General features: G+C 38.6%; 3 protein-coding genes across 3 annotated transcripts; 1 reads left to right on the top strand and 2 right to left on the bottom strand.

Moving 5' to 3' along the window:
- Positions 1-20435: 20435 nt before the first annotated feature.
- LOC145557596 (uncharacterized) lies at positions 20436-20915 on the bottom strand. Its single transcript, XM_081618769.1, has one exon. It carries the CDS (start codon positions 20913-20915, stop codon positions 20436-20438), a length of 480 nt encoding a protein of 159 aa, XP_081474895.1.
- A 45-nt stretch (positions 20916-20960) lies between these two features.
- Positions 20961-22374, bottom strand: LOC145557597 (uncharacterized). The gene is made up of 2 exons (XM_081618770.1): positions 22120-22374; positions 20961-21683 (listed from the first exon to the last, which is right to left on the bottom strand). The coding sequence occupies exons 1-2, from the start codon at positions 22372-22374 to the stop codon at positions 20961-20963; spliced, it is 978 nt and encodes a 325-aa protein (XP_081474896.1).
- A 1673-nt stretch (positions 22375-24047) lies between these two features.
- On the top strand, positions 24048-24419 carry LOC145557598 (uncharacterized). Its single transcript, XM_081618771.1, has one exon. The coding sequence runs from the start codon at positions 24048-24050 to the stop codon at positions 24417-24419; it is 372 nt and encodes a 123-aa protein (XP_081474897.1).
- Positions 24420-72089: the final 47670 nt, after the last annotated feature.

Below are 72089 nucleotides of genomic sequence, written 5' to 3' on the forward strand. Positions count from 1 at the left end.
ATTAACACTAAGTCAAGATGAACGCAAAGAGCTAATTAACTTGCTTAGTGAATTTGTTGATGTAATTCTCCACCATGAAACCTCATTGTAATAGGACTTGAGAAGGGAAACCAAGGGCTCATAGATATCGGTATTGGGATTGAAGCCAAGGGCTTTATTGAATTCGGCAAGGTTCATGGTATGCTTGGCATTGATTAGTTGGAAAGAGATGATATAGTCATTATCCCCCGCCCTATTACACTCAAAAGTGGAGAAAAACTCAATGCAAGGTTCCAAATAGGTTCTCGGAGAAGACTTTACAAAATTATCCAAGCCAAGGTTACGGAGTAAGATGTCAAGATCGGCATCAACTCCTAACGTGACCATATCATTGGGAAGATAGTTGCAGGTAGGTCTAAACTTTCGGGTTTTCATTTTGTTATAGATTGGAACTTGTTTAGACCGATTGTGAAATTTGAGAGGGGGTAAAGGAGGAGGTGGGGAATCATCTTGAGGAGTTTGGTTGTGAGGAGGTTTAGTGTTTGAAGGTTGGCCTTGAGAGGAATGGCCTTAGGAGGATTGGCCGGGGAATTGGTTAGAACGTTTCTTGCTACTCTTAACCTTCCTTAATAAATCCATAGTCACAAGTTCAATGAACACAAGAAACGACACAATCACCCAAAATAAATACCAACACTACCACCAATTCTTCAAACCACCTTACAATACCACCCAAAACCACCACAAACAACAAAGTACCTGTTACAAGCAAAAAAACAACCAAAATCCAAACAACAACCAACAACATTAACAATCCATCTCAAAAATAAGCATAAATCACTCAAAACAATTCCAAAACCACCATACAAACAACCATAAACATCATAGTCATGCTTAATCAAGGCAAACCAAAACCAATGTATAATAATCAATTGAAATTGACAAAAATAAAACGAAGGTTAGAAGTATACCAAGATCGAAGACTCAAACAAAGCTCAAAATTGCTACACGAACCCGAATATCCCGAAAAACCACGAGAAAAGAGACTAATCTTGATGAAAATGGAGTAAGATGGAAATTGTGATGGAAAATTGAGTGAAAACAAGGAGGAATTGTGTGAATTTGTGTAAGAATGATGATTTGGAGGTTAGGGTTTAAGAGGAGGAAGAGAGAGAAAGGGGAAAAACAAAAGGATATTGAAAAATAAGAGAGGAGAGAGAGAGGAGCAAACCGGCCTACTTTGTAACCCAGGTGGCCGCGCCCTCTCCCGCATTCGCCGCGCCCGCGGGGAGACCGCGGGGAAACCGCGGGCCTAAACTGGAAAATAATTAGATTTTACCTTTATTAGGGGCCGCGCCCTCTCCCGACTTCGTCGTGCCCTCTCCTAGTTTGCCGCGCCAGCAGGGAGCCCGCGGGGCAACCGCGGAGAGTTACTGATCATTTTTGACAAAATAAGGTGCGCCCTCTCTAAATCTACCCGCGCCCTCTCTAGGTTTGCCGCGCCCGAGGGGAGACTGCGGGGCAACCGTGGGAAGTTCCTGATTGGTTTTTTGCCTTTTTAAAGCAAGGGCACCCGAGGCCTCTCCAAGCCCGCGGGGTGCCCTATCCCCTGCACTCCAAATCCTGCTTTTGCCATCCTCATCAACACCTTAAGTCCATAGTTGATGATTGAAGGTAGCCTACAAAACAAACCAAAAACAAAAGGAAAGGTAAGAACAAAAATCAACAAAGAAAAATTAAAGAAAGGAAAGAAAAGAGAATAGGGGTGAGAATCCGGGTTACCTCCCGAAAGAGCTTTTGTTTAACGTCGTTAGCGCAACGTTTACCACCCATTCAAGATGGCTTGAAAAGAATCATTTTGTGAATAAGACCAACGAACACTCCATCAAAATATCTCTTTAGCTGATGACCATTAACCTTAAAAGAAGATGAAGAATCCAAAGAAGAAATCTCCACGGCACCATTATAAAAAACATCCTTCACCAAGAAAGGGCCACTCCATCTTGACATGAGCTTTCCGGGAAAAAACTTCAATCTTGAATTGTAGAGGAGGACTTTATCACCAACACAAAACTCTTTCTTCTCAATAATCTTGTCGTGAGCTTCCTTGGAATGAGCTTTATAGGTGCTAGCACAATTGTAAGCATCAAGTCTAAGCTCCTCTAGCTCATGAAGATCCAACCACCTTTTCTCCCCCGCACTTTCTAAATCAAAATTTATCTTCTTGATTGCCCACAAAGCACGGTGTTCATGCTCTACCGGGAGATGACATGATTTGCCATAGACAAGGCGATATGGAGTGGTGCCAATAGGTGTCTTGAAAGCCGTTCTATATGCCCAAAGAGCATCATCCAACTTGTCCGACCAATCCTTTCTATTCCTTGCAACCGTCTTCTCAAGAATAAGCTTTATTTGACGATTAGAGACCTCGACTTGGCCACTCATTTGAGGATGATATGGAAGGCCAAAGCGTTGATGAACCCCTTGGCTTCAATCCCAATACCGATATCTATGAGCCCTTGGTTTCCCTTCTCAAGTCCTATTACAATGAGGTTGCATGGTGGAGAACCATTGCTCAAAAGAAGGTGTTTGACTTTAAGAATTCGCTTGCTAGTGAGATCATTCACCCAGCTCTTAGAATTCTTCATCGGGTTCTTGGCTACGCCATGTTTAATAAGCAAGATCTTGGGAAGCTTTCGAGGGAGGAGATCTTAGTTCTTTGGATGGCTACAATGCCGGATTTGGGCCCGAGGTTGAATTTTGGGTACATTTTTATGGATTGTTGCAAGGAAATCATTAATGGGAATAAAACGGGTGAGATACATTGTGGAGGTATGATTACGAGATTGGTGTATCATTTCAAGCAAGAACGTTTCTTGAGGTCTTGCACTCCGGTTGGAGGGTGTGAAGACATGTATCTAGATTTCAAGAAACTTAACACTTTGCGCTTCATTACTAGAACTAAGAGAGACGGTGTTTATTCTTAGCTAGTGCGTAATGAGCACCATTGTTTACTCCCAAACCCGGCCGCCACCTCAATTACTCGAGATGCTAGGATTGTTTGAAATTCCTATGGACAATGGGAGAGTTGAGGATGATATGGAGGAGGATGATGATGATGTGAATGATGGTGACGGTGATGATGATGATGAGGGTGGAGAAAATGGAGAAGGAGAAGATGGAGAAGAAGAGGAAGAACATCTATAACAACAACAACAGTTTCAACAAGAACAACAACAACAACCGCAACAAAGAAGAAGATTAAGACAACAACATCAACAACATGACTACCAAGGAGATGCCTATCTCCGTGAGATGGAGGCTATGCGAGAGCATATGGAGTGAATGCAATTGAGCATGCAAGGTATGTATTCCCACCATCGAACTTTGTCTTTTCAAACTAGCGCCCTATATGACGCTAGTGTGCGTAGGGGGGAGGTCACTCCTACGGTGAACTACCCATATGTGCCACCCCAACAAGGGCTTGTGCCATCTTGGGGTGGTGACAACCTCCCCACGTACCCCCATTGGCCCGGGGTCACACACCCCGATGAGCCAAGGCGCGACTTCCCGGATGAGTCCGGTCATTATGACTACCGGGTTTTGGGGGGGAGTGATTATCGGGGTGACCCCGACTACTAATATGTTCACCCCACTCACCCCGAGCTCTTTATGTAGCCCGAGCCATTTGACCCATTGTCCACATCCCAACTTGACCGTTACAAGGGTCGTTATGGATTCCCTCCCGGTTTTACCGGAGGTTGGGATGTGGGTGATGGTGGTGCCGGCCTAGTGGCCAATAGTTCCCCCCTTGGTAGTTTGATTCCCTTTTTGTTTCCTCCCTTTTTAGCTTTGCATGTTTTTGAGGGGGGGGGGGGGGGGGAATCAAAAAGAATGTTTTAGGGTAGGTTGTGTAGGAGGTAGCTTTGACTCATGGGGATGTGTTTGAAAAGGCTTTGGTGGTTTTTTCTTGCTTCTCTCTTGGTAGTCTAGTTGGTATGATGTTTGTCTTGTTATCTTGATTTTGATGATGATGTTTTGAGGTTTCTTTTGGATTATGATGATGATGATGGTTTCTGTAGGTTTTTGTACATAGTTTTCAAGTAAGCTTTATTTTGTTTGCTTTTGTTTGGAAGTTACTAACAATTTCATTTTGTATATAGTCCTTTTCTTTTTCTCACCTTGCTCATAGCTTATGCTTTGGTCTTCGAAGCTTCTTGAAGGAGGTCGTTCTTGCCCCTTGGTTATTGTAGCATATCTTGGACGCTTGGTGAGACCTTTCTTGTTTTATCTTTTTACTTTTATTCCTTTACTTTTCTTGGTTGCTTAGATTAGGATTAGTTTTAAGGGAGTTGAACGGTTCGAGGATGTATGATTATAACACCTAGTGTGTTTGGGGTCTTTGGCGATGTGGCCATTTGACCGCTTGTATGTCGATTGGGAAATATGTGTTATGATTGCATCTTTGTCCTCTTCTTTGTTCTCCTACTTTAACCTTTATCTATGCTTTCCAACTTTTATTCTCTTTTCTTTTCTTTTTGTTCTTGGTTTTGTACATAGCTTTTTGAGGCTTTATTTTTCACTCTTTCTATTTTGAATTGGACTTGTAAACAATGGACTCTTGCTTTTGAATAATAATCTTCCTAGGTAGTAATGGTATGCACGGTTTGAGAATACGTTTGGTTGATTCTAGGATAATGCATGCTGAGGTAGTTTTCTAGAACTAGGGGAGTCATGAAGCCGGATTCTACTTGTTTGTGGCATGTTTGGTAGTTGCTCCCTATCTTCGATTTGACAACCTTAGTGAGTTTTTGCTACAACCATGTGAGATTCATACTTTTTCAAGGTTTCAACATATTCTTGCATGAGCGGCATGGATTCTTGACTTTCGCAAACCTAATCTAGAATCTTAACGTATGACTCCTAAGACCGAGACCGAACCACCTAGGGAGGACAAAGGCATCTTTTCGGGGATGTATTTTTCCTTTTTCTAGAATATTCTCCTTTTTTTTTACTTTTGGTTTTTGGGATACATTTGCCTACTTTCTAGCCCTTTGAGCCTTTTTCCTTTCTTTTCAAGCCACATCTTTAGATCTTGAGCCTTTTGTTTCATTTTCATTTTCATTTTTGATTTTTGTGAAGCAATGGTCATTGTTGTTGGAGATTGTGGTCTATAAGTTTAGATCTTGGTTCAAGTTTGTGAGCAAGTTTGTGTTGAATATACATTGTGAATAATGGCAAATGTCTAGTAAAAAGCTGTCCCAATTTAAAAAGGCAAGGACAAAATAAATGCAAGTTTGAAAATAAAAGTCGTCCAAAGTCAAAAGAGGCGAGGACAAAGCACTAATAAAGAAAAAAAAAAACAAAAAAAAAAAGTGAAAATGCAAAAATATTTTTGTGTGAGTACTCTTCCTTTTTGAGCATTGAGGACAATGCTCCATTTAAGCTTGGGGGGAAGCGTTCTCACGCTTTTTGTGTATATGTTTGTGATCTTAGCTTTGAATAAGCTTGGGGGTGTTGGTATTTTTGTTTGGTGATTGCTTGGTTATGGTGTAAAGAAATGTGCAATCTTTGCTTCACAATTTAGGTTAACCACCAAATTTTAAATTTAGCCTACCTTAACCCTTTTTGCCTTACGTTACAACCTTTGGGAAGACCTTTTGACCTAGGGGTTGAGTCACTCATTGGTGGAGGGAATCATGGGTTATAGTCTAAGGAAAGGGGATGCGTAGTCAAGATGTCAAGTAGCCCAAAATTTTATCTTTTTCCGATTCCTTCGCGGAACCTATGAGATGCTCACTAAGGGGAGATATGAGATTAGTAGGGGGAACGCGGTAATATCGTTTGGGATGAAAGTGGAGTGTGACAACTAGTTCCTATGCTTAGCATATTTATGTTTCAATCAACCTTAGGTATCTTATAACGTGCATACCATGATTAACTTTATAAAGGTTGTTATTCATTTGAATTATAGGCACTTTGTAAAGTCCATTTCACAAAGATTTTTGATTTAGTTTTTCAAACTTTGCTCTTTATTCTTGTATTTTGCCTCGTTTTTGTTTCTTTTGTTTTGCTTAATAAGAGTTATAGGTTAACTCTAGGAAACCTTTAAGCGACCTCACTCGTCCTCATAGGTGACTTTGATGTTTAAAGGACTTGTTGTAGCTAAAAATAACCGTGATTTCTACGAAAGTGAGTTAGTGTATATTCTCACCCCCCTCTTTTTCTTTTTACTTTGAATAAGCCCTTATTTTTCCTTTTTAACTTAGTCTTTGTTTTGCTCGGGACGAGCAAAAGTCTAGCTTGGTGGAATTTGATGAGTGTTATTTATGGCACTCATAGGGTAGTCTTTTAGGATGATTTTATCCCTTTTTCATGCTTTCTTCTCTTATTTTTGGTCCTTTTTCCTTTAGTTCCTCTCTTTCCTTCTTTCTTTCTGTTTTTCGTGTTTTCTTCATGTTTTCCTTTTATTTGGTCCTTTTTCCCTTTTATTCCTTTCCTTTTTTTGCTCATGTAGGTACCTATGAGTTGTCTTTGAAAGGGGATCAAGATGAGCTATATTGACTAAGCAAGGAGGAAGCAATCTGCTTGGAGAGGGCTTAGAGAGGGCTCAGAGAGGGCTTGAAGAGGCCTTGGAGAGGGCATCAGCTTTTGTCAGGTTGTCGCGGGCGCGAGTCCAGAAGGCCGCGGGCGCGGGTTGTGTTCCACCAAATTAGCCAAAATAAACCAGGAACTATCCGCGGTAGATTGGAGAGAGCGCTCCAGATCAGAGAGACCGCGGGCCTCTAATTACTCTTTGGAAGCGGGGCATTTGCCGCACTCTTGCCGCGGGCGCGGGTGTTGCCCAGACAGCCCGCAGAGTTTGTTATGGGTTCTATACCCATTTCCCCGCGGGCACGGGATTTCTTAGAGAGTGCGCGGGGAACCTGTTTTCCACCTTTGCTTATAAATATACTTGTAGTTCCTTTTTGAAAACTAACTTTTTGATCATTTTCATTAGCTTAGTTTTAGAGAGAGAAGTTAGAGAGAAGTTTTTGGATTTGGATTGGCATTTCAACATTGGTTCAATTGTGTTTGGATTTCTTCATCTTTAATCATTAATATTAGTGAGAATCTCTTCTTTTAGTTCATCTCTTTACTTGTTTGTCTTAGATTCATGTTTTGATTGTTTGATTTCCTTGGATTTGAATTTGATATTGTAGTTTATATTGTTTTCTGTTTGATTTAGAATGATGATCAATGCAATTTCTAGTGATTTATTTTTGAGTTACACCATGATTAGTGAGTAGATTAGTTGCTAGGGAGAAGGGGAAGCATGCTTGCATTGATTGGTGATTTGTGCTAGTTGATGATCATTGATTGATTGAATTGTTGCAATTAAATTGGTTGACATAGTTTTGCATGTGATTAATTAGATTAGGAGTGATCAACCTATAAGATTAATCTAGATTGCATTGCAATTCTTAATGACATGAACCATCAATTTGAGAATTGCTTTAATTGATTGAGTTTGATTGTGATTTTCCTTGATTAGCCATTCATAGTGACCCCTAGCTTGGCTTATAGGAGATAGCTTTTGGATTCTTTTGATTGCTACTATTGTTTGTCCTTTGCAATGCTTGAATCAATTGAATGAACTATCAATTAACATGATTACTGAACTTGCATGTGGAACCTACATCCCTAGTGTTTAGTTTCTTGAATTACTTGATCAATCTAGCTTTGTTACCATAGTACAACCATTTTCTCACTACAATCTTCGAAGTAGCTTGACTTAGGCTATAGTTAATACCGACTTACTCCTTTAGGTTCGACCCTCGACTTGCCTTGTACTCGTATTAGGTTGGTTTAGGTTGTATAAATTGTATTTGATCTAGGGATAGACAATTGACAACACGTTTATTCCTTTATCAACGCGCAGCTCAGTCAGTCTTCCTGCTGCTACGGCTTGTCACGACTTGTAGAAGGTTAGTTCTTGCTTTTAGCTTTCTCTTCTCTGATTCTGGTTTTTCTTCCTTATTTTTCTTATTATTTTTTTAAAAAATTGATTCTTATTCTGGCTTACTCTTTTCAATCTTTATCTTTTCTGAAGCTTGTCAGGTCTGTTGGAGATTTGTCCAATGCCCTGCTTTTTGTGGAGAAGGAGTATCAGAACCAGGGCTTGATTCTTTCTCAGAAGGATTTCGAGGTTCAGCAGGCTAGTGCTGAGAAGGATGCTATGGTCAGCGAGGTGACTCCTCTGAGGGAGAGGGCGGACGCCCTGCAACTCCTGTTGGGAGAATTTCTGCTCACCCAGACCAAGCTGGTGAGCTGCGAGGAGCAGCTATTAGCCTCTCAGGCCAGGGTTCAGGCGTTGGAAGCAGAGATTGCTGATCTGCGGGCCGGGCATGTGACCGAGCTGGAAACTGCTAGAAAGGAGGCGCTTAAGACCTTTGCGCTCCCCCCTGCTTTTGCTAAGTTATTGGCTGATTGCCATGACGGTGGATGGGAGGCTACAGCCCGCTGTGTGAGCAGCTTGTATGGTGAAGGTTCGGAGCAGCAAGCTCGCTTCAGCACCTTCTGGGCTAAGATGGAGGCTACTGGGGAGGCTGGCTTGTTCGAGTTACCTGCTGACCATCCCCATGCTGCCCACTACAAGGTACTTGACCACGCCGTGCTGAACTTAAAGGTTTCCCTCTGTCTTGACACTGCTGCGGCTATTGGGGTGGAGTCCTTGGCTGGTGGGCAATAAAGGTTATGGCGGCTGTCACCTTCCTACTCAAGTGGATCTTCTGAGTTTCCCTCACCTAGATCTGTAGTGACTAGGTAGCTTTTGTTGCTGTCTTTGGGGTGTATAGCTGCCATAGATTTTATTTTCATGTGTCTTTTCAGAACACATTATCTTTTGCTGCTGGGCCTGTCCAGCGTGACCTGGATTTATGTTTCTCTAACTTAATTTACTGAGTGTTTCCTTGTCCTGGTGGACGAGGGCTCGGTTTTGCATACATTATAACTAACTTGTTGGATGTTTACTCTGCCTTGGTGGGCAGGGGTTTAGCTTTGTAGCTATTACGACTTTCCTTGCTTAATGTTTACTCTGCCCTGGTGGGCAGGGGTTCAGCCTTGTGTTGTATGTATTTGGTGATCTTTCTACTATTTTGCCTGTTGATTATTTTTGTAGTCTGCGTGCTTGTCTGGACCTGCTGCTGGGCCAAGGTGTAGTAGTACCTAGACCTTAGCACAGCATCGTCTTTGTTGCGTTTAGCGAAGCCTCGTAGGTTGGGCCTCCCTGCTTTCCTGATTTGGTTGCCAAGGGCTCTCTTACTTTCTTGTTCTTTGTTGTTTTTAGCCGAAACTTCGATGAGTTTTACTCCTTCTGCCCTATTTGCATTGGATGCTTATCCGTGCCATTTATGGCACCTTTAGGCTATGTTATCTTTATATTTATGTAGGGAATAAATTCAAGCGTTGATCCCACTAGCTTGAACCCCACTGTGATCATACACTAAAGTACGGTGGCGTCCAAAAGGGAAGAAGATAGAGCAAAAGAGTCGCCAACAAGTTTTTTTAGGAACTTGTAAACCGTTCACGAGGTGAAGGTTACACCCCTTAACGATCCAAGAGATCGTCAACTCCATAAGGTCTTTAACCAAATTAGGGTTCGGGGATGATGGTTCAAATCCAACCTAAAAGAGATTGAACCTGCCCTAATAATAGGCCTCTACTTTATTCTGATCGTATTCATGTGCGCTTTTTAATTAACATGCAATCAATAGGATTAACCCTAAACCTGTTTATCTATGTTGGTTGAATATTAATGCACAAATATACTATTATTGGCGATCACTTGAATTTATAATCACAATTAACCCTAAACAAGATTATTAATTATTTTATTAAGCGTGATTACAAGTACCAATTCCCTTTAAACATGCATAAAAAGATGATCAAGCAATAAAGATAAATATCAAGCAACACAATAAATAATCATAATAATAATAATAATAAAATAATCATCGTCAAAATAATAATAATAATAATAATAATATTCATAATCATCATAAATTATAACAATTATAATCATAATCATGTTCATGTTAATATTAAAGCAAGATAGCAAGATCCTAGGCATGATACTAACAAGATTAATAGCAAACCCTAGCATGTCACTAAAAAATAAACATCAAATCTTTAACCCTAACATGATACTAACAATCATAAATATTAGGAAGAACATAGGAAGCATCGTAACAATCATATTTAATATTAAAATTACCCTAGACATGATATTAGGAATATCATAACAATAATGTAAACATGATTTCTAAATCATAATATCAATTAATCAATTAAAGTACTTACTTTGATGCCTCGTATCTCTTTCTAATAACAAAATACACACGTTAGTAAATTCAAGGAAAAATAATAAAACAAAACAATTAAATTAAATAATTGAAATAGAGATTTGGGACCAAACCCTCAGAAATTAAACCTTTCACGTCTAGGGCGAAGGCAACTTCGAATATGGCTAGGTGTTTCTAGATCTTGCGAATGCGGAATTTTGTATATGAAAACAAGGTTTAGAGGAAAAGATGAACGATTTGAAAGATTAAAGAGTGCTAATTAAAACTAATTGTAGATGAGAACTTGTGAATGAGGAGAATTGGTGAAAATTGGTGAATGAAAACGGAGCTTTCAATACGATATTTATAGAGAAAATTAGCCAAAAAGATAAAATAAACAAAACAGAGTCTGACGCACAAAAAACAGAGTTGGTGCCAACCCTGGCTAACTGGCGCCAGGCGCCAGGCCTGGTTCCAGGCGCCGAAGCCTGGGGTCAGGCGCCAAGCCTATTTTCAACGCGTTTTCGAGAATCAGATAAGTTTGCCGTACTGGAGGATAAAATCATATAATTCCCTCAAAAATGCTATTTGATTTTAATTAAAACTCTGAAAAATCAAAAGTCAATTTATCAATGCTAATTGAATTAGGAATGAAAAGAACCTTCTAGAAAATTCTAGAAGACTAAAACCATTCCTAATTGCATTAGGAATGATAAATCTGTATTAGGCCCTCCCCAAGATCATTGGGCCGTATATAAAGCTCAAACCGGGCCAGTTTAGTAAATTGGCCACAACTTCCTCAATATTCATCGGAATTGGGCTTATAGTATATCGTAGGAAAGGTCGTTGCAAGTCTCATCCAACTACACTACTATTGGACCATATCATGGACCAACCAAACTGGATTGGTTGTTTTATTAAAAAGGTTTTCAAAAACAGAGAGAAGAGAAAAACAATTAAAACTATCCGCAACACTAGACTTTCCACACTTTCGCTTCATTCGATTATGATTCGACGTGAAATGTACTCATCGCTGGGTTTGGTTTTGAGGAGACACAAATGGGTGTCCACAATTTCTATGCTCGTTTTTAGTCGTTTATGTCTTGTTTTGAAAAAATAATGCTCGATCTGCGTGTTTTTGTGTTAGTTTAGAGAAATGCGTGCTTTTAATGGTTTTTTTTTATCATTTTACTCATTTCTTCGCTATTTCTCTCGCTTCTCCATTTCTTTGTCTAGTTTTGTAGGAATCTCGCGGGCTATATGCATGAGAATTGAAAATAAAATCCACTAGGATTGATATGCACTTTTCGGAATTGAATTTGAGTTAGAAACAAAGGAAAACGAAGGTTTGCAAAGTATCAAAAAGGACCTTTGTGCATTTTTTCATCCATATCTTGAGTTATACAGATCGGATTTAGGTGATTCAAGTAGGGTTGGAAACTAGACTTGAATATCTTTCCAATGATAGGTCGCACTCCTTCATACAATTCCTAGATTGTGAGTTACAGCCTTCCGAAGTTGACCCTGCAAATCTGCCGCGGGCGCGGACTATAGTACCCGTGGGCGCGGGGCTGCTGCAACCTATTTCTGCCCATTTTCGACCAGGAACTTGGAGAGGGCGTGCCGCGGGCACCCTGCGGACGCAGGCCTTGCCCTACGGGCGCGGCCGATTTATCCGCGGGCACGGCTTTCTGGGTTTTACCTGCGATTTCATTTATTTCCTCCTTTTGTATATAGCGTACAACCCTCTTTATTCTTCATTCATGAAATACTTTAGTTTAGGATAGTTTCTCTCTCCTCTAAGGAGGATTAGCGTAGATTAGGAGTTCCTCTCTCTAGATTAGGAGTAGTTTTAGAGAGAGAAAGTGAATGATTTCAATGTTGATTGAGAGATTGAAGATATAAGGGTGACAATTGTGTTGAAGATCTTCTCTATTATCAATGAGCATTCTGAACTGTATCTCACCTTATTTCTTTGTTTAATTTCATGTTTGTTTGGTTTAAAGTTGATGTTTGATGCTTGATTAGTGTAATTGTTCTTGATGTATTGTTGATTGTTGATAGATGATGATATTTGAGTAGTTGTTGGCTAGGAATTGGGTGAAACTTATATGATAGATTAATTTTGATTTATTTGGGAATGGTGTTGATTGATTGTTTTTTATTAAAGTGATTAGAGAAGGTTTGCATGTGTGTAATTCAGTTAGGCCTTGAGAATTATGATAGATTGCATTGTAATTGCTAATGACACGAACAATTGATTTAGGAATTGCAATTATCGAATCGTTTTGATTGTGATTCTCTTAGTTTGTTATTCATAGTGAACCCTATATTAACAATTAGGAGATAGCTCTTTGATTCCAATTGATTGCTCTTATCATTAGTCGTCACAACCTTTGATTGGCATGCTCTTCCTAAGTTGTTGCAATTGACATGATTACTTGTTGATCCCCGTTCCTAGTGTTTTATTTCTTTGGTTACTTGTTTTGTTAGTTGTTAGCATTCTCCCTTTACCTTTGATTTCGACCTAGCTTAGGCGCATAATTGAAAGTGCTTGAACATTAACGTTCCTTTGGGTTCGACCCTTGACATGCCTCTATACTCGTATTTAGGTTTATTAAGTGTTTATAAATTTAGTTTGACCGAGGGAAGATTAGATTACGACCTAGTTTTCCCCTCGTCAAAATAGCGTCGTTGTCGGGGAACGGTGTCTATGTTTGGGTCGTTTTGATTGCTTGAGTCTAGGTCTTTGTATATACTTTTCTTTTGTTTGATTTTTGTTTGTTTTGTGAAAAAAAAATGGCATGTCTATCATTTCCTCAATATGACAATGAGCCTTTTTTTGAATATTTTATTAGACTTGAGGAATTTTTAGACTATAATTGTTGTAGTCTTTGGGAGGCTTGTGGGATTTGTTATTTTGGTTTGAATGAGCAAACTAGAAATGAAGTTGAATGCATGTATAATGGTGAATTTAGAGCATTGTCAATTGATGATGGTTGGAATTTTTATGTTTGGTTAGCTAGGGATGTCTATAATAGGGGTAATCATGACTCTAATATTGATATGCAATGTGTTGATTCATCTAATATTAGCATGAATTCCCATGATTTGTTACATGATCCCTTAAGTGAACCTTGAACACATGATTTCAACTCTATTTCCCCTTTTGTTCATGATGATGAAGTGCATGCTCAAGTTGATGCTAATGGTGTATTTCAATACTCTTCATTATTTACCATGCCTTCTTGTGATGTGCTTCATTTCCTTGATGATAAATCTCATGTGTTTGATTGTGCCCCTACTCCCCAATGTGATGTATACGCTCATGATCTTAATGTTGATTCTTTCAATCTTGGTTGTAATTCTTCTTCTTCTCTTGTTGAGCCTCAACCATCTACATCTTTTGAATCTCTTGTTGATATATTTGAGTCTCAAATTAGGTGCATTGAGCTTGATAATGAGTTTGGGCCTAGTAAGGAGATGATTCTTAATTCTATAAGAGGTCAATTAGAGATAATGAAAAAGAATTAGGAGCGTATTGAGGAGGAAAAGATAAGAGGAGAAGAGTTAGAAAGCCAATTGTCATCCTTGATGCTTGTTTGTGAAAAATCCCAATTTAATGAGTGTGTTGAGGATGATGATGATGATTTTGAGAAACCAAGAGAGTGTGAGGATCACATTGGTGAGCATTTGGGTGATGCTGAAGGAGTTGAGAATGAACAGAGTGTTGATATTGAAAATCCTAATCCTCTTTCCCATCTTGATGAGTCTCAAGTGCATGATTGTGACCCTTTTATCCATGAGTATTTGGATTCATTTGAGGTTATGTCCAATGTGTTTATTTAGTGTCAAATAAAAACTCATAGCCTTTTGAGTGAGTTCATAGAGAATACTTCAAGGGTGAGGGATGATTTTGAAATGAATTTGCATCCATTCATGTATTGCTTTGAGACTTTAGGCTTTAATGAAGTTGTGGGAGATGTTGTTAATGGTTGTAGTGAAGGGGATTATGTAGTTCCTCTTGGAAGTCTGATGTTTGAGGGAGATGATGATCATGAGTGTTCTTCTTTTGAAGATTCTATGATTGATTTTCATGCTCTTATTGGTGATTTGAGGCATGGTGGTGAGAAAGAGTTCATTTGTGAGACAATAGCCCCTATTCCCTCCTCTCATGTGCCTTTTTCGAGCAATTTCAACCACATCCCTTATATTCCTATATCCCTCCCTTCCTTTGGTGATGAGATTATTGGGGACCCCCTTGTCTGTGATGGTTTTCATGTCCCTCATTAGTCTTCTATTGAGGAAAAGGGTGATGTTGCCACCCAAAAATATTTAGTGAGAAGGATTTGCCTTTTTCTTTTTCTTTCCATTCTTTTATTCCCCCTTCTTCTTCTTATTTTCTTCTTTTTCCTTTTGATCCCTCTTCTTCTTTCTTTTCGCATCTCCCTTCTCACTTGCGTGCAATAATCTTGTTGCACGTTCTTTTCCCGTCATTTTCCTACCGTTTATCTTCCCAAATGTGTAGTAGTGCATTTGACAAGCTCTTGCGTGCGTTGAATTATTATTTTCTAGAGTGGTCAAGCTTGGACCTGAAGCAAGCCTTTCTCGGGAAGTTACCCGCGTTTTATTACTTTCATTTTCTTTTCTTTTTAGATATTTTCTCTCATGGAAATGTTTGTGTGCCTTTTGCTAGGTACATGACTTGATATACTTTGGTGCTTTGATTTGGATCAAGAATCAAGGAAGTTTGACTCCTATGTTTGCTAGCATATGGAAGGCAAGGTTCAATTCTTGAGGAAATTAGTTTTGAAAGGTTTAATTGGGTCATTTGCGGGTATTTACACACACCTTATATCCGATAATATCCTTCCTTGCTCTTTCTCAAGTGGATGAGGACTTATTGGACATATGTTGGTTTGATTAGATTGATCTCCTTGTTTTCCCCTCCCATGGATTATTTGATTTATGTTTGAGTGTAATGTCTCATTCAAGCTTGGGGGAGGGTTTTCTATCATGTTTGGTGGGAATTTGATTCATACATGCTATGCACCTTTGTATATGCATTTCCATGTTTCTTTATCTTGAAAAACTCCAAAAAGATTTTTGTTTCTATCAAGGCAAATTGCATTGTATCTTTGTTTTGTTCTTGCTTTGGACATAATACTTTTGGACTTATATAATTGAATGTTTTTCTTCTTAAATGGTAACGGTTTGCACGTTTTGAGAGTACGCTTGGTTGATTTTAGTATAAAGCATGCTAAGGTAGTTGGTTAGAACCAGTGGGACCATGAAACCGGATTCTACTTGTTTGTGGCATGTTGGTAGTTGCTTCCTATAGTCGAATTAACACCAATAGTGAGTTTTTGCTACATCCATGTGAGGTTCATTATTTTTCAAGCCTTCAACATATATTTACATGAGCGGCATGGATCCTTGACTATCGCGGACCTAATCTAGAATCTTGACTCATAATTCTCAAACTCGAGACCGAGCCATCTAGGGAGGACAAAGGCATCTTTTCGGGGTGGTAATTTTTCTTTTCTAGACTAATTTTCTTTCTTTTTAGTTCATTGGGTTGACATTTGCTTTCTTGCTAACCATTTGGGCCTTTTCCCTTCTTTTCAAGCCACATCTTTAGAATTTTGAGCCTTTGTTTTCATTTTTGCTCCATTTTTGGTTTTTGTGACGCAAATGGTCATTTTATTGGAGTGTGTAGTATATGAGTTTTGATATTGGTTCTTTTTTTTTTTTTTTAAAGAATTTTTTTATATTAGTTCATATTTGTAAGCAAGATTGTGTTTTGTATATTTGTGTGAATAATGGCAAATGAATAAATAAAAAAGTCGTCCAAACTTTAAACACAAAAAAGAGGCAAGGACATATTACATGCAAATTTGTAAAAGTTGTCCTTAGTTAAATAGGCTTGGCCAATTGCTTTGAAAGAAATTTAAAAAAAAAAAAAAAAAACCCAAAACAAACAAAAAAACAAAACAAAAAAGAAAAAGAAAAAAAAACAACAACAACAAAAGAAATGAAAATAAGAAAAATCAAAAATATTTTTATGTGATTTCTTTTCCCCATTTCAACCATTGAGGATAATGCTTCCTTTAAGCTTGGGGGAGAAGCGTTTACACTTTTTGTATATATGATTGTGGTTATAGCTTTAAATAAGCTTGGGGGTGTTAGTTTGTATTTGTGTGGTGACTTGTTGATTATGGTGTTGAGGATTGATCACCCTTTGCTTCACTAATTAGGAATACCGCCAAATTCTAAATTTTAAGCCTATCCTCACCCTTTTTGCCCTTATGTTACAACTATTGGGAAAGCCTTTCGACCTAGAGGTTGAGTCATGTACCGAGGGAGGGCATTATGAGTTAAAGCTTAAGGAAAGGGGATGCATTGTCAAGACGTCGAGTATCCCAAAATTTTCTCTTTTTCCGGTTCCTTCGTGGAACTTTTGAGATGCTCACTAGGGAAAGATATGAGACTAGTAAGGAGAACGCGGTAAGACCGTTTGGGATGAAAGTGGATTTTGAAAACTAGTTCCTATGCTTAGCATATTTATGTTTTAATCAACCTCGGGTATCTTGAAACGTGCACTCCCTTACTTGTTTAGAAAGATTTGCATTCATTTGTGCTTGTACATTTGGAAAAGTCCTTTCATGAACATGTGTTTGTTTTTCTTTTCTTTTGATTTCCTTCTCATGCTTTGCCTTGTTTGTATTATTACGAGAGTTATAGGTTAATCTCTTAGGAAACCTTTACGAGAGCATCACTCGTCCTCTAGGGCAATCTAGGGGATTAAATGGCTTGTCTTTAGTTGCTAAAATTGACCGTGATTCCTACGAAAGTGAGTTAGTGTATATTCTCATCTTCTCTAGTTTTCTTGTTTCTTTCTTTGCTTGAATAATGTCTTCATTTTTCCCTTGGGTTGGATTTTATTTTGCTCGAGGACGAGCAAAAGTTTAGCTTGGGGGAATTTGATCCGTGTCATTTATGGCCCCTGTAGGCTATGTTTTCTTTATATTTTTATGCTCGTTTTTAGTCGTTTATGTCGCGTTTTGAGAGAATAATGCTCGATTTGCGTGTTTTTGTGTTAGTTTAGATAAATGCATGCTTTTAATGGTTTTCTCATCATTTTATTCATTTCTCGGTTATTTCTCTCGCTTCTCCGTTTCTTTGTCTTTTTTAATAGGTACGTCGCGGGCTATATGCATGGGAATTATAAATAACATCCACTAGGATCGATATGCACTTTTCGGAATTGAATTTGAGTTAAAAACAAAGGAAAACGAAGGTTTGCAAAGTATCAAAAAGGACCTTTGTGCATTATTTCTGCCATATCTCGTGTTCTACAGATTGGATTGAGTTGATTCAAGTTAGGTTGGAAACTATACTTGAATAGCTTTCCAATGATAGGTTGCACGCCTTCATAAAAATCTTAGATTGTGAGTTATAGCCTTCCGAAGTTAACCCTAGAAATCTGCCGCGGGCGCGGGGCTGCTGCAACCTATTTATGCCCATTTTCGACCAGGAAATTGGAGAGGGTTGGCCGTGGGCATCCCGTGGACGCGGGCCTTGCCCTGCGAGCGCGACCGATTTATCCGCGGGTGCGACTTTCTAGGTTTTACTTTCGATTTCATTTATTTCCTCCTTTTGTATATATAGTGTACGACCTTCTTTATTCTTCATTCATGAAATACTTTAGATTAGGATAGTTTCTCTCTCCTCTAAGGAGGATTATCTTAGATTAGGAGTTCCTCTCTCCAGATTAGGAGTAGTTTTAGAGAGAGAAAGGGAAGGATTTCAATGGTGACTGAGAGATTGAAGATACACGGGTGACAATTGTGTTGAAGATCTTCTCTATTATCAATGAGCATTCTTAACTCTATCTCACCTTATTGTTTTGTTTAATTTCATGTTTGTTCGGTTTAATGTTGACGTTTGATGCTTGATTAGTGTAATTTTTCTTGATGTATTGTTGATTCTTAATTCCATTAGTTGATTGTTGATAGATGATGATATTTGAGTAGTTGTTGGCTAGGAATTGGGTGAAACTTGTATGATTGATTAATTGTGATTAATTTGGGAATTGTGTTGATTAATTGTTGAGATTAAAGTGATTAGAGAAGGTTTTCATGTGTGTAATTCAAATAGGCCTTGAGAATTATGCTAGATTGCATTGTAATTGCTAATGACACAAACAATTGATTTAGGAATTGCAATTATCGAATCGTTTTGATTGTGATTCTCTTAGTTTGTTATTCATAGTGAACCCTAGCTTAACAATTAGGAGATAGCTCTTTGATTCCAATTGATTGCTCTTATCATTAGTCTTCACAACCTTTGATTGGCATGCTCTTCCCAAGTTGTTGCAATTGACATGATTACTTGTTGATCCCCGTTCCTAGTGTTTTATTTCTTTTGTTACTTGTTTTGTTAGTTGTTAGCATTCTCCCTTTACCTTTGATTTTGACCTAGCTTAGGCGCATAATTGAAAGTGCTTGAACATTACCGTTCCTTTGGGTTCGACCCTTGACTTGCCTCTATATTCGTATTTAGGTTTGTTAAATGTTTATAAATTTAGTTTGACCGAGGGAAGATTAGATAATGACCTAGTTTTCCCCTCGTCAGATGTTTGTGCATTGTATACTCTACTTAATTTTTGTAGAGACTTGCTTGCATGTTTATTAGTTTATTCGATTGTTGCCTGTCTGGGCATTATCTAGTCTGCTATGCTGAGACTTACTTGTGTCAATCAGCTTTTTGGCTGCTCAGTTTGTGTTATTCAGCTTGTTTTGATGTGACTTGTTTATGTCGTTCAGCTTGTTTATGCTGCAACTTGTTGTTTTGTGCCTCTTAATTCTCTTCGTAAGGGCTTATTATTTATCTATCTCCTCCTCCTCTCCCCCTCAAAGAGGTGAGCTGGGTGGGACTAAGAGAACCTTAGTGTTTCCCGCGCAGCTCATCTTCTTCGTTTTCACTGCCCTTTCCTGCTCAAGTTGAACGTGCCAGGCCTCCCCCTCATGCGTCCCCAAGGTGGTGCCCTATTTTACTTTGAGCCGGTAAGGCGATATTTTAGGAAGGGATGTTTTTGTTTTTTTATTTACTTCTGCATGTTAGTATATGATGCTAAAGCATGGTATATCTAAACAAGTTTATGCAATATACTCCTCACGTAGAGGTTTGTATTTCATTGGATTAAAATGGTTTAAATGCCTTAGTTGACATAACATGAACTAAACAGAGTTCTTTGCAAAATTAAAACAATTATCCCCATTTCTACTTAATTTCTCGCATTTTTAAACAAAAATTTTTTTTAACACATCAACATTAAAACTATTCCTTAAGACCTGACCTTCTTGATCTGCGAGGAGGAATGCACCAGGTCCTACCTGCTCATGAATGATGAAGGGGACTTCCCAATTGGCTGACAGCTTTCAATGCTGGTTTCCTCTTCCTACTGCCCCTGTCCTTCTGAGGACCAAATCTCAAGGTAGGAGTTCCCTATGCTTGACCCTTTTGTTGAAAGCTTTGGAGATCCTGCTCTTCCAGGTTGCCAGCTTGAGGGCTGCTTGTAGCCTTACTTCTAGCAGGAAGTCTAGCTCTTCCAACATGCGCTTTTCATTCCCTTGTGCTTTGTAGTGTTGTATCCTCAGGCTGGGGATTTGAACTTACACTAAGACAACTACATCAGCCCCGTAGGCTAGAGTGAAAGGGCTTTTACCAGTGGACTCTTTTTTAGTGGTTCTGTTTGCCCATATTACACCTCTGGGACTAGGTTAGCCCATAGGCCCTTGTGCTCCTCCAACTTTCTCTGCAAGGCTGTTAAGATCAGCTTGTTTGCTGCCTCAGCCTGACCGTTGCTCTACGAGTGGCAGACTGAGGCACTTGCATACTTGGTGCCCAAGTCCTCAAGATAATCCTTGATTGTGTCGCAGTCAAATTGGCATCCGTGGTCAAAGACTATGCATTGTGGCACCCCGAACCTTGTGATGATTTTCTTCCATATAAACGTCCTCATTTGGGTTGCCTTTATGTACATGGTGGGTTCGTCTTCTATCCAATTAGTAAAATAGTTCACCACCACTATGAAGTACTTTCTGCCCGCTGACCTAGTGGTGAACGATCCTAATATGTCCATTCCCACTGAGCGAACGGGATCAGGCTGAGGATTGGGGTCAGATCATTTGTCTGCTGGTTTATGACTGTAGAGTACTTTTGACACTTGTCGCACTTTTTCACATATACCAGCGCGTCTTGAGCTAAATTTGGCCAATATGCACCCCTTCTAAGAACTTCTATTCCCAATGCTTTTTCACCAATGTAGTTGGCACATTTTCCTGAGTGTGCTTCTTCCATGATATTCTCCTGTTCCCACTCTGGGATACACCTTAGCAGTGGCTTTGAGAAGCCCTTCTTGTTGAGTTCTCCGTTCATCACCACGTACCAGTTGGCATCTTTCTTCACTTTCTTAGCTTGTACGTCATCGTCAAGCAGCGAGCCATGAACTTTGTATGCTATTATATCTGTAAACCAAGCCCGCTGCTTTCCAATGCAGTTCACCTGCTCTTTATTAGCTATGCTGCTTTCCTCCAAGACTTCCACCATCACTGTCCTTATGAGGCTCTATAGGGTGGAGCTAGCTAACTTTTATTATGCGTCGGCCTGGGAATTTCCTACTCTAGGGACCAAGTTTATCTGGAAGTTGACAAGTTGAGCGGCCAGCTCCTTCACCTTGGTCACATACTTTAACATTGTGGACACCTTGATCTCATACGTCCCCCTCAGCTGACTGGTGACAAGCTGAGAGTCAGTTTGCGGATGGACTTTCCTGGCTCCGGCTGCGATACTCATACGCAGGCCTGCCAAAGATGCCTCGTACTCTGCCTCATTGTTTGATACCTTGAATTTAAATTTTATGGCATACTCGAATATATTTCCCTCTGGGGATGTCATTAAGATCCCTGCTTCGCTCCCTATTTGGGTTGACGATCCATCTACCTCCACCTTCCAGATACCAATTTCATCTTCCTTCTCCTCGTACGAGGCTTCCACAATGAGGTCTGCTAAGTGTTGCGCTTTGATAGCCGCTCTAGGTTTGACCTCAAATTCATACTCGGAGAGCTCAATAGCCAACTTCAGGAGTTTTCCTAACGCGTCCATTTTCTGTAACGCATTCTCTAACGGGTGATTTGTTAGGATTTTAATTATGTGCGCGTTAAAATATGGCTTTAGTTTCCTTGCTGTTGTAACCACTACAAAGGCCAACTTCTCCACCAATGGGTACCTTTGCTCTGCCTCGGTTAGCACGTGGCTTAAAAAATATATTGGCCTTTGCTGCTTTTGTCTTTCTACCAGGAGAACGGTTGCGATTGTCTGAATTGACGCAAAAATGTATAATTGTTGTATAGGATAGCTCTCGGTGAACTATCACCCAGCTCCTCGGGGTGCGCACTCATTGCCGAGAGAACAACTCTGAAGGGCTCACCAGCCCGAAGGAGTCAGCTCGTAGAGCAGACCATGCTGAACTCTCCACGAAGGAGATCGTACACCTATAAATAGAGGGAAAAGTACAACGGAAAAGGGGTTATACACACAAGTTATTGTACTTTCTACATCTCTCTAAGTACACTTTCTCTCTTTAAACACTCTCTTACTTAAACATCGGAGGGGGGTTCCTCGAGACACCCCTGAGGGCAGTTTACGTGTGTTACCTTGTGTAGGTTGTCGACGGGACCCAGCTCACCCAGCAGAACCCTTGGATCCACACCTGGAACAATTGGCGCTAGAAGTAGGGGAAGGATCATCTAACCTGAGGTTCACCAACTGAGTTAGGGACTAGTTTACAAACCACCATGGCCGGGGAGGAAGCTGTACAAACACCCGTACCCGAAACCAATGACACCAACCAAAAATCACAAAAAATACCACCAGCAACTGTCGATCCCAAAGGATCCGCCGAAAAACCCAAATCCGCCATCTCACAAAAATCCAACCCCATTGGATCAACATCAGCTGCAGCTAAAGCATCGTCAGAACCAGTCGGTCCAATAGGATCTAGTTCCATTTTCAAATATGGTATGCCGTTGACAGGCGCGAACAATAAACACATTGTTTCAGCACCCATAATCCAAAAACAACAGCCCGTGAACACGCCAGCCATCCTATAGAACCTCTCTAAGTGCAGTAAAGAGTAGTTGGCAGCAATGATAGTAGTCCTTGCCAACTTTGGTAAAGGAGCGAGCTCGTCATCAACGGTAGCAGCTACAGAACCGGCGGTAAAGAAGCCAACACCCACGACCCTCACCCCCGAGCAGAAAAAGCTCATCCAGCTAAGGAAGAAAGTACTGGAGTTGGAAGCTCGCAATCTGAAACGAGAATGGAGCGTGGAGGAAATAGCTCAGGCTAGGGTCAGCCCGGAGAGGCGAGTCCCCCGCAGAAGGTCACCGACCTCTGAGCAGGGACCCAGCCCGGATAGGGAGAAGCGAGCGCGGATCCTGGTTATTCCAGATGATTCCCCATTTTGTCGGGAGATTTTGGAGGAACCGATGGAGAAGATAAAGATGTCAAGCTACCGGTACAACAAAACCACAACGCCTAAGAGCCATATATCAGCTTTTGAGAATCACATGGTGCTCTATACCATGACGGATTTAGTCTGGTGCAAACCATTCTCACCAACCCTGGAGGGGTTGGCTGCGGAGTGGCATGGAGCCATTCCAGAAGGTTCTGTATACTCATATAATCAGCTGAAAAGGATGTTCATGGAGCATTTTATAAACTTGATAAATCGAACTAAGATGACAAATGAGTTGATGTCATTAGTTCAGGGGAAGGATGAGCCCTTAAGGGCGTTTATCACCAGATTCAACAAGGAGGCAACAACCATCCCGAATATGAGCCAAGAGGTAGCGCTGCTGGCAATGCAGAGCGGTTTGCTACCAAGCTCACCATTCAGAGCATATATGGAGCGTAAGAGCCTCAGAACGGTAGCTGAAGCGCTAGGTAAAGCGTACGAGTTCGTCAAGGAAGAGGAAACTAATAGAGCAATGTTGATCATGAAGGGGCCAAGTGACCCAGTTAAGAGAGCAGAGGTCACCCGGGCAGAAAACGCAGCTAGGGCTGACCAGCTGAGCAAAGCCGCAGAGAGGCGGATAGAGCTGTTGGGGTGAGAAGGTCAGATCCGAAGAGTTGAGGAAGACCTGGAAGGTTCGACCAATATAACCCACTGACTCACTCGAGGTCTCACATCTTTAGCGTGAACAAAGCTGATAAGTGGCAGAGACCCCCAAGGATGGTTAATAGGAATCGTGATCCTAGCAAGTGGTGTGACTTCTATAGGGACCATGGCCACACCACTGATGAGTGCACGAATCTGAAGGATAACATAGAAGATCTGGTCAAGAGAGGGTACCTGAATCAGTTCAAGCAGCAGGCTGAGCCTCCCAAAAGAAGGGATGAGGATATAAAAGGTCGTGACCGCAGAGGAGGTCACAAGGGTCCCGTCGAGGACAGGGACAGAGATAGTAAGCCAGAGGGAAAAGTGTATGTGATTAGTGGAGGACCAGTGCATGGGGGACAGTGAACAAGGTACGGGCAGACCTGCGGGCGATGATACATCAGATAAATTATAACGAGAAGCGCAGGTGGCCACCTCTTCCCCCGCAGCCGCGTTCCACGTTTGATGAGTATGATCAGGAGGGCATAATTTATCCTCATGATGACCCACTAGTGGTGACGATGAGAATAGCAAATTGGGAAGTGGATCGAATATTGATAGATGGGGGCAGCTCAGCCAACATCATATACATCAACGTGTTCAAAGAACTAAAGCTAGACAGGAAATACCTAAAAAGGGTGAGTTATGAAGTCACCGGGTTCAATAAGTCTAGAATACCCCGGAGGATTAAGGAAAGGACAAAAAGGCACGATGTTCGAGCAGAGTTCCTGGTGATAGACTCTCCTTCACCTTACAGTGTGATCATGGGAAGGCCACTCATTCACAAGATTGGCGGAGTGGTTTCCACCTATCACCTTGCCATGGCCAACACAACTAATGAAGGGCAGTCATCAAAGCTCAAGGAAAAACAAAAAATGGCCTATCAATGTTAAATAACTGCTCTAAAGCAGCCCGCCGGGACAAGGTAATAGCCGGTCACAGAGCAAAGGTCCATTAAGCAACCTGAGAAGAAGTCAAGAAAAAGGAAGCGTCAAGAATACCACAAGGAAAAGGAGAAGCAAAAGCTGGCCATGGAAAATTTTGAGACTGCAAAGGAAGAAATGGCTAGGCCACTACCTAGTAGGGAGCATGTTACAATTGAGCTCACAGAAGGTGATCCTTCGAGAAATGTGAAAATCGGAAAGGATATTGATCCAGGTGTGGGGGTACACCTCATAGAACTGCTGAGAAAGAACAAGGGCATCTTTTTTTCAGCAGATGAGATGCCTGGAATCAACCCTGCAGTTATGGTCCACATGCTGAACATGAGGGAAGACATTAAGCCAGTAAGCCAGAAGAAACGAAGCTTCTCCACAGAAAAAAATTGGGTTATCCAGGAAGAAGTGGAAAAACTCCTGGAAGCTGGATTCATTGAGCCTTGTGATTATCCAGAATGGTTAGCCAACGTGGTCATGGTGAAGAAGGCAAATGGCCAGTGGAGGATGTGTGTTGATTTCACCGACCTTAACAAAGCCTATTCAAAAGACTACTACCCGCTGCCACGAATTGATCAGCTTGTAGATTCAACAAGTGGGCATGCTCTGTTGAGCTTCATGGATGCCTTCTCAAGATACCATCAGATCATCTTGCACAACCCGGACAGACAAAAAACCGCATTCATCAACAAAGGGGGAGTGTATAATTACATAGCTATGCCCTTCGGGCTGAAGAATGTTAGAGCAACGTTCTAGAAGACAATGGAAAGAGTGTTCATGCACCAAAACGGTAGAAATGTTGAGGTTTACGTGGACGACTCAATCGTCAAGAGCGTCACACAGGCAGGGTATATCATGGATTTGGAAGAAACATTTGCCACCCTGAGCAAATATAACATCAAACTCAACCCGAAGAAATGTGTCTTTGGGGTGAGCTCGGGAAAATTCTTAGGCTTCATGATCAGCGAGAGGGGAATAGACGTAAATCCGGAGAAGGTTGAGGCAGTCCTAAGCCTACCTGAGCCTAAATGCATCAAAGACATCATGCGGCTGACGGGCAAAATGGTCGCGCTGACCAGGTTCATCAGCAAGTCAACCGACAAAGCTTTGTCGTTCTACCAGCTATTGAAAGGGAACAGGGAATTTAAGTGGGGAGCCGCAGAAAAGGAAGATTTTGAGGGAAAAGGAAGCTTTTGAGGGTTTATCATATTGTTGAGCTTTTGCTTGGAGAGAACTTTTTTAAGGCTCAAACTAGTTGTTAACTAGGGTTTTGGGATCGTTGCTCCTAAGATCAAACTTAGAAGTCGTTGCCTTCTAATACTATCCTTCAAATTTCCACCATTAAAATCACTCAAATCTTTCCATCAAATTAAAATTGTCAAAATACACATCAAATTGGTATCAGAGGCAGGTTTGGATTCCTCGCGACTTACACGATCTTGGTAATTAGAACAAATTTTGGTTGCTTTTCAAGAATCACGACAATTTGCAATTATATTCGTGTAGTGTACTTCGTCTTCGAATCTGGAAGTAAGTATTACTTATTAGCGAGGTACGTAATTCTTTAGTTAGTCGGTGAATTTGTCTTTTAGTGCACATTTAATTCTTGATTTACTTGCTGCAAAAGTGCAAATTATAAGTGGGTGGAGTTAGTGCTATTGAAAACAAATTAATTTTATCATTGAAGATTTATTTTTATTCCGCCTGCTATTACGATATTAGAGTGCTGCACTGCTGCGTGATTTGTTAATCCTTGACCATATTATCATTGGGCTTTATTTGATTAGTTTATGATACTTGTCTTTTAATATCGAGTGATAATTTTCTGAATATTTTTGACATCATGAGTACTTTAACAAAGGAAGATCTAGATACTATGCTTGTTGATATAATGAGAAATTTTAATGCGAGTCTTGAACGAATGGATGAGAAAATTGAGAAGTGTACGCAAGAAATTGCTTAAACCAATCAAAGGGTCGAAACTTTGTCAACTCAAGTGGTTGGAAAAGGAAGAATAATTAACAATGAACAACCTAGGGGAGTCATGAGAAATTTCTCCATTGACAATGATCGAGATTTGAAGTTGTTAGAACTTCTGGAATTTACAAGTGATGGGGATACTGAAGACTTTTTAGATTGGGTTCATCACATGGAAAAGGTCTTTAACTACAAAGGTTTTGATGAGCAAAAATCCTACAAGGGTGCAAACCTAAAACTGACAAGATATGCTTCTCTATGGTTTGAAAATTAATTACGTGCCAAGAGATTGAGAGAAGATAAGCCACAAATTGATACTTGGAGTGAGTTGAAGAGACAATTAAGGAAACGATTCCTACTTACCACGGGAATTTATACATGATCAATTCTTGAAGTTGAATCATCTTGAACAAAAGAATCTCAGTGTTGCCGAATACACTAAAGAGTTTGAGAAATTGTGCATGCTTTGTGATTTGCAGGAAAAAAGGAGATGAAGATCGGACGATACATAAAAGGGTTAACACCTTTGATTCCTCACAAGATGGAAACATCAAATTATGTGTTCTTTGATGATGTCTTAAGGTTGGCGGAGAGATTTGAGAAGTAGGAGAAAGAAAAGAAAACTTCTTATTTCAAGGAGAGGAATTCATTCTTTAATGGTGAGGGTTCGAATCACAACAATGCTCTTAACTCTAACAATTCGAACAATGAAGGGAAGATGATTGTTGTTACTCCTGAACAAACTGCATTGGCAAAAAAAGTTTGTTTCAAGTGCCAAGGCGTGGGACACATTGCTAGAGATTGTGGCAATAAAGTGACAGTATCCAAGAAGGAAAATAGAATGTTATTGGCTTATCTTGACCAAGAAGAGAAAGAGAAGGAGAGTGCATGTTTGTCAATACAGAGGAAGAGTTTGATTTTGAAGAGTTTGAGGGTCTAGAAAAGATTACTCCTGAACCTGAACATCGCCATATTGGTATCTTAACTAGCTTAGAGTTCTGCATACTAATTTTGTTCTTACTACTACACATGAGCAAAGTAAAATTTGTTCTATAGTATATGCAAAGTAGGTGATAGAAGTTGCTCGTTGATCATAGATACGGTATCGTGCACCAATGTTGCATCTACCAAATTGGTTGACACTATGAGTCTTTCCACTAGAGACCATCCTATTCCTTACAAGCTTAATTGGTTACATGATGGAGATGGACTACAAGTTAAAGGCAAGCTTTGGTGAACTTTTCCATGGGTTCATATTCTGATAGTGTGTGGTGTGATATTTTACCTATGACTGCTTGTTCTATACTCTTGGGTCGTCCTTGTCTAGGGGTGTTCAAAAAAACCCAACCCGATTGTCCCGTCCCGATTACCCGATGACCCGCAAAAAACCCGATGGGAAATTAGGAATTTTTTCTGTTTTTGGCGGGTCAGGTACCCGTCCCGATAAAATAACAATTTCATGGGCCGAGACATGGGACACGTTGTGCTAATATTGGGTACCCGCATACCCGGTTAAAAAATAAATTAAAAAAAAAACTGAACAACAACGAAACTGTCACTTACTTTGTATTCCCACCCCAGCCCACTAAATCTTAGCCTCTTAGGGTTTATTATCCTCACTCCAATAAACTTAGCCGACATTCAATCATCCCTCCACTCTCTTTTCACAGAAAATTTAAAATTTTCTCTACATCTCACCCAATGCATGCAAGCGGTGACAACATATCCACAATTTGCAAGTTTGCAACAATCTCGCCATCTCACCTCACCATTTATCAAGGTAGGAGATTGTTTGAGTTGGAGATTGGTGGTGTAGGCTGGCTATGAGGTGGTCGTAAGACGAGGGGTAGAGGGAGCTGATGTCCATCTTGTCATGTATTATCAATTTCTCTTTCGTAATTGATTTTTGGTATCCTTCAATTTGTATATTGAATATTTTTTTTCGTAATTCTCATGCGATTTGAATTTGTTGTAATTTGTATTATCGTGGTAATTGTAACAATTGACTAATTATAGTGTATTTCGTGCTCAAATTTGTCTTATTGCCTTTGTTCATTAATTTAATTTAGCGTTTGTTCATGGAATTTAAGGAGCTGAAATTGGAACTAAGTTTTATACTCTGTATATCAGAACTACTGAAATTGGAACTAAGAGATCCGGGTACCCTATGTCCCGACCCGAATAATTCGGGTACCCGAGATATTCGGGTCGGGACATGGGACAGATTAACAAGTACCCGAAAACTCCGGGTACCCGGGTATTCGGGTATCCGGATTTGAACACCCTTATCCTTGGCAATATAATCGAGAGGTTTTATTTAATGGTGTTACAAATGTATATTCAGTGAAGGTTGGGGACAAGAGAGTAGTCCAATTACATCCTTTACCACCTAATGCGCCACCTATCCAAGCTCCTGCTGGAGAGTTGTTGATTATGCCTAAGCTTGATAAAAAGGAAAGAAGGGCTAATATGTTGTCGTTCAGAGACCCACATCCCTTTGAGATTGGTGAATATGTTTTCTTATCTTTGAATTCTCAAAAAATCTTTAATAATTCTAGAGGTAAGAATGAACCATCAGAGGAAGGACCTTTCAAGATTAAGCATAGGGAGAATTATGATACTTTTCAAGTATTTCTTGGAGCGAGAATTTGTGCTACTATGAGGGCTAGTGACTTGAAACATTGTCTTCCGAACGAAACTTGAGGGCAAGTTTTTTTTAATAGGGAGGGAATGATGTGAATCGAGTCCCCTTTTTTATAACTATCTTTATTGCTTTACTTAGGTACTCTCTTGGTTTTACCTTATTCTTAAAGTGGGGGTTTTATAAGTGAGTTTTTATTAATGTTTTTGTTATTTTCTTAGTAGTAGTTTTAGGGCCTTGGGCTTCCAAAGTTGTGTTAATTAGTTAGTGGACTATCTTAGTTCATTAATTAATAATTAGGAATTTTATCTAGTTTGCTTGCGGAGCAAGTAGGATAGATTTATTTTTCCTATATATATTAGTTGTATGTCAATTATTTTGATAGGATGTTTTATGAATAAAAAGTTGAGTTTATTGAGCTTTTGCTTGAAGAGAACTTTGTTAAGGTTCAAACTAGTTGTTAACTAGGGTTTTGGGATCGTTGCTCCTAAGATCAAACTTAGAAGTCGTTGTCTTCTAAGACTATCCTTCAAATTTCCACCATTAAAATCACTCAAATCTTTCCATTAAATTAAAACCGTCAATATACGCATCAGGGCCCTAAAAGTATTTTAACATTATATTTACTGCATTTTTGTTTTAATCCAAAATCATTCATTCCGTGTCCTAATAATCATTCATTTCATGTCCAACTTATTAAAAAGTAAACCAGATTATTTTGATCCATAATCACAGTTTAATTATTTTTTAGTTGGGTGAGGATTGAAAAAAGCTTTCCAACGATATTATAAGCCCAAATCTGACTTAAAACAAAAAAGTTATGGTTGAAATACAAACAGAGCCATTATGATTTTTGTGCCTCATAATTTTTATCCAGATCTTGGATGGTTAGATAGCCCTTAAAATTATATTTTCAATGATATATCATAATCCCAATTGTGATTAGAAACAAAAAAAAATGATTAAAATACTAAACTGTATCTAAAACAGACACTATTCCATTATTTAGATTATATTTTAAACTATACAAAACATACCAATTTTATTCTAATTAGGTTGGAATGTAGAATTCCAGAGCTATTCAACGATATATTATTTATCATATTCCGATTTTCGTATCAAAATTTATGATGAAATCAAAAACCGCAAAAACTGTTGTCCATCGCGCCGCGATATTCTTTTCACGCCGCGATGAAAGTAGTTTTACTTCCATTCAAATATGTATCTTTTTTAGATCGTTTGACTCACTTTTTCCTTATAAATAGATGTTGTTTTTCCTCCGTTTTAAATCAGCAACACCGCTCACATTACTTGATACAATATTCTTAGCCGAAGCTTAAAATCATCCTTGATACATCATAATCACCCACAATACATTCGTACTCCAAGCCATACTTGATGTTGCCTTCGAGCTTGACGTGAAAGGTTGATAGTGCTGAGAGTTTGGTCCCAAATCTATATTTATATTCATATTTGATTGAGTTCATTATTTACTTTATTGACTTTCTTGAAGTTTACTAACGTGTGTATTATTTTATAGCAAGAAGGTCAAAGCATCAAAGTAAGTAGTTTAATTACTCTTTTAAATTTTAATAGAAAGCATGTTTAGGATGTTAGGAAATTTTCTCAAGAACTACCAATTAAAGTATGTGTTTCAAAAACAACTTTTTAAAAAAAAAAATAAAAGAACTACAACAAACCTGTAAGAACTTTAACTAGAAGTACCACTCTAACAATTCCGGCTAGCATATCCGGCATGTATGTTATACTTTTTACCTTTACCTCATAAAATCACCATCTAAATTGACTAAATTACCCCTCGTAAAGGTAAAAATTGAGGCCCAAATGTCGAAGCTTCTAGCAAAAATTGTTAGAGTGGTAGTTCTAGTTAAAGTTTTTACAACTTTATGGTAGTTTTTTTTTAAAAAAAAATTAATAGGTAGTTGTTTTCAAAACACGTGCTTTAATTGGTAGTTGTTGACAAAATTTCTAGGATATTATTTTAATTTCTAGTACCATGATTAGGATGTTGATTTTAATTGCTAGTATTACACGCTTTGATCTTATTATTAGTGACATGCTAGGATTGGTTATTAAGCCGTTAAATATCATGCCTAGGATCTTATTATTGATGATGTTATGATGATGATTGTTATATTAATCATATGTTTCTTGATTATTCATGATATAATTGTTATTGCTTGATCACACCCCTTTTTGCAGGTTTAAAGGAAATTTGTATTTGAAATCACTCATAATAAGATAATTAACAATTTGATTTAGGCTTAATATGATTTTAATTCAAGTGATCACCAATAATAGATTTATTTGTGCATTAATAATCAACCAATATAGATTAAATATGATTAATAATCAACCAATAACGTTTGTATGTTGATTGGAAAACACACATGAATATCATAAAACTTAAGTAGACCCTTATTTAGGGTGAGTTCAATCTCTTTTAGGTTGGATTTGTACCATCATCCCCGAACATCCAGTCATGATTTCGGACCACTATGGAGTTAGCGATCTTCGTGATTGTGAATGGGGTGAGACCTTCACACTCATGAACGGTTTACAAATTCCTAAAACTTGTTAGCGACTCTTTCATATCTAGCTTCATTTCCTTGGAATGCTGTCATGCTTAAAAGCACGAACCTCTACAGGGATCGATCAACAAAAGATATATTTGAGTGTTGAAAATTCCTACACAATGGATACATACAGTCAAAGACAGATTACACTCTATTCACTCAGCACAAGGAAGGGTTTATTGCTGGTGTATGTTGATGACTTGATAATTACAGGAAGTAATTTGAAGTTAATCTCTCAAGCAAAGGAGTATTTGAACACCCAACTTCATACTTCCTCCGTTCTTTATTACTCTACGCGCTTTGACTTTTACACTATTCACCACCCCTCCTTTGACCATCTTTGTGAATAATACGTAAGGAAAAATATATTCATGTATAATGTTTTTGGATTCGTCTCAATAAGTACTATCATATTATATAAATTTTATAATTTTTACTTATAGAGAATTTAAGTTATTGATCGTTAAAGTTTTGCATTGACAATCGTGATAAAAGAAACAGGCCAAGTAAAAAAGAACAGAGGAAGTATGAAAGATTTGGGAGAGTTGAAATACTTCTTTAATTGGAATAATGGTAGTTGGTGAATATAATCTCATCAACAGAAAGACTCTTACATTTTCTATGGATGCTCATGTGAAACACATTCAGTCAACATGAACTTCTTTAGAACATCCAAAAGGCTCATAGGGAAGCTCATTTATTTGACTTAGAACAGACATTGCATTTACTATGCATACTATGAGTCAATTCCAAGGCCCTCATCAATCCAGTCAAAGTAATCGCAACCTCTATGTCCTATCTCGAAATTATAAAACTTGCAACAATAACCCTAATTCGCAACAATAAGTGAATTAGGATGAAGATGCACACATTTAATGACTAATATATACTTACCGTACTTGGTTCGAATTGAGCTTAATTAGAATATAGAAGGGCAAATTTCTTCTTCTTCTTTTTTTTTTTTTTTTTTTTTTTTTTTTGTTTTTTTGAGAACAATGAATTTGGGGGTTCTAAATAGGGTATTGGGTAAGCAATTGCACATGAGAAAAAATGACTGTGGGGGAAAATGAAAGGAAAGGAGGAAAAGGGAGGGAAATCGTGAAAAAAAATTGAGGGGAAGGGAGCTTTCTTTAAGATAACATGCAAGTCACGTGCTGGTCAATGTCGGAGTTGCCCACTCAACACTGACTTTTCTACAAGCGGTACTAAGTCACAAACTATTTTTTTAAAATTTGTACCCTTAGACAACTTTGGCTTTAAAAGGTCCTATTTATCAACGAAATGCACTTACTTACAATATTCTTGTAAGAAAAATTTTCTAAGATTTAATTCTTGTTTTGGGTTGGTTGAAAGGTGTCCTCTATTGAATATGAATTCACTACTATCAATGTATATTTTCTTATTATTTATTTTATATATTTTAGAAGAGTTATTAAATCTATTTATACACAAACATATAGCGATATAACATTGGTAGGAAAATGGTAAAAGTAAAATTAATAACTTAGCTTAATGCATAGATCAAGAGATCTCAAATTTTGCATAGTAAAACATACATAGCTCGCGGTTCATACAATATAATAGTACTACAATGAATCCATATATACAAAGAACTACAATGAATCCATACAATAACTTACATAGCTTTCTTGCACTTCACACACAGTTCCATTAAAATTTCTAAAAAAAATTGAAAAAAAAAAATGATGCAACAATTGAAGAGGATGTTGGAGAAAGGAAGCTAAGTATGAATCAACTTCTACGCCCTCTCCTCCTCATCTCTTGAGGGACTATCCTTGATATTTCCTTTTTTTAGCCCATATCACAAGATAGAATACAAATATAATTAGATAGGATCCTATCACGTTGTAAAAACAAAAACATAATAATATTATGAAATATTACTTCATTTTTTAAAATTAATCTAAAAAATGGTAGTATTATAAAAAAAAATTACGTACCTTCCTAAGTGAAGGGGCTTGTCTAAAATGAATGGGCTAAGTATAGCCACCATGATGAAGGTGAGTGGCATAAACATTGCAGTAAAAAATGAGTTATTTTCTACATTACACCATGTAGTTAAAATCATCATAAGACCGGAAGAGGTAATTGCCTACAAGTAAACCAATTACATCATATTATTAATCATCAAATAAAACAATTTTTAATTATAACTAAAAAAAAATAAAAAAATTGAAAATCTTACTAGATAGCACATCATAATGCTATGAATAGTGAAATTGATTCGTCAATATCCCAATTTTCGATCCTTAATTGCGGCAAAAATAGGACATTGAATTGCTCCCGTCCCCAATATTAGTCCTGAAGCTCTTGGAGAATTTGGGTAGCATTCTAATAACTTGCCCTAAAAAGTTAATCAAATCATACACATTATTGAGTATTTTGAGAAACATGTTAAATTATAAAAGAGGTAAAGTTAACAAAATATAAGGAAAAGACATTGTTATACCTCAATTACATTTGACAACGCTGAAAAAAAACAGCTGCCGACGGCTGCAAAAATGCCGTAATAATCTTGATATATTAAAACATGTGGTTCTTACCCTTTAGGATATATCAACCTCGGGCGCTTGTAACTCATGAGGTGCGAAATTAAGAGCAGCTCCCTTATAAAAGGTAACAATTATAGCTCCAACAACGGCTATAATCGTACGTAATACTTTATATCTCCAAAGCCAGTTATGTAAATTTAAATTCTCCCTCCTAATCAAAAGAAACTCATTACAATCAATTAACAAGCTTTATGTAATAAAAAATAATTAAGTTCCAAATTATTTGCAATTACCTATAATCAATTATGTCAAAATAATATGGGGATTGATATGGTGTTGTAGATAGATTAGATACTATTTGTATGAAGTACTGAACAATCTAACCACAAATATCATTCTATGCTCATGCACTGTACTGAACTTTCATTCTACTGTATTTTATTGTCTAATTGTTTGATATCCCACGATTTTCATCTATACAATTTTCATCTAAACAAATAAGTCATTTTTATACTCAACTTTTTTGAGTAAATTTTTTATGGATTATTTTAGCCATCCAGCCTACAACTAGATTCGTATTAGAGGTTGTTCATGGAAGGAACAAGTGTACAGCCCACTAACCCAGAAAATTTGGCCCGCTAATAGGTGGGCTTGGACAACCAATTTTATTTTGAAAGAAAAGTATGTGTAAGGTGGGCTAGACTCAGACCATTAGTATAAATGGGTGGTCAATAGTCATGGACAAGACAACATTTAACTACTTATCAGGGGCTAGCCTGCTCACCCAAGTATTAATGTTAACTAGGTTAGATCTCGTGCCATACACGGCATATTGTAATATTCATTATCAACTTTGCATAATATTAAATTAAAATAAAATGAGCCTTTTAATCCTTTGTTCTTATAGAAATTACAATCATTTTGTTGTATACTCGTATTGACACTTTGTTCAATCCTTTGTTCTTATAGGAATATGGATTAGAATATGTTTCCTAAAAAGGAAATTAAGAATACTGGTACTAAATAGTAGAAGAAGATGATGCAAATACCAAGTAAATTTTTTTATGCCTAATTCAGTAGTTCTTGTCAAGTAAATGAATGAAGATTATATCTTTTTTTTGAAAAATTCTCAAAGATTGCGTTTTTTAATTAAATTACTTTTATATTGTCAAAACACTACATACCTTAGATAATGGCATATCTATTTTTAGAATGCAAAAGATCTTACCGAACTACTACGTGTTTGTTACCATAAGTGAGTCAACTATAAAGTTAAGTATAATATTACTTACTATTAAGTATTACTTGTTAAAAAAGAAATTTCATAATTTATATTAAGTGACCTTTCTTATCTTTGTTAAGTCATTTTTTTGAAGGGTACTTTTGTTAAGTCTAAGATTGCTTTTTTTGAAGGGTACATTTGTTAAATCGAAGATTGTTTTTTTTAAAGGGAAGATTGCATAATTATATATTATCGTAATATATATGTTAGGAGTCATTAGGACAATCATGGTATATTTAGTAGATATTTACTTGGTGATTATTGTTGTTTCCTTAATCGTAGGAGATAATAAATTGATGGTTGGAATATTTATATATTCATATCTTTGACATTATTGTGTCTTTGTCATGTAATTTCTCCATATACCATAAGATTTAAATGTATTTATTTATATATACAAAATATTTGTTTCATATTTTTTAATACTGATTCTACATATAATATTTTTTGAAATTCCCGTAAAAAAAAAATATTAAAAAAAAAAAATTGAAATTGCTAGTCTATATATAATATATTATACGAAGTATCAATTTTTTTTGGTAAAATATTTATAGTCCATTTTAATTATTTAACAGCCGTGCATTGTACGAGATTTAATCTAGTGTAGGTATATTTTTGAAAATAATTCAAATAAAATTAACTATTTTTGGATGCAACATTTTATTATTATTGTTTATCTTATCATTGTAAACTTACTAAACGGTTTCCCTCAAATATTTAACTAACATATGCCACAATTTCAACTTCTTACTCTTTGTAATTAACTATAAAAAAAATTTAATTAGTTAAAGCAAATAATCAATCAATCAATAACTATATACTAAAAGACACACCATCAATGACACATGTTAGTTTCTGTTGTGTCCTTAGTATATTTTTTTTAAAAATAATTTAATATTAAATTAATTTAAGGTAATGATATATATTCACATTCAATTAACTATTATGGAAAATATAATCGCAAAATATAATCTTTGTAAATATTTTTTAAAAAATACAATCTTCTACTATATGTTTCCATGTGGAAAACATAATATCTGCGACATTAGAATATATGATCATTGATAAGTAAGTATATAGGTACATAATTTTTTTTGACAATAACCGTGCATGGCACGTGACCTAACTTAGTATATTCAAAAGTGTTAGAGATATAATATCATTAATATCGAAAAATATATGTGTGATATATTTTCCGTATTGATCTTATTAGGAGAATACTATATTTAGATTTATTTATGTTAAAGATATTAGTTAGAAAATATATTTTTAGGATATGGTTATACTAGTATACCTTATAGCAAGATTGTTTCCAATCCTATGAACATAAGTTTTGTATATACTCTACCTATTGATGAATAACAATCAAACCATACAAAGTCATTCTATTTCTCTCTTCACCCAAATTTTTCAAAAAGATTAATTAGCATCAAAAATTAAACAAGATTACAGACCCATTAGCCTCCCGTTTAATATGACAAATATGGACAAATTGTCAAGCCTGCATAAAATGGCTTGATTGTACCACATTAATAAGCCAGTTGGATAAAAATGAAGTTTAGACCCAATCTATTTCCAATCCAAGCCCGTACGTAAACATTATTATCGTATGCATTTTATCCGATTACAATCAATACCCACACGGCCAGACTCTAGCTTAGGATATAAATAACTCTATAGTCTGTACTACAATAGATCTTACAAATTTAATTACTAGCTCCATTGCTCAATTAGCAATATTAATCATTTAGTATAGCTCACAATTTCTCAGTGAAAACAAATCTACGTATGTTTGTCTAAGGCATGTACTTATTTCAAGGTTAGTATAATTTTTGAATACTCGTATTATTTCAACTGGAAAAGTATGGGAAAATGTTATAAGAATCTATGATCAAATGTTTCAAAATTTTAACTACAATAGAAAATAGAGGAAATTACAAAACGTGAAGTACTTATTTTAATTGCTATTCAAAAAAAAAAAAAAAAAAAAATAGTAGGATTCGTTTGGCATCACTGTGGTTTTCTATTTTTTGGTTTTTTTATTTTTCAAACTCATGATATATGTCATATAATGAAACAAAAATTAGACAAACTTATTAAAATCATGATATTTTTGAAAACTGACAACAAAAAAGTGAAAACATCTTTTTCTTATTTCTTGTTTTTGGTTTTTGTTTTCAAAAAAATAGAAAACTGAAAAACAAAAAATGCCAAAAAGCTTGTAGTTATTTTAATTCTAATAAGAAGCCCATAAGTAGCATGTGAAAAGAAGTGGTAATTCATACAAATTCTTACATGGACCCTAACCCACCTATTCTATATGGACCAGGCACTAAACGCACAGATCTTTTAATTAAACACAACTTCCCTTTGTTCTTCAAATCCCGCCATATTAGCTTAGCTTTTTTTTTTTTCCTTCTTTACAAGATCTCTCTTTTCCCTATTTAATCTGATTCTTTTATTTCTTTTTCGATCATTTTTTTATTCATATTCTTCTATCTCCTCTGTTTTTATTTTTATTTTTTTCCCTTAATTTTATTTGAATTTCTTGAAGCTATTATAAACGATTAATTGATATATTATATTGTTCTGATTAATTTGATCATTAATATTAATTTGTATGAATTTTTATTAATTGATTGTTTCAAAATTAGTTATATGTACCTGTAAACACCCATTTGTGTCTCCCCAAAACCAAACCCAGTGATGAGTACCTTTCACGTCGAATCATAATCGAATGAAGCGAAAGTGTGGAAAGTCTAGTGTTGCGGATAGTTTTAATTTCTTTACTCTTCTCTCTGTTTTTGAAAACTTATTTTAAGAAAAACAGCCAATCCGGTTTGGTTGGTCCATGATATGGGTCCAACAGTAGTGTAGTTGGATGGGGCTTGACAAGAGCCTTCCAACGATATATTATAAGCCCAATTCCGATGAATATTGAGGAAGTTATGGCCAATTTACTGAACTGGGCCCGTTTTGAGCCTTATGTGCGGCCCAATGATCCAGGGGAGGGCCTAATATGATTTATCATTCCTAATGCAATTAGAAATGGTTTTAGTCTTCTAGATTGTTCTAGAAGGTTCTTTTCATTCCTAATTCACTTAGCATTGATAAATTGACTTTTTTTACTTTTCAGAGTTTAAATTAAAATCAAAGAATATTTTTGAGGAAAATATACGATTTTATCCTCCTGTACGGCAAAATTTATCTGATTTGAGAAAGCGCGTCAAAAACAGTGTTAGCGCCAAACGCCAGGCATTGGCGCCTGGCGCCAATAGCCTAATGTTGGCGCCAGCTCTGTTTTAGGTGCGCCAGATGCTCTGTTTTGATATTTTATCTTTTTGGCTAATTTTCTCTATAAATAACGACGTAAAAACTCCGTTTTCATGGACCTACAACCAGTTTTCAATTCTCTTTAATCATTCGCTAATTCTCATTCTCTTCTCTAATCATTCATTCATCTCTTTCTTTCTCCTTTTCTATACTAGTCTTTTATATACAAAATTCCGCATTCGCAAGATCTAGAAACACCTAGCCACATTCGAAGTTGCCTTCGCCCTAAACGTGAAAGGTTTAATTTCTGAAGGTTTGGTCCCAAATCTCTATTTCAATTATTTATTTTAATTGTTTTAATTATTATTTTCCTTGAAGTTACTAAGGTGTGTATTTTGTTATTAGAAAGAGGTACGAGGCAACAAAGTAAGTGCTTTAATGGTTTTAATTGATATTATGATGTAGAAATCATGTTTAAATTTTTATTATGATATTCCTAGTATCATGTTTAGGGAAAAGGTTATAATATCAAATATGCTTAATATAATTCCTGTGATGCTTCCTATGTTCTTCCTAATATTTATGATTGTTAGTATCATTTTAGGATTAAAGATTTGATTTTTATTGCTTAGTGACATGCTAGGGTTTGTTATTAATCTTGTTAGTATCATGCCTAGGATCTTGCTATTATTATTATGCTTTAATATTAACATGAACATGATTATGATTATAATTGTTATAATTTATGATGATTATGATTATTATTATTATAATTATTGTGATGATGATTGTTTTATGATGATTATTATTATTATTATGATTATTTATTATGTTGCTTGATATTTATTGTTATTGCTTGATCACACCTTTTTTATGCATGTTTTAAGGGAATTTGTACTTTTAATCATGCTTAATAAGATAATTAATAATCTTATTTAGGGTTAATGTGATTATAATTTCAAGTGATCGCCAATGCTAGGTTTATTTGTGCATTAATATTCAACCAACATAGATAAACAGGTTTAGGGTTAATCCTAATGATTGCATGTTAGTCAGAAAGCGCACATGAATACGATCAGAATAAACTAGAGGCCTATGATTAGGGCAGGTTCAATCTCTTTTAGGTTGGATTTGTACCTTCATCCCCGAACCCTTATTTGGTTCAAGACCTTATGGAGTTGACGATCTCTTGGATCGTTAAGGGGTGTAACCTTCACCCTGTGAACGATTTACAAGTTCCTAAAACTTGTTGGCGACTCTTTTGCTCTATCTTCTTCCCTTTTGGACGCCACCGTACTTTAGTGTATGATCACAGTGGGGTTCAAGCTAGGGGATTAACGCTTGAAATTGTTCCCTACAGTACCACGTCTATACTTTTGAACATTTGGTAAAAAAACTGAACTATTGCAAATTTTGAACATTTAGTAAAAAAAATCCGAACCGAACATCGAAAATTTTGAACATTTATTACAAATATCTAAACAACACAATGTACCACGTTTATACTTTTGAACATTTAGTAAAAAAAATCTAAACGATTGCAAATTTTGAACCTTTAGTAAAAAATATCTGAACTGAACACCAAAAATTTTGAACATTTAGTAAAAGTATCTGAACAATTGCATTGTACCACACCTATACCCTTGAACATTTAGTAAAAAAATTTGAACGATTTCAAATTTTGAACATTTGATAAAAAAAAATCCGAATTGAACATTGAAAATTTTGAACATTTATTAAAAATATATGAACAATCGCAATATAACACGTCTTCACTTTTGAACATTTAGTAAAAAATCTGAACAATTTCAAAATTTGAACTTTTAGTAAAAAAAAAATCCGAACATCGCAACTTTTGCACATTTAGTAAAAATATTCGAACAATCGCAATGTACCACTGCACGCCTTAAAATCGATCGAATTAGCTTCAACAATTCATCTTCATCTCTACTTGTAAAATAATTTGTTGAGTCTCTAAAAAATGTGGAAATGTCTTAAAATTATATACAAATTGCAAAAATTTAACTAATGAAGTAATTTAATTAACAGTTAATTGCAAATTCAAAGAAATTTTAGGTTCAGAAATTTTACTTATCTTTCTGCATTAGTTTCTTGCTTTTCATCCATGGCGATTCTCTAATTTGCAAAGGAGATAGAAGTTTTTCAGCATTTGAAAGAGTAAATGTTCATATTTATTCTTCTGTCAGTTTTGTTGGAGTGGAAAGAAAGAAACGGGAGTTTGAGCTGCATAAATGTATTGTATTTGTGCTGGTGGATTGTAGTTGGGCTGCTAGTCCACTTATTTTAAATGGACCAGGGTCTACAATAGACCTATTGTGGTAATTCACTAGCTCATATGGTTGCTGGATGGGCTGTGAATGCAAACTCGAAATTTATTTGTATGGATTCTTTTCCCCCAAAACCTTCTTACTTTGGTGGAAATTGATTTAATCTAATCATGCTTACTTGCCTTCAAGAAGAAAAAAAAAACGTGGATATAATCTTATATATATATATATATATATATATATATATATATATATATATATATATATATATATATATATATATATATATATATATATATATATATATATATATATATATATATATATAAAGGGGAGTTTTTCCCCGAGTTTTTAGAGATCCACGTAGGATTAAATTTTCTTAGCGCGCCACGTAGGATTGTAAATTTAAGTTGTAACCAATTAAATAAGAGATTATTAATTTCTTTTACAATTAAATAATTCAAATGTCACGTAAGTAAAATTGACTAATGAGATTTTAAAATTTAAATTAATTAAATACAAAATATTATCTTTTGAGATTAGAAATTTTATTCTAATATTTTAAAACTAATATAATAACATAAATATGAAAAATATTTTCTTGAAAAAAAAATACTAACAAACCGTGCATTGCACGGGCTTCATCTAGTACATGAATAAAATGATGGGTTGGTTAGTACCTGGGTACAATGGCAAAGATAAATGTCATTGCGGGGTAAAAAATTGGTATTGCTGCAATTTTTGACACGGAAGATAGTTGTATACCCACCACCGTTAGGTATTGTTTTTCTAACTGCTATGCTGCAAATTAATGCAAGTATATTAAATATTTATCTATCAATCATAATTACTAATAGCCCTACGACTAAAAAAAAACCCTAATAATTTGGACTTGAAAGATAGCATGTGGGTTAATCGATTTCCCAATTTACATGCATAATTGTTTACATTATACTATCCTTTAATCCAACTTCAATCAATTTCTTTTGCATGCCCCCGATTTACAATAATTTTATTGTATATCGAATATTTTTTCAAAAAGTGACCCTTTTTCTTTATAAAAGTGACCCTTTTCTTAATAAAAGTTACCCTTTTTCTTTACAAAAGTGACCCTTTTACAAAAGTGACTCATATTTTCACAAAAGTGACCCTTTTTTTCACCAAAGTTACCCTTTTTTTTTACAAAAGTGACCCCTTTTTTTCACAAAAACAGAGTATCAAAATAAAAAAAATAAACACAAAATGCAAAAGTTAACTCAATGGCTCTACTTTCATTCCGTATCTTTATCTCTTCTCAAAACTAAACATTTCCACCATTAACAAACCTTCAAATTCTCTCTCCTCCATCAAACCCTCAACCCCCTTCTCCCTCCCCGTTACAAACTGCAGCATTGAAATTGGAGAGAGAAAGTGGGAGGAATTATGAAGTTTTGATTATCACCGCAGCATTGAAATTGGAGGAAAAGATAATTGAAGAGTTGGATTAATTTATAAGATTTAGAGCAAAAGTAGTGTTGAAGTGGAGAAAGATGTTGATATCGTCAAGTATCAGTTCCTTTAGATGCCATGAACCTTAAAAGAGGAAGGAGAAGAAGTTGCCAGCAACCGCCATTCAATAAATAATGTAAACCGGATTTTTTGTAAAGTTTGTGAACTTCAATACCCATCAATCCATCACCTTATATCCCATTAAATCCTCAAATTGTCAACCTTGCCATAAAACTATCCGTTTCTTTTATTTTGAACTTTATGTTCTATTAATTTACCCTTATACTCCCTCCGTGTTTTAATAAGCGTCACACTTACCAAATTTGGCCGTGTTTTAATAAGTGTTACACTTTTTTTTTGGCAAAAAACTACATTAAAATATTATATCTATCTCCTCTCATGTTCCCCACTCAAACCCACTACTACTTTTTATATTATATCTTTCCTCTCACATTCATTATTTTTCAATAAACTATTAACCCCACTATTTTTTCTTTTACAATTTTTTAATACTCCAACTACCCCACTTACCTATTATTTTATTTAAGTCAATTAAATTGCCTAAAATTATGTGTCGGTCAAACTGTAACACTTAAAAAAACATGGAGGGAATAATGTATTTTTTGATGGGAAATTCCCTGTTTCTCATGGTGTGAAACAAATTTTATTTCTAACATGGCATTTTCGTAAATAAACCAACAACTTTATTCAAATGTGGAGCCTATAATAATGAAAAAGTTGTTGATTTATTCACAAAAATGCCATTATGAGAAACAAATTTGTTTATCACCATGAGAAACTGGGGCATCCTTTTTTTATAATACGGCAACAATGCATCATATTCTCGACTTTAATAGTGTGTGGGCCTGTGGGGGATTTGAGCTTTGTATGACTCATAAGTCATAATTGTTAGATAATGTAAACTCCTCAGATTGGAGTCTATTCCATTGATCCGTATAAATAGGGTTACAAACATGAGACTTAATATCGTTAGGAATCTCAAAAGATATTTACAAATATTCACAAAATATATCTCCTACTATAACAGAATAACTAGAATATCTATCATATATTCTATCACACTCCCGTAGTCGTAGCGGGAGGAGGTCGTACGCTGAGACTGGATCTAAACTCCAAGAAAAGTTGTCGAGGTAGGCCTTTGGTGAAAATGTCTGCAAACTGATAACGAGATGGAACATGCAGGACCCGTACTTGCCCCAACTCCACATTTTCTTGAACTAAATGAATATCCATTTCGACGTGCTTGGTGCGTTGGTGCTGCACGAGATTGTGAGATAAATATATTACACTGACATTATCACAATAAACAATAGTAGCCTGCCGGAGTGGACAGTGTAACTCCAAAAGAAGATTTCGATGCCAACAAGCCTCGGCTACAACATTCGTAATGCCCCTGTATTCTGCCTCTGCACTTGATTTAGAAAGAGTAGGTTGACGCTTCGAAGACCATGAAATAAGATTGTCCCCTAAAAAACAACAATAACCCGAGGTCGAACGACGAGTGTCCGGGCACCCGCCCCAATCAGCATCAGTATAAGTAATCAAGTTTGTAGGAGATGATGGATATAAGTGTAACCTATGATCAATGGTACCCTGAATGTATCTTATGATGCGTTGCAAAGCATCATAATGAGCTTGTCTAGGATCATGCATGAATAGACAAACCTGCTGAACTGCATAAGTGATGTCAGGGCGAGTAAAAGTGAGGTACTGTAAAGCACCTGCAAGACTGCGATAAAGTGTTGGATCATGAAAATGAGGTCAAGAGTCTGCACTAAGTTTGGATTGGGTATCCACTGGGGTTGCCGCAGGTTTACAACTGGCCATACCTGCGCGCTCTACAATTTCCTGTGCATATTTTTGTTGAGAAAGAAACAAATATGAAGGAGTACGAGTAACATCAATACCCAGAAAATAATTCAAAGGACCTAAGTCAATCATCGGAAAACCATTCCGTAGGTGAGAAATAATGTTCTCATGAAGCCGATCAGAGGAAGTAACCAACATAATATCGTCAACATATAGTAGCAAATATGCCACATCATTCCCGTGCCGGAAAGTGAATAAAGAATTATCACTCTTAGCAATGACAAACCCCATCTGCAAAAGATAGTTAGCAAATCGCTGATACCAAGCTCGTGGAGCTTGTTTTAGACCATAAAGAGCCTTGCGAAGTCTGCAAACATAACCTGGAAATCGCTTGTCAACAAACCCGGGGGGTTGATGCATGTAAACACACTCATTCAAATCACCATGCAAAAAAGCATTTTTCACATCAAGTTGGTGAATAGACCACTTACGAGCCATAGCTAAACTCAACATTGTGCGAATAGTGGCAAGTTTAAAAACCTGGCTAAAATTTTCATCACAGTCAACACCTTCAACCTGTGACCTGCCATCACAAACTAGACGAGCTTGTGTCTTTCAAGATCACCATTAGCATTCAATTTGTGTCAAAATAACCACATACAATTGACAATATTAACCCCTGTTGGGTTAGGAACCAATTCCCATGTCCCCGTTTCAATTAAAGCACCATATTCATCACGCATCCCTGCATTCCAATTTGGGTCAGAAAGAGCTTGTTTGTGATTTTTGGGTAAGGGAGAACGGTCTATGGTGGTGCTAGGAGTGGAAATGGTTAAGCCATATTTAGGATTAGGTTTGAAAATCCCATGTTTGGATCGAGTTTGCATTTGAGGGGAATTCGGAGGTGGTCTAGTTGGTGTAATTGGCGTGAGGCCTCTAAGAAGAGGAGGAGTATATGTGTTTGGGCTTGTAGGTGAAGGAGGAGAAGTTTGAATGGGTGAGTTGGGCTGTGAGTCCGGGTGGGCCGAGAGAGAACCAGCAGGCGCTGGTGTGGCAATGGGTTGGGCTTGCTGTGTTTCTGTCTGGGCCGAAGAGAAACAAGCGGGCGCTGGGTTTTGGGAAGGCAGAGGAGACCGCGGGCCTGTTTCGGCAGATTGGGTTGGCCCGCGGTTCTCTTGCGGAATGGGCTGCCTATGAGGTATTTGCATGATATTTTGAAGCTAAAATAAGGGGGATGGATCACTATCACCTAAAAAATCATAATCTGATGTTAGAAATTGTGTGATATTTCGATATGGAAAAATATGTTCATTAAAAGTGACATGTCGCGAGATTATAATTTTATTGGTTGAGAGATCTAAGCACTTGTAACCCCTATGTTCGGAAGGATACCTGTAGGGAATATTTCAAGCGTCAATCCCCTAGCTTGAACCCCACTGTGATCATACACTAAAGTACGGTGGCGTCCAAAGGGAAAGAAGATAGAGAAAAAGAGTCGCCAACAAGTTTTTTTTAGGAACTTGTAAACCGTTCACGAGGTGAAGGTTGCACCCCTTAACGATCCAAGAGATCGTCAACTCCATAAGGTCTTGAACCAAATAGGGTTCGGGGATGAAGGTACAAATCCAACCTAAAAGAGATTGAACCTGCCCTAATAATAGGCCTCTACTTTATTCAGATCGTATTCATGTGCGCTTTCTGACTAACATACAATCAATAGGATTAACCCTAAACCTGTTTATCTATATTGGTTGAATATTAATGCACAAATAAAACTATTATTGGTGATCACTTAATTATAATCAAATTAACCCTAAACAAGATTATTAATTATCTTATTAAGCGTGATTACAAGTACCAATTCCCTTTAAACATGCATAAAAGGTGTGATCAAGCAATAACAATAAATATATCAATCAAGCAACATAATAATAATCAACAAATTAATAATTATAATCATAATAATAACCATAAATCCTGTTAAAGCATAATAATAGAAAGATCCTAGGCATGATACTAACAAGATTAATAACAAACCCTAGCATGTCACTAAACAATAAAAATCAAATCTTTATCCCTAACATGATACTAACATGAATATTAGGAAAGAAAATAGAAGGCATCATAACAATCATACTTAGTATTAAATTTACCCTAGACATGATACTAGGAATATCATAATAACAACCTAAGCATGAACTCTATATCATAACATCAATAAAAACCATTAAAGTACTTACTTTGATGCCTCGTACCTCTTTCTAATAACAAAATACACACGTTAGTAACTTAAAGGAAAATAGTAAATCAAATAATTAAATTAAATAATTGAAATAAAGATTTGGGACCAAACCCTCAGAAATTAAAACCTTTCACGTCTAGGACAAAGACAACTTCGAATTATGCTAGGTGTTTCTAGTGCTAATGTATGCGGAATTTTTATATTTGAGAAAAGGCTAGTTTAGAAAAGAGAGAGAGAGGAAATAATCAAGAAAATCTTGATGAGAGTTGGTGAAAAAGAGAATAAGAATTGATGAGAATTGGTGAATGGAAACAGAGTTTTTAACACGTTATTTATAGAGAAAATCAGTCAAAAAGATAAAACATAAAAAACAGAGTTCTGGCGCAAAAAGCCAAGTTAGCGCCAAGCGTAGCGTCAGGCGCTACAGCTGGCGTTTGGCGCTGACTCAGAAATTCACGCGTTTTCTTAAAATCAGATAGAAATTGCCGTACAGGAGAATAAAATCGTATTTTCCTCAAAAACGTTCTTTGATTCTGATTAAAACTCTAAAAAGTCAACAAAAGTCAATTTATCAATGCTAATTGAATTAGGAATGAAAAGAACCTTCTAGAAGAATCTAGAAGACTAAAACCATTCCTAATTTCATTAGGAATGATAAATCTATATTAGGCCCTCCTCTAGATCATTGGGCCGCATATAAGGCTCAAACCAGGCCCAGTTCAGTAATTTGGCCATAACTTCCTCAATATTCATCGGAATTGGGCTTATAATATATCGTTGGAAAACTCTTTTCAAACCCCATCCAACTACACTACTATTGGACCCATATCATGGACCACCCAAACTGGATTGGCTGTTTTCTTAAAATAGGTTTTCAAAAACAGAGAGAGGAGAAAAGAAATTAAAACTATCCGCGACACTAAACTTTCCACACTTTTACTTCATTCGATTATGATTCGACGTGAAAGGTACTCATCACTGGGTTTGGTTTTGGGGAGACACAAATGGGTGTCTACAGGAGCCCCCACTTTGACTGAGTTTGGAGAAACGCACGTTTCGAAAATAAAAGTCAAAGTATCGATAGGGACGGAGAATGATTCAGAACGTTCTGCGATCCTTAACCATTCTTGTAACGCCGATACCTGCAAACTAGCGTTAGTTCAACAGATATAAGAGTTAAGAAACGTGTATCTTGCACCGTCGAGCACACGTCTCTGAAAGTAACCGATTTGCTGTCGCTTTACTATTTTGATGACCTCCTGCCAAGAGAATGCCATCCCGCTTGAAAACCGCTACGCTTGTAACTGCTTCCAATATAGAAGATTGCTTCGCTTGAAACGACCTTCTTCCGCTTTGATAATATTCCACGTCTAAGGGAATACTATCGAAGATTGCTTCGCTTGAAACGATCCTCTTCCGCTTCGTGACCATCTTCCACATCTTAGGGAACACGATCGAAGACAACTTCGCCATCTTGATGTTTTGATGTTCACTCGTCTCTCAACAAAGAGCTTCTCTTTTTTTGATATGTTCACGCGCCTCTGAACAAAGAGCTTTGATTATATGTCCACGTGTCTCTGAACAAAGAGCTTCTGATGATATGTCCACGCGTCTCTGAACAAAGAGCTTCTGAATGATATGCCCACGCGTCTCTAGAGCGAAAGAGCTTGATAATAGGATGCCCACGCGTCTCTGAGCAAAAGAGCTTGAAAATAGGATGCCCACGCGTCTATGAGAAAAAGAGCTTGATAAAAATGTCCACGCGTCTCTGAACAAAAGAGCTTGAATGAAATGACCACGCGTCTCTGAACAAAAGAGCTTGAAAGGATTGTCCACGCGTCTCTGAACAAAAGAGCTTGAAAGAAATGTCCACACGTCTCTGAACAAAAGAGCTTGAATGCTTGAATATTTGTTGCGATAATAATCCGAAGAAAAATTTCCGAAGACCAACGCTTGTCGATCTCTAAAGCTCGCTTCAATTTTGCTTCCGCTATGCCAGTACGTCGGCGGTTTGCTGCTTGTGAACCATTATGTCGGTGCCTCTGCTGTTTATGAACCAGTATGTCGGTGCCTCTGCGATGAGCCAATGCTTAGGCGCTTTAAGCTAAGTGAGACGATCTTTCGTCAGGTCGATCACTTATTGCGATTGTAATCAAGCCGACTACTTAATCATGCTAACTTGCTTATAGGGGCTAACTGGCATACCAAGGAACCCAAAATTTGCTGAAAGAGGTTGAAATAACTACTCTGAGTGGTTGAGCATTCTGTCGCTGCTGAAATTGCTTCTGGCGCTGCGATTTGGCTCTGTCGCCAAACGCTGGAATCTAGCGCCAGGCGCTAAAAACTGTTACCAGACGCTAGATGTTTTCGTCTGGCGCTGGAGTAGGGTCTTCCCTATTATGCTGCACCTGTATATATTTGTTACTATAGGACTTTGCTAATTTCTTTAATTATCTTAGGGTTGACCTAAGGCTTAGCGTTGCTTGACTCATTGACACGACACGACTCAAGGTATAAACTTGACTCACTGTGATTGACTCGAGGTTGACTCGACTCAAAGTGTTTGACACATGTGTTCGACTCAAATCAAGGTTATATGACACGACATGACTCAATGTGTACATGACTTGTGTGTGCATTGTAATATGATCGTGCGACTCGAAAATGCAAAAAAGATAAAATTTTCCGTCATTTTTGTGGAGGGTACCGACTTTCTCCCGAAAAAGAAAGAAGCGAAGTTTTTGGAGGTGCATGTTGAATGAGCTTAGTCAAATGTCATTTGATAGTATCTCTCAAGGTGTAAGGATTAACCCATCCTAGGTTATCTCGATGGTTGACTCAATGATGAAAGTATTTGGGTAACTTAGGCACGGAGGCTAAGCACTTCGTACTTCGTGATGCAAAGATGATTATGATTGATGAGGGATGTTGATATGACAAGGCATGCTTCAACGTTGTGTTAAGATTCCATGACAAAGGGTTCCTAAGGGAAGTATGTTTGGTCATGTATCTGTGATGTGTGTGATAGTGACACTAAAGTTAGGCCGCAAGGGCTAAGTGTGTGGAAAATATATTGAAAAGAGTCAAATGATGGTGACTCTTAGGCTAGGTAAGCTAATGATATAGGGATCAAGCCCCCAAGTCTAGCTCTAAGTAAATAGGGATGAGCATAGGAGATCCCTTGATATGATCATGGTGTAAGTGTGTGAATGTGAATATGATTGCATTTTTATTACGACCGCACCTCGATGTGAGGTTTCCTACGTATCCGGTAGGAATCAGGCCGAACGTAGCTCTAGCCGAACCTCGCACAAGTATGTGTATACCTCAAAAAGGTCTTTTTAAAAGTTGTAACATGGTTAGGCTAAAGGTTATAGAATAAGGGGATAAAGGCTCAAGAGCCTCGATAAGCCCCAAGGTGTGCAACCTTGCTTTTTAATCTTTATAATTTTATGCTTGAGGTTTTTAATTCTTTTTTAGCTCTCTTTTTTTTTTTTTTGCTTTGCCTTAGCATTTATTTCGTTTTTATAAGTGTGGGCAATCCCGATCATGCGGTCTATCACTCACTTGGCATTCATGTTTCTCAGGCATGGTACCGAGCACTTGATAAGAGACGCAATCTGAGACGTATTTATATCAAAGACATGTTCATGTCAAAGACATTGGAACACTTGCCCTTTTGTACACTTTTATTATTTTTTTTTTTGCTTATTTTTTTTTTGCTATTTTAATCTTTTGAAGTCACTCAAGCTTTTTATAAAATTGAAAATTGCATAAGTTGCACATTATCCCATCCCAAGATTAGGTAGATATGGGTTGAAAAATGAAAGGTCTATCGTTAGACGAGGCTCAAAGTGGTTTATGAAGAAAGGATTGTAAATTAGAAGGTTGAAAGTCAATATGATGTGGCTACAAAGGGGTGCCTCAAATCATTGGTATACCTTGTGCTTAATTCGACATGGATTTTTTTTTTTTTTTTTTTTTTTTTTTTTTTTTTTTTTATGCAATGCAATGTGATGATAATATGTAAGAGAATAAAATGCTCATTTTATTTAAGGAAAAGAAATAATGATCCTACAAAATAAATCTAAAGAGAATAGAAAGGTGCCTATGCTAGACTTATTGGGGAAAAGGTGAATAAAAAATAGAAAAAAGATCATGAAATCTTGTCGTTGAAGCTTTCTTCCTGTCCCTTGGCTCATCATCACTTGGTGTTCTTGCCGACTGGAGGTATTGGAAGCCCGTTATTGTCGATCAAATATTGGATTGCTTCCTTTAGCTTCCAACAGCTCTCGGTAGTATGACCCCTACCTTGATGGTACTTGCAGCGTACATTTGGGTTCCAACTAGGCATCCTCTTCTCAAGTGGGGGATCTTGAATAGGTCCAAGAGGAGTAATGAGTCCCTTGGCATGGAGTCGATCGAAAGCATTATCGTAGCTAATTCCAATAGGGGTGAAATCCTTTCTCAGTTGTGTAGACACCTAAAAATGTCTCCCCAACACCAAACCCGATGATAAACAACCTTTCACCGCCACTATTGGTCGGGTTCAGTATTTAATCCCGAGAGTGCTTAAAAAATCGTATTTGATTAAATTCATATTTTTGAACAGTCCATAGATTAGTCTTGATGTTTGGTAAAAGCATAGTTTTAATTTCAGCCCAAACTTATTATTTAATTTTAGCACAAACCTTTTTTATTTTATTGTTTTATTATTTATTTCTGGCCCAAACCTTTTATTTTATTTATTTTTATTTAATTATTTTCTTATTTCAGCCCAAATAATAATAAATCAGAAAATGGCCCGAAATTATCAATCGACACTTAAAATGCCGAATGAAATTAGGGTTTAAAATGTATTTAGACGGAAAAGCAAGCTGGGAATTCCCGCGCCACGGCAGGTACCCACCGTGTCACGGGAATCCTTCTCGTCTAACGGTGGGATTTCCCGTGACACGGGAAGTCTGCCGTGACACGGGAACTTCCGTGTCTTTTCCGCGTAAACCCTTAACGCGTTTTCTTCCCCGTTTACTGAAAATTTCCCGCGTCACACCAAAATGCACCGTGTCACGGGAATGTTTCCCGTCTGATGGTGGGATTTCCCGTGTCACGGTACGGTTTGCCGTGTCGCGGGATACTTTTTTAGGGTTTTTATCATTTTAGGGTTCCGTGTGCTCCATTAGCACATTTTCTCTATAAATACCCCCTCATTTATGATGTACGGGGCATCAATTAATTCTCGAATTGATTCTTCTCTCTTCTATGCTTTAGCCTAAACACTAGCCTACCCTTCTCATTTCAAAATTCCTTCTTCAAGTGCTCAAAGGAGTCCATACTTTACTGGTGGTTCTGTCCTTAAGCCAAGGCGTGAAAGGTAGAACTGTTTGAGGGTTTGGCCCCAAATCAACTCTACTTTATTTAATTTAATTTAATTGTTGTCCTATTATTATTTCCTTGAAGTTACTAACTCGTTTATTATTTTGTAGTTGCAAACAAACAGAATCAAAGTAAGGATTATGTTCCTTTTATTTCTATTTTATATTGTTGGAATTATGGTTAAATTGCTTCCAATATTAATGTTTATTCTATTATTATTTATTGATCACCATATGGCATGTTTAAAGGGAATATGTAATTGAAAACCACGCCTAATTAGATAATTTGGACAACCGGTTTAGGTTCCTTTTTAATCTTGTTGTTTAATTCAAGTGATCACAAATATTTTAGAATTATATGTGTGCATTAATATTCAACCAATTTAGCTAAATAATAGTTTGGAGCAAATTGAATATTTTGTTTGTATGCCTTTGAGATCGCAGGAATGCTTTTCACTATAAGAATCGAGTAGAGGCCAATACGGGCGAATGTGACTCCATGACTCACTTCGTACCATCATCCCTGATCCTCCTTTCGTGGTTCCGAACCATATGGAGTTAGTAATCTCATGGATTATGAATGGGGTGTAACCTTCACGGGTCAATCGTTGTTGCCTATCGTTGTCCCTTTATCGTGGTTGCCTTTTATGATCCGTGAACGGTTTACAAGTTCCTTAAAAACTTGTTGGCGGCTCCCTACTTTCCTTGTCCCTAATCATTGTCCCTAATCGTATTATGTCAATTCCCACTTCCTAAGAGTGCCAAGCATATTTACCACATGCTCTAACGTAGGCGCACTTCGAGCGACGCCTACAATTTGGCGACTCCACTGGGGAGGATTCTTGATTATTTATCGATTTGAGTGATCGGTATTTAATTAAGATGAGTGGATGAGACTTGAAAGATTCTTGAAAAAATATTCCTGTGATTAATTTGGCATTTTTGCATCTGCATAGACGTTTTAACGTCGCATTCAGGTCTATTCCGTAGGAAAAATTGAATAACTTGGTTGCGCACGAAGGAAAACAGGGCACCAGTCAGATCTTCTGACTGCCGTGTCACGATACAGTGCACCGTCTGACGGTGCGCAGTACCGTGGCACGGGAATTTTTGCCGTGTCACGGCAGTCCTAAAATCAGTCCGATGGCTTATTTTCTCTTCTCACAATCAACTTCCTTCGATTTTTCTGAAAAAACGTATGTGTTCTACATGCGTCTTAGCCCCGGGGGATTTAAGCTCTATCAACCCAAAAACGCTCATGGCAATAAGGGTTCATCCGAGTCATTAAATCCACCCAAACCATGGAGTTGAGTTCGATTTCATCACGAACTCGCGGAGCCGCCCGTTGGCATACACCCTCAAGGGAGGCTGCCTTGCTAACGCGTCCAAACTCTTAACTATGGTACCCTTTTGACACCCAAAGCTTGACCAATAGTTGAACATAGATCTTAACTCTAGGTTGCGAACTTTTTTTTACATCATCGTGCCTAAATGCTATGTGGTTGTTTGGTGCTAACCTTCATGTGTTTACTCTTTTGTTTAACCCATGACCGAGGGTTTTTATTCTCACATAGTAATTAGTACGAACCTAAAATCGATTAAAATCTGGAAAAATCACAAAACTGACTTGGAACTGCGCACCGTGTCACGGCATGTTCTGCCGCGCCACGGTGAACAGTGCCGTGACACGGGGCTTTCTACCGTATGACGATAGACTGCACCGTGTCACGATAGTCAGCACCGTGACACGGTGCCCAGGAAAAGTGTCCTGTCAGTCTTTTTTCGATTTTGTGCGTACGTATGTGGATGTTGTGTCCAGTTTGGTGTCATGTCTAGCTATACGGTCAAAACATGCGTCCATAACCTCACTTAATCACTCACATATTGTGTTCACACACTTTTTTTTTTCCTTAGTAGTGCACTACTTTTTGACCGTATTTTAGGGTAGTCTTGTTTTTGTGTCATTTCTTTTTTCGGAGTAAGTCGGATGATATCCTCCCATTTTTTTTTAAAATAAAAAAAATAAACAAGTAGAATTTCAAAATTATAGATTTTTATTTAAAAAAAAAATAATTCTTTTTCCTTTTTTTTTAATCCGGATGGGTTAAGGTTAAGTTTGGTCATTAAAGGTGTGTTTGTTTCGGTGTCACAGCACTTGGTCAAGAAGCAGGGGTAGATTGTTACGGTTCGAGTCAATACCTCAACAACCTCTTCTACCAAAGAGGTGTACAAGGAAACCACCTCAATCATCTCCACAAGACCCATCTCCAGTCTATTTTCTACCAATGGATACTAAGGAAGACATCGAGAACCTCAACAAGAAAATTGAAAAGTTGTCTAACATGATGCAGACACTCACCACTAGAGTCAGCACGGTAGAACTAGACAATCAAAACAATGTCACTACCGCTGCAATGGACAAGATTAAGGAACAAATGAACAAGATTTCTGAAGAATTCACTTATGTGGAACAGCCTGTCACCTCTTCGCCATAAGGGACAAGCTTCCGGAGAAGTTTTTCACTGCTGATATTCCCAAATGCAAGCCTACTGATAATCCGCTTTTCCATTTGAAGGCTTTTTCTGCAACTATGGCTCTTAAGGGAGTAGATGTGACACTCTTCCCTACAATGTTCCCTCTTTCCTTGGAGCATGCCTGTCAACAGTGGTTCTATTCTTTGGAATCCAAACATGTCGCGACCTGGGAGGATGTTGCTGAAAGCTTTATGAATCGTTACAAGTGTAACATTCAGGCCAAGACTTTTGAACGTGAACTCTCCATTCTCAAACAGAAAGAGAATGAAGGCTTCACCACTTACTTAAGCAGGTGGAGGGAAACATCCGCGCTCTTGGTGGATCCCCCCAAAGAAAAGGAGATGGTTCGCTTGTTCATCGCCAATCTGACTCATAAGTACAAGCAACACTTGAAGTTTCTGCCTCTGAGTACCTGTGAAGCTGTATACAATATTGGAATCAATATCGAGGACGAACTAATGAAGACAGCTGGTAGCAACAATAATAACAGCACTTGGAAAAACAAGAAGAACGACACTCCTTCTTCTTCGTCTTCTAAGCCCAATAATGCTACCAACAATATCAATATCAATGATGTGCTGGCCCTTAAAACTCCTCCTCAAAGATTCCAAAGGAAAAGGAGGGTTTACACGCCTTTGGGAATGACTTATGATGCTGCTTATGACCGTTTGCATGGTCAAGGACTGATTATGCCAATTGGACCATTTCCAGAACCTCGACCAGAGAATAGGACCGCTAGCTATGACCCCAATGCTTATTGCAAGTTTCATCAAGGCAAGGGTCATAATACTGAGAAGTGTTGGAGGTTGAAGGATGCAATCCAAGACCTAATTGATGCTAATCAACTTCCTGTCCCTCTAGGGGGCAAGAAGCCTAACATTCGAACAGGTCCTCTTTCTGATGCTTTGGCTATCATGGGAGATAAAGTCTCCTTTGATCCGTCAATACTCATTCAACCTGTAAATGAACCTTTGCCGGAAGTTGTATTTGTCTCGAGTTCTGAAGAAGTGAATGGAATTTGGGATAGTGACGTTGAAGACGTCTATCTCAAGGATAAAGCCTGTTCATCTCTTGGCACAAGTGAAGATGTTTGGGGGGACTTTGAGGTCAAGGTTCTCACCAGAAATGGACGGTTGCAACAACCTAATCCACCTCAACCTCCACCACAATCACATCCGATAATTGATCCCATCGACCCTGTGAACAGCGATGTGGTCAAACAATTGCAAAAGACCAAGGTGGAGATGAATGTATGGAAGCTTTTGGCCACCTCCCACGAGCATCGAAAGGTTGTGATGAATGCTCTGGTGAAAATAGGAGTAGATGATGACATGACCCCTCAAGGACTGGTCAACTTTCTCACTACTGAATTGCCAAGTACTAGCAATCTGATTTCGTTTTCTGACAAGGATCTGCCCCCGGAAGGGGACCAACATAATCAGGCCTTACACCTCACTGTGGTGTGTAGGCAGATGAATGTTCCTATGAGCCTGGTTGATAATGGCTCTGCAATCAATGTGTGCCCACTCCGTACTGCAAAGAATTTAGGCATAAAGAATGAAGAAATGACTCCCTCCACTCATGGGATTCGCGCTTATGATAATACTCGCCGTCAAGCCGTGGGTACTATCATACTGAACATAACTACTGGGGCCATTGAACGTCGTACTAAGTTTCAGGTGGTAGACATTAAGGCCTCCTTCAATCTGTTGTTAGGACGCCCTTGGCTTCATGAGCTAAAGGCGATTCCATCATCGCTGCACCAAAAAGTGAAAGCCATAGTTGGAGGGGTTCCAATTACCATTGATGCCTCTCCTATGCGCATTCAAGTCATGACACTCCTATCGTCCATGTCGAGAACGACGAAGAAGACGAAGATCTTTGGGGGTTTTCACTCGATGATGTTCTCGTGATTGAAGAGGAGGAAAAGTGCCATCTCAACTTCGATCCCTATTCAAACACCAATATCAATGCCATTCTGAAGAAGCAAGGTCATGTCCCTGGAATGACCCTCAGACTCAAAAAGAAAATGGTTGAATCTTGGGGCCATCCTGGTGCACTCAAGAAGGATACTTTTGGCTTGGGATTCAAGCCAACAAAAGAAGATGTGAAACAAGCTCTATTGAAGATGAAGGCTCGCAATAATGCTCGAATCATGAAGAAGGAAATGGCCATGGATCCATATCCATTAACACTTAATGGCCAGTACATCAAGGAAGGGGAAGATTTTTCGTGCTATGAATTCCCTGAGCCATTCTTCCACGATGGAATCCGTGAACCAGGATTCGAGATGTTCCTCGATTGTGACTTTGTTGATGAAGACGAAGAGCTCTTCACAACCGAGAAGCCAGCTAGCCCGAGTTCTGCTGTATTAGGCATCAACCTGCTTTTTGGAAGGGAAAAGAATGAGTCTAAGCTCGTCTGCAATGATAACTCCGAACTCGTTCAAGCTGTCATAGCAAACAAGGATTTTGACCCCTCCGAGTTAATTGTCCAAGCTGACAACATTTCAAGGGGATGGCGCAAGACATTGAGGATCACTACGCCAAGTGGAGAGAAGTTGGAAATAACCGCTGGCGAAGGTCCTATGTTTGATGAGTCTGAGTCGTCTGGGTCCGAGTCCGAGTCTGAGTCTAAGTCTGTAGACGAGTCCTTAGAGTCTGAGGCCGACCCTCTTTCTGCTATAGAGTTCAACCCTGAGTCTCTTGTTGAGTCCTCTCTTTCTAGTCCAAATAATTCCGGTGAGGTCGCAGCCGACCTTGCTCCTCTTGATGTATTAGCCAATGAATTCAATAAAATGAGTACCTTTGCTTACGATGCGTGTCATTCCCCTAGCCCTGATCAATATTGCTTTGCTAATGATAAAAATGACAAAGAAATAATAAAAGCAATGGAAGAACACGAAAATAAAAACATCAGTTATCGAAGATACAGAAACAGTTAACATTTCCAATGATACGACTGTTAAAGAAGTAAAAATTGGATTAACACTAAGTCAAGATGAACGCAAAGAGCTAATTAACTTGCTTAGTGAATTTGTTGATGTATTTGCTTGGTCATACCAAGATATGCCAGGAATTGACAGGGATATAGCTCAGCATACGATACCACTCATTCCAGGTATGAATCCTGTCAAGCAAAAGCTGCGCCGTATGAAACCGGATGTGGCTCTCAAAATCAAAGAAGAAATCAGAAAGCAGTTGGCCGCAGTTTTCGTAAAAGTATCCAAGTATCCAGAATGGATAGAAAATGTGGTTCCAGTTCCAAAGAAAGATGGAAGGGTCAGAATGTGTGTTGATTATAGGGACCTCAATAAAGCAAGCCCGAAAGACGGGTTCCCTCTACCTCACATTGACATTCTGGTCGATAACACAGCAAACCATGCACTCCTATCATTCATGGACGGTTACGCCGGATATAATCAGGTATTGATGGCCGAAGAAGATATGGAGAAAACCACATTCATCACGCAATGAGGTACATATTGCTATACGGTAATGCCATTCGGGTTGAAAAACACGGGTGCCACCTACCAAAGAGCAGCTACAGCATTGTTACATGACATGATGCACAAAGAGGTGGAGGTCTATGTCGATGATATGATAGTTAAGTCTAAAGATCGCCCAGGCCATATTATTGCACTCTGCAAGTTCTTTGAAAGACTCCGCAAGTACAACATGAGATTAAATCCAGCAAAGTGTGCATTCGGAGTCACGTCAGGCAAATTACTTGGATATGTGATCAGTTCTCGATGGATTGAAATAGATCCCACAAAAGTAAAAGCGATCATGGCCATGCCACCGCCCAAGAATGAGAAAGAGATTCGAGGATTCATTGGAAGGCTGCATATATAAGTAGGTTCATATCAAAGCTCACAGCGATATGTGAACCTATATTCAAGAAGCTCAAGAAAAATGTCCCAGTCACATGGGATGACGATTGCCAAAAAGCTTTCGACAAAATCAAAGAGTACTTGGCAAACCCACCCGTGATAGCGCCAACAATACCTGACTTTCCTCTTCGACTCTACCTTACGGTCACAAGAGAAACGATGGGGGCAATGCTAGCACAAGAGATCGAAAGCAAGGAGAATGCAATCTACTACTTGAGTAAGAAGCTTCAAGGATATGAGACGCGATACACACCACTTGAAAAGTTGTGTCTCGCGCTTGTGTGGGCCGCACAGAAACTTAGACATTACATGCTCACTCATACGGTGCATGTCGTGTCCAAGATGGATCCTCTCAAATACTTGTTCGAAAAAGCGACACTCAATGGCAGATTATCAAGGTGGATAGTCAATCTTTCTCAGTTTGACTTGAGATTTGTACCTCAAAAAGCCATCAAAGGTTCTGCGATTTCTGATTTCTTAGCAGACTTTCCGCTAGAAGAAGTTGAGAAAGAAGAAGATGAGTACGATTTCCCTGACGAAGATTTACTCATGACCGAATATGATAGCAGGACGCTCTATTTCGATGGAGCTTCAAACCAAAAAGGATGTGGTGTAGGAGTCCTGCTCTTATCACCCAATGAAGAGCACATCACAATTTCCATGAAGCTCGACTTTGATGTCACCAACAATGCCACAGAATATGAAGCATGTATTTTGGGATTAGAAATAGCTGTCGCCTTAGGAATTAAGAAACTCAGAATCTACGGTGATTCTTCACTAATCATTGACCAAATCTCCAAGAGATGGAAAGTGAGAAGTGAAAGTCTCGCTACGTATCAAGCTCATTTAGAAACTCTCACGGAGCAACTATATGAAGTAGAATACACGTATTTGCCGAGAGAAGAAAACCAATTCGCCGACGCACTAGCTAAATTAGCATCAATGGTACGAATTCCAACGGATACAATCAAAATGTCGTTGACCTAAGAGAGAAGATATGAGCCGGCTTATGTTCACGCACTCGACGATGAACAAGAATAACAAGAAGAAGATGAAGAGCCATGGTATACAGATATCCTTAACTATGTGACAAGAGGAGAATACCCTCCCGATACTGATAAAAGGGCACGCCGTGCTTTGAGGCTCCTGGCCTCACAGTATGTGCTCATCAGGGGAGAACTCCACAAGAGGACTGCAATGGGGAGAAATCTCTTATGCATAGCCAAGAAAGAAGCACATAGAACCATGGAAAACCTCCATGTCGGTATATGTGGAACGCACATGAATGCAAAGATGTTAGTCCAAAAGATTCAACGACAAGGTTATTATTGGACTACTATGAAGAGAGATTGTCACGAATACGTCAAGAAATGTATGAAGTGTCAAGTCTACGCAAATTTACAGCATGTTCCACCTTCGCTTCTCTACACATATACTTCTCCATGGCCTTTCTCCACGTGGGGCATCGACATCATTGGAAAAATAACACCACCAGGACAAGGGGGGCACGAATTCATCCTCGTAGCGATCGGCTATTTCACCAAATGGGTCGAAGCTACCTCATATGCTAAGCTGACGGCGAAACACGTAGCTCAATTCATTGAGAAAAATATCATATGCCGCTATGGGGTACCACATGAGATGATCAGTGATAATGGAACACATTTCCAAGCCGAATGCGCGGAATTATTACAGAAATATCATATCAAGCATCACATATCATCACCTTACAGACCACAAACAAACGGTGCGGTCGAATCGGCCAACAAAAATGTGAAAACTATCATCGAAAAGATGACAGAAAATTACTAGGATTGGCCAAGTACGCTACATTTCGCCCTTTGGGGTTATCGAACCTCTATTCGTACATCAACAGGGGCTACTCCTTTCTCTCTGGTTTATGGAGTTGAAGCTGTACAACAAATAGAACTCGAAATCCCTTTTCTTCGAATCGCATTGGAAAGCCAACTAGATGAAGTCGACTGGATTAGAGCAAGATATGATGAACTAGTCTTACTTGATGAAAAACGCTTGGCAGCTTTGCATCACGTCCAAACCTACCAACAGCATATGGCGCGACATTTTAATAAAAAAGTCAAGACTTGGAACATCAAAGAGGGTGACCTGGTGCTTAAGGCACTTCGTAAAAATGTGTTAGATCCAAGAGGAAAATTCAGACCGAATTGGTCAGGCCCGTACATTGTTAAAGCCATCTTGTCTGGCGGAGCGGCACAATTGGTAGACATGGACGGTAACGGTTTCCACAATTTAACCAACTTGGATCAACTCAAGAAATTCTATGCCTAGTCGCATGGGTTCATGACCCAATAGAGCTACGTTTGGCCTGATTCCTTTTTAAGGATACGTAGGCAACCCCTCAAGGGGGCTCGGCCACTTTAAAAAAATAAAAATCCTCCCTCCGTCGATCAAGTATACGCGTCAGTTCAGCATTGCGTCACGACAATAAAAAAAAACAAGGGATTTCTGCCGCGACACGGGACATTCCACCGTGTCACGGTACAGTCCACCGTAGCGCGGTGGACCTGAGCGCAAAAAAAAAAAAAATTTGCCGTGACGCGGGAATCTGCAACGTGTCATGGGATTTTTCACCGTGACACGGTGGAATTTCAGGTTTTTCGATTTTTTTTAGTGACGCATTCTTTGCGATTTCATTATTTGTTCGAGGTTTTTATTTTCATTCTTCCATTGCGTCCGACTCCTTAACTCGGATAAATAAATAAATTAAAAAGTCATTGTAATTTTTTATTTAAGGCTGAAATAAATATGCTATTATTGAAATAAATGTGACTACAATTATTGGCATCATACGCCTTATTTTAAATAAAAAATTATAAATCATAAAAGCAAAGCAATACTGATCTAATCCCTCTTCACTTTAGGAACATCCTTCTCTTTGTCAATTAGGTCGGCCTTCACCGTTAATGTGTCTTTTGTAGCCCGAACCGTCACACCCCTAGTCGAACTTTCACCCCTTTCACCTTTCTTGAAATTCTTCGGTTGTTTCTCTCTATAGACCATCTTCTCTTTACCCTTCCCTTTCACATAATTCTTCCTTCTCGGCATTATAGGAGTCTTAAACTCAATCCCTTGTGTTCTTGGACCTAGACGATCTTTAGGAGGTGCTTTCTTGTTTCCAAGACGACTCTTCACATCAGACTTGCGTGATCCAAATCGTTCCCTCCTACTTCTAGGGTTCAACCATGCCTTGTATGCACTAGATAAAGGAGGAGGAGCTTGGTCACTTGCAGAAACAGTCCACAAAGGTCTTCCAATCCAGTAAGTCTTGTACTTGTGAACATTACTTTCATGCAACGATACTTCACGAGGACTATCGTTATAGCGTGGAACTACTTGTTCAAGTCCATACTGCCGCATCAGTCGAGAAGAACAATAAAAAGTCAGTTTTGAGATACTAGGAAAACGGCAATATGGAGTATCATTCGTGCCAACCATCCTAGTAAGCCTCCACCAAGGCACCACCCAACGAATGGAAAATTCCCTCTTTGCAAAGAAATTTTTCCAGTCTTCATACGACATGTTCACAGAGTAATTCTTCTTCCTGCGGACTAAGTCGTTAGGGCCATATTTTTCAACATCGTTGGGGACTTCAAATAATTCTTTTTCCGGTCAGCTTTTATTTCGTTAAGGCCACGAAATGTTTCTCCAAGGCACGTAGGCATAGGAGATCTCCCAGATTCGACATGTTCAAGCACAGACGCTAGACAAGCATGTCCTACCCTACCGTTTGCAAATAAAAGCTTGCTAAACATGCAAAAAATATATGCCCTCCTACGATATACATGATAAGACTCAGAGATAGGGCGATTAAAATATAAATTTGCAAGTTTTTCTAAGTCTACCTCATTACCACACACAATTCTATTTAAATCTGGATCTTTTAGATTCAGATGGCGTTCAAAATCTTGGTAATAATATTCACGCAGGATAGGCATGGCAATAAGATTTCTAGCAAGAAATCCAAAGATTGCACCGAATTCCTCCGGCAGGGGACAGATTTCATCGTAATCAAATTTAAAACAATGTGTTTTTGGACTCCAATAATCTAATGCTGCCCTAAGAAAATCATGTTCAATCGCTACATGTCGCAGGGCTAGTAAACCCCTGACATGAAATAATTCTAACTCTCTTTTGTCAGCATTGGTCAAAGAATAAGACCAGTCGCGCAATGTATTATCAAAATTCTGAGACATTATTATTGAAATATGAAATTCTAATTATTTTGTGTTTCATAATTATGCATATCATGAATATACCGGTCCTATTTTATAGCAAAAGCACTCGGAACTATTCAGAAATTATCTTTTCAAACGCGTAAACCACACCGCTGTAGAATACGCTTACCGTGACACGGGAAATCCCACCGTGTCACGGGAACTTTTGCCGCGACACGGCAGGTTTTGCCGTGACACGGTGTACAGTGCCGTGTCACGACACCCCACACGTTTTCTTTTTTCATCTTTTCCCGTATCTATCCGAATTTTTTTTAGTATTTTATCTTCACCGTTTATTTTTCAGTTTTCTGAGAGTTTTATTCCTAATAAAATTCTCAACTTTTTTATTTTTATTTTTATTTTTATTATTATTATCTTTATCATTCCATTTTATTTATTTATTCATCACTTTAATATTTATTTTTTTTATTATTTATTTCTCTTTTATCATTTTTATTACTTATTTACTTATTTATTTTTTCTCGTCTTTTTATTTCTTTTTCTTTTGGGGAAGGTCGGTACCCTCCACTTACGTTTTTCGTCGCGTCATCAATAAATACACGATCACACACAATGAGTCTCAAGCACATACTAACACACACTAATAAATACATGAACTGTGAATAATGTACAAAATGAGTCATAATAAATAAACAGCGTCAAGTGTCATCATAGTATGTACAAATAAAAACCCTCGGTCAAAAGTCTCTAGAACCAGAATCAGTATCATCTCCACCCTGTGAATACGGGAACGGTGAGCCAAAGAGTCCCGCCATCATCCGAGTACGGGGAGTAGTGTCCCTACTAGTCCCTGTGACTCCAGCTGTAGTCAAACTCAAGGCAAGACCCGTCCAACTGGCAAACGGTGTAGACTGACTCAAAGACACGGGAATCGTCGGTGGAGGCATCGTCCCATACATCGGAACTGAAAACAAGCCCGACACCGGTGGAGGAATCCCAGACGATGAAGCTGAAAATAAACCAGGATCCACGGGAGTCAAAACAGGCCCAAACTCAGGCTGTGAAGGCTGTGAAAATGACTGCCGCTGCCCCTAACTCTGACCATGAAAGCGCTGGGAAGACTGAGGCTGCTGCCACTAAGCCTCTTAAAACGGCTGAGTAATCTGAGGCTCTCGCTGAGACTTAGAATGCCGATGAACCACAGGAGATCGTCTACCACGACCAAGCTCCTCCTCGTCCGAGCCTCTATGCCTCGAGCGCGAGCGGGACCTCCGTTGCTCCTGAAAGATAGAAAATCAAAAGGCGTCAACAATGCAAAATAAAACAAATGGTAGAAGTGGAAAAAAATGAACATACCTCAAGAACATCGCTAGAACTGCTCCGACAACTCGCACCACGCCGAAGCTTGATGACGCAGTACTTCAGAGCGTCAACCAGCTTCATGAATCCCATCATCTCCGAGCGGTTAGACTAAGGATAAAACAAAGAAAAGTCAGTAACAAGCGGTGTTAAAAGGATGAATAATGCATCAAAAAAAAAACTTACGGGCTCAAAGACCTCGGGCAGAGACTCCTGCGCCTGTCTGTAACCCTCTGGCGCGTCAACAATATGGTCCTCGGTAATACCAATCGGCCCCGGGTAGCGGACAGACTGAGGCGGAATCTCGATCCTCCCCATTGGGCGAACAGTCGTCTGAAAATATGATCGAATAATCAATTTATTCGACTATTTAAAACAGAGACTAGTAACAAAAATCCTCAAAAGAAATCATACCTCAGGAAGACGGGGTGAAGGAGCCAGAGAGGGAAGCAAGTCCTGCGCATAATCACCCTCCATGTGCACAAGCTCCTGCCAAGGAAAAGTGTAGCGCTCTCCCCTGTTTATCAACTCCCTAATCAAGCGCGAGTCCAGCATCGACTCTGGTGGAGATGAGGGCACCACAAAGCGATCGCCGCTATGCTGACGAACGACACACTCCCCCAAATACCAGACAAAGCGTCCGGTACCAACCAAAATGGTGCGGTGCGCTGAAAGACGCAAGGCCTCAGGAAGATCAGTCATCCCGGCCCAAGGACGATACTTGACATCAATGGCAACCTGAAAACCATAAAAAGTTGGCGTGAAACACCGGAAATAACGTCAGAGAGAAAATAACAGGCGACAAAATCAATTCTTACGCCAACAGAAGAGGAGCCTTGGCGTAGCAGCCCGCGTAGCGCAGAGACAGACTCCACCCATGACTCTCCTCGGTCACGCCAGCTGGCCCCGACAGGGAAATCATGAACCGCTCCACGACGCCGGCGAGGAGCCAAGCCTGGGAAGTACTCGTAGAACCATAGCTGCAATGAAAAGTAATCTTTGTGCACATGAGTCGAACAAATTAAAATAAAACAAGAAGAGGAAAAGATCATCACCTCTACGACTCTCCACAGACCGTAGACAGTGATGGGAGACTCGTCGTTCAGCTGCCGACAGCCATGACATAACGACAAGAGAAGGTCGGCGTACCCGAGGCTGGCCTTGCTATAGGATCCTATCTCACTGATCCTGACTAAAGAAGGGAGGTAGCAAAGGAGTGCGCGTGAACTCCTATCAGGAGAAAGGGTCATGGAGATCAGAATCAGAATGAAGATCCGCACTCGCTGCTCAGCCGATGTATCCTCCATGTCGAAGCCACAAGCTAGAATTGAAGCCAACTCTGATCGCCCGCTCCTAGGACCACCTCGAGACACTGGTCGGGTCCTGATATGCTGAACGGTTGGACCTAACAAATCGGCTGCCTCAGCCGCTCCCCAAGAAAGATCGGACATCTGAGCTACGGCCCGGTCAGTGAAGCGCAACTCGCTAATCATACTAAAGTCCAGAGGGGTCACTGTCATCTCCCCCCAAGCAAAATGAAAAGTGTTGGTAGTATCCCAAAAGTACTCCAACAATGCGCGAACGACTGTCGCACTACAACCCCGAGGGCTGCGAAACCCTACGACCGCCGTATAGAAATCTACTAAACCAGCTGATTCCCATAAGGCGTTCGTAGCATTATTCCTCGTAATGATCTGGTGAAGTCGAGGAATCAAATCTCCAGCTCCAGAACCGTGGTGGCGAAGCGTGCCGTCGACTATGCCAGAGAATGGGCGATGAGAAACGTGGTTCTCATGACAGAAAACCAACTGGTCTGGAGTCCACAGAGGTGTAACCCACCTACCTCTACTCGTAGAAGCCCGAGGCTCGGAATCTAAGACATCATCGTCTATACCCTTGGGAATGGTGGGTGTGTCCTCCCGAAAAGCCTAACGCCGGCCATGGGTGGAAAGTCGCGATCCCGTCGCCTAGGCATGCTATTATAAAAATAAAGATCTAAATGCTTAGCATCATTTCCTAAGACATTTAATTCGAATTGCATTTTAATAAAAAATCTAAATGCTTAGCATCACTTCCTAAGTTATTTAGTTGTTTATCGCATTATACGCTAAATTTTTACCTCAAGGCTAAAAATTGGCAAAATTATGGAATTATTTATAGTATTTAGTTTCTCCATGACAAACTAATACTACAGTTCTCCTAGCCGCATGATACTATGTTCTTCATGACAATATGGTACATACACGAAATATGTTTCGAAATTGCACAAAAATGATGAATCAACACATCATGACATATTTTACAAGATCTACCACCAATATTTCACCATTTCAAGTGCAAAGAAGTAACATGAACAACAAGAACATCATTTCACAAAAAGTAGTACCAAAAAGAGTGATCTTGCTCAATTCTCCGTCAAATCATGCAATTTTTGTCTCAAATTTCTCACAAACACACATACATACATATACAAGTAAATTCATGGCAAGAATTTCAACATAAAACCTCAAAATCAAAAATCCCCAAATTGATTTTTTTCAAGGTTTTTACATGAAATCACTCATTTGAAGCAAATTCGAGACAAAAATCAAAGGAAACTTACATGGATCCTTGTGGAGGATCAAAAATGAGGGAAGTAGCAAAAAATTAGAGCAAAAGTGATGAGAATTTGAGCCCCGAAGCTCGAAAAAACCGTGAAGACAGCAGCGCAGACCACCGCGACACGGTCAGTCTATGCCGTGACACGGTGAGTGGGTCCCGTGTCACGGTGTACCGGGGACGCGACGGAGCTCCGGCGCCACCAGCGGCGGCTTCAGGCAACAGTAGTACGGCGGTAAGCAGCAACGAGCAACAGCAGGTTTCAGCGAAAAAAAAAAGAGAGAGAGATTTTCGTCGTGACACGAGGGGGAATCACCGTCTGACGGGAAGCAGGTCCGAGCGACGGTGAAGCTCTGCCGCGGCTCGGTGATTTGATCTGAAGGAAAAAGGAAAATCGAGAAAGGGAAGTGCGGAAATGGCGAAAATGGCAGAAGAAACTTGAATTTAAAGCAAGAAAAAGCACCCTGTTCACCGTGTCACGGTGACCGTTACCGTGTAACGGTACTTTGATGACGTGGAACGCTGGGATTTGTGGGTCAAAAGCATAAAAATTCACGCGTTGACCAATTCAAACAGCAAAAATAAAAAAAAGAAAGTAAAATACCCCGTGACGCGGGGTAATATCCCGTCTGACGAGGGATGTTACTGTGTCACGGTATGATGCCACGTGGCACGGTAATTCTGCGCGTTGTCAGCGAATATTCCTGGTGTTTTTTACCAGTTTGAATGATTTTTCGAGGCTTTTGGGCAGTTATTTTTTCGCTGGAAGTACGCAGAAAATTATAACTAATACTTAAAGGGGACCAAAATTACTATTTTGCCCCCAGAAGCATTAAAGTCATGGTCGGATAATCGACTTGAAGGTGTGAATCATCTGCGGCCCGCGTTCGGGGATAATCGTACCATCATACACTTGCAAATTTCAGTGATTACAGTAGTCGTCGGCTTTCCTCAAGCTTGGAAAGTGTTATCGGTGGATTTTTCTTCAAGTATAGAAAACCGCCAAGTCGGCTTTCCTCAAGCTTGGAAAGCGTTATCGGTGGATTTTTCTTCAAGTATAGAAAACCGCCAAGTCGGCTTTCCTCAAGCACGGAAAGTGTTATCGGTGGATTTTTCTTCTAGTATAGAAAACCGCCAAGTCGGCTTTCCTCAAGCATGGAAAGCGTTATCGGTGGATTTTTCTTCAAGTATAGAAAACCGCCAAGTCGGCTTTCCTCAAGCATGGAAAGCGTTATCGGTGGATTTTTCTTCAAGTATAGAAAACCGCCAAATTCCTTTGTCGGCTTTCCTCAAGCATGGAAGGCAATATCGGTGGACTTCTTCCAGCATAAAATGACACCAAATTCATTCGTCGACTTTCCTCAGGCATGGAAAGTATTATCCGGTAGGCTTCTTCAGGCTTAGAAAACTACCAAACTCTTCAGTCGGCTTTCCTCAGGCATGGAAAGCGTTTCAACAAATGTCACCCGGTGGATTCCTTCAAGCATAGGAAGCTGCCAAATTCGTTTGTCACCGAAACACTGGAGCCAAATACGTATTCTGTCCTTTTACTCTTTTATCTGTGGTATTAACATTTTTCTGCAGGTATCGGCGTATGCAGAGTGATTTAGGATCGCAGAACGTCTTAAATCATTCTCCGTCCCTATCGACTACTTTGACTATCGTTTTCGAAACTCACGTTTCTACAAACTCAGTCAAAGTGGGGGCTTCTGTAAACACCTAAAAATGTCTCCCCAAAACCAAACCCGATGATGAACAACCTTTCACCGCCACTATTGGTCGGGTTCAGTATTTAATCCCGAGAGTGCTTAAAAAATTGTATTTGATTAAATTCATATTTTTGAACAGTCCATGGATTAGTCTTGATGTTTGGTAAAAGCATAGTTTTAATTTAAGCCCAAACTTATTATTTAATTTTAGCCCAAACCTTTTTTATTTTATTGTTTTATTATTTATTTCTGGCCCAAACCTTTTATTTATTTTATTTAATTATTTTCTTATTTTAGAACAAAAAATAATAAATCAGAAAATGGCCCGAAATAATCAATCGGCACTTAAAATGCCGAATGAAATTAGGGTTTAAAATGTATTTAGACGGAAAAGCAGGCTGGGAATTCCCGCGCCACGGCAGGTACCCACCGTGTCACGGGAATCCTTCCCGTCGAACAGTGGGATTTCCCGTGACACGGGAAGTCTGCCGTGACACGGGAACTTCCGTGTCTTTTCCGCGTAAACCCTTAACGCGTTTTCTTCCCCGTTTACTGAAAATTTCCCGCGTCACACCAAAATGCACCGTGTCACGAGAATGTTTCCTGTCTGACGGTGGGATTTCCCGTGTCACGGTACGGTTTGCCATGTCGCGGGATACTTTTTAGGGTTTTTATCATTTTAGGGTTCCGTGTGCTCCCTCAGCACATTTTCTCTATAAATACCCCCTCATTTCTGATGTACGGGGCATCAATTAATTCTCGAATTGATTTTTCCCTCTTCAATGATTTAGCCTAAACACTAGCCTACCCTTCTCATTTCAAAATTCCTTCTTCAAGTGCTCAAAGGAGTCCATACTTTACTCGTGGTTCTGTCCTTAAGCCGAGGCGGGAAAGGTAGAACTGTTTGAGGGTTTGGCCCCAAATCAACTCTACTTTATTTAATTTAATTTAATTGTTGTCCTATTATTATTTCCTTGAAGTTACTAAATCGTTTATTATTTTGTAGTTGCAAACAAACAGAATCAAAGTAAGGATTATGTTCCTTTTATTTCTATTATTTTTCTAACGATTTTATATTGTTGGAATTATGGTTAAATTGCTTCCAATATTAATGTTTATTCTATTATTATTTATTGATCACCATATGGCATGTTTAAAGGGAATATGTAATTGAAAACCACGCCCAATAAGATAATTTGGACAAGCGGTTTAGGTTCCTTTTTAATCTTGTTGTTTAATTCAAGTGATCACAAATATTTTAGAATTATATGTGTGCATTAATATTCAACCAATTTAGCTAAATAATAGTTTGGAGCGAATTGAATATTTTGTTTGTATGCCTTTGAGATCGCAGGAATGCTTTTCACTATAAGAATCGAGTAGAGGCCAATACGGGCGAATGTGACTCCATGACTCACTTCGTACCATCATCCCCGATCCTCCTTTCGTGGTTCCGAACCATATGGAGTTAGTAATCTCATGGATTATGAAAGGGGTGTAACCTTCACGGGTCAATCGTTGTTGCCTATCGTTGTCCCTTTATCGTGGTTGCCTTTTATGATCCGTGAACGGTTTACAAGTTCCTTAAAAACTTGTTGGCGGCTCCCTACTTTCCTTGTCCCTAATCGTTGTCCCTAATCGTATTATGTCAATTCCCACTTCCTAAGAGTGCCAAGCATATTTACCACATGCTCTAACGTATGCGCACTTCGAGCGACGCCTACAAGTTGCTTTCTAAATCCTCGATTATCCATGGCTAAGATTTCATTAAGGTCGAAAGTACCAATATTGTTACTAGAGTAGGTGTTTTCGGAAGAAGAAGGATAGTCGTTCTTCTTTCCTGTACAGCCACGATTTTTATTGTTACTAATCTTGGCCTTCTTGTCGCGCGGAGGAACATGAAGGAGATTTGAATCAATGAGATCTTGAACACGATCCTTGAGGGCGAGACATACTTCGGTGGTGTGACCATGACCTCTATGGTATAGACAATAAGAATTTGGATCCCAATTAGGAGACCGTTTTTCAGGCGGAGGGTCTTGACTGGGACCAATGGGGTGAATGAGACCTTAATCGTGAAGACAGTCGAAAGTTTCATTGTAAGTCATTCCTATTGGTGTGTATTCTTCAATGGTCCGTTTTGCCCGTGGCTTAGGAGCATTGAGTTCTTTATTAAAACCTTGGCGAGAATTTTGTTCGATAACCGTCACCGGATTTGCTAGCCCTTCTACCACATTCAAGAGCATGGCAACGACATCTTGCAGTTTTCAAACATCCTCTTTTAGACTTGACGAGTCTTCCCTGGTATTATCTAAGAAAATACTTTCATTCTCCTCAATTATGGCCACTTCATCGAGAGAGGTTATATAAGCTATCTCAATCATGGGCTCACCTACAGGTATGATAAGAAGTGATGGATCGAAGGATGTTTGATCTTCTTTGATGGCTAGAATCTCGAGAGTTTCATTGTTATCGATTAGATCTTGAATAGCTTCTTTGAGTTTCCAACACTCCTCAGTATCGTGACCCTTTCCTTGGTGATATTTGCAGTGCTTATTAGGGTCCCACTTGGGTGGCCTAGCTTCTGGAACTGGATCTTTGATAGGCCCTATGGGCATGACTAGTCCTTTGTGATGTAGCTTCTCGAAAGCTGTTTCATAACTCATATCGAGTGGAGTGAAAACTCTTTTTAACCTTTGGATTCGTGATTTAGAGGCGTTCGTAACATGTACTTCATTAATGGGAGAGGAAGAAGAAGGATGGTCGTTCTTCTTTGCTCTCGCACTATTATCTTTCAGAAGGTCATCTTCAATGTCAATGGCTATATTATACACAGCCTTGAAAGTATTCAAGTTGTGTTGGTATTTTAAGTGCTTTGAATACTTCCCTTGGAGATTATTGATAAACATCCTCACAGATTATTTTTCGGTAGGAACCTTGACCATATTAGCAGAAGTTTCCCTCCATTTGTTGAAGAAAGAAGTGAACCCTTCGTATTCTTTTTGTTTTTAACATCTCAAGTTGTCTGTGGTCTGTTTCGTCTTGAATGTTGCACTTATATCTATCTATGAAAGCGTTTGTTATCGACTCCCAAGAAGAGGTTTTCTCTTTGTCAAGAGAAAAGAACCATTTTTGACAAACGGTCTCAAGAGATAAAGAAAACAAGGAAGGAAAGACTTTCTTATCAATCCCCTTAATGTTCATTATGGTTTCAAAAGCTCTTAGATGAAAGTATGGGTTATCTGTTGCCTTGAATTTTGGGATGTCGTTGGCATTGAACTTATGCGGGAGAAGTTCTTTGTCCAGCGAGACCCCTTGTGAACTAATGCCCTGAAATTTATAGTCACTAGATAGCTTGCTCAAGCTTTGTTGCATGAGGTTCATTTGTTGTTGCTTCACAGGGTCATCAATTTTGAGGGTTAAAGCCTTTAACACCTCAGTCACGTCAGTCAATTGACTCCTAAGTTCATTAACTTCCTCTTGAGTTGCCATTATCCTTTTAGCCTTCCTCTTTTGACGAATCGGTTTATCAAAAAGTAAGACTTGAATAAAGAGGTTATCCTTGATTAATCGCCCTTTTCTCCTTGACCAAGTACTGTGGAAAAGGAATTTGGGGATATTCATTGTTAATTATTTGACTCAAACTTTATTCAACATGCAATGGATAGAAGAAGGTAGAAAAATGAGGGTGGTGATATGGAGAAAGCATGTGGATGGAGAGATGTGGAAAATTAGGAATAGAATGTACCCCCAACTCAAACGACGGAAAAAACCGACTCATGCATGAACCTAAGACATGGTCATGGTGACATATAC

Source organism: Chenopodium album, chromosome 9 (assembly GCF_948465745.1).
Source record: "Chenopodium album chromosome 9, dcCheAlbu1.1, whole genome shotgun sequence".
Classification (NCBI taxonomy): domain Eukaryota; kingdom Viridiplantae; phylum Streptophyta; class Magnoliopsida; order Caryophyllales; family Amaranthaceae; genus Chenopodium; species Chenopodium album.

Coding starts and splice junctions, on each gene's coding strand:
- LOC145557596 (XM_081618769.1), bottom strand. CDS start 20,915: ATGGTGGAAGTCTTGGAGGAAAGCAGCATAGCTAATAAAGAGCAGGTG.
- LOC145557597 (XM_081618770.1), bottom strand. CDS start 22,374: ATGGAACTAGATCCTATTGGACCGACTGGTTCTGACGATGCTTTAGCT. Junction 21,684..22,119: donor ACTCAGTTGGTGAACCTCAG/GTTAGATGATCC, acceptor GCGTCAATTCAG/ACAATCGCAACCGTTCTCCT.
- LOC145557598 (XM_081618771.1), top strand. CDS start 24,048: ATGAGAATAGCAAATTGGGAAGTGGATCGAATATTGATAGATGGGGGC.